At 39.7% G+C, this 72,089-nt stretch overlaps 3 protein-coding genes across 4 annotated transcripts in view; all 3 read right to left on the bottom strand.

The window, feature by feature from the left end:
* Window positions 1-2,574: 2,574 nt before the first annotated feature.
* Window positions 2,575-20,107, bottom strand: nle1 (notchless homolog 1 (Drosophila)). The gene is made up of 13 exons (XM_061739211.1): window positions 20,045-20,107; window positions 17,941-18,114; window positions 12,442-12,662; window positions 11,033-11,112; window positions 10,086-10,162; window positions 9,915-10,012; window positions 8,168-8,360; window positions 7,957-8,092; window positions 7,835-7,881; window positions 6,498-6,700; window positions 4,270-4,429; window positions 2,719-2,789; window positions 2,575-2,633 (listed from the first exon to the last, which is right to left on the bottom strand). Exons 2-13 carry the CDS (start codon window positions 18,076-18,078, stop codon window positions 2,621-2,623), a joined length of 1,437 nt encoding a protein of 478 aa, XP_061595195.1. The 5' UTR covers window positions 18,079-18,114; window positions 20,045-20,107; the 3' UTR covers window positions 2,575-2,620.
* A 3,125-nt stretch (window positions 20,108-23,232) lies between these two features.
* On the bottom strand, window positions 23,233-43,991 carry inpp5kb (inositol polyphosphate-5-phosphatase Kb). 2 transcript variants are annotated; one of them, XM_061739213.1, is made up of 13 exons: window positions 43,767-43,991; window positions 41,539-41,587; window positions 37,982-38,086; window positions 36,575-36,683; window positions 35,531-35,647; window positions 33,739-33,914; window positions 32,377-32,488; window positions 32,171-32,280; window positions 28,347-28,575; window positions 28,131-28,268; window positions 24,919-25,002; window positions 24,735-24,839; window positions 23,235-24,077 (listed from the first exon to the last, which is right to left on the bottom strand). In XM_061739213.1, the coding sequence occupies exons 2-13, from the start codon at window positions 41,577-41,579 to the stop codon at window positions 24,024-24,026; spliced, it is 1,380 nt and encodes a 459-aa protein (XP_061595197.1). In that variant the 5' UTR covers window positions 41,580-41,587; window positions 43,767-43,991; the 3' UTR covers window positions 23,235-24,023. The 2 variants fall into 2 exon arrangements, with proteins under 2 accessions (XP_061595196.1, XP_061595197.1); XM_061739212.1 differs by lacking the exons at window positions 41,539-41,587; window positions 43,767-43,991 and adding an exon at window positions 38,934-39,497 and having other exon boundaries at window positions 23,233-24,077.
* Window positions 43,992-55,867: 11,876 nt separating this feature from the next.
* Window positions 55,868-72,089, bottom strand: part of pitpnab (phosphatidylinositol transfer protein, alpha b) — a 37,033-nt gene continuing 20,811 nt past the window's right edge. The window contains exons 6-12 of the mRNA XM_061739214.1: window positions 70,590-70,664; window positions 68,087-68,170; window positions 67,923-68,000; window positions 63,015-63,125; window positions 61,602-61,724; window positions 61,429-61,511; window positions 55,868-56,218 (exon numbers count right to left, since the gene is read on the bottom strand). Of these exons, the coding sequence (XP_061595198.1) occupies window positions 61,464-61,511; window positions 61,602-61,724; window positions 63,015-63,125; window positions 67,923-68,000; window positions 68,087-68,170; window positions 70,590-70,664 (519 nt within the window). The 3' untranslated portion in view covers window positions 55,868-56,218; window positions 61,429-61,463. The remainder of the gene's footprint in view (window positions 56,219-61,428; window positions 61,512-61,601; window positions 61,725-63,014; window positions 63,126-67,922; window positions 68,001-68,086; window positions 68,171-70,589; window positions 70,665-72,089) is intronic.

Below are 72,089 nucleotides of genomic sequence, written 5' to 3' on the forward strand. Positions count from 1 at the left end.
TCCCGTTTCAAGTAAATTTTCACTTGAAATAAGTAGAAAAATCTGCCAGTGGGACAAGATTTATCTTCTCATTACAAGCAAAAAAATCTTGTTCCACTGGCAGATTTTTCTACTTATTTCAAGTGAAAATTTACTTGAAACAGGTGAAAATTGTTGTTTTTTCCAGTGATGAGTCTTGTTTTAAGTGTAATGAGATTTTTTTTACTAAATGAGACATTTTAACTAGAAATAAGACAAATATTCTTGTTAAGATTGTGAGTTTTTGCAGTGATCCATTTTACTTATCCTGTGAAGGACAGAGTCATATTGATCAGTTCAGAAAAGTGTTTTTTATTGTTGTGTTTTGATGTATTTGATGTAAGCCCAGTGGATATTTAAAGCTTACAGAAGGCTGCATTTAACTGCTGCTATGTCATTCCTGCAGTATTTCTGCAGGTGTTTTGGTCACTGCTATTATTTGTAATATATTATATTATTTATAATCAGCACAAATTATCTGTCCCCATATGATAAAATCCACCATCCCCCCTGATTTTTTTTTACAACTCGAGTACTGTACAGAACCACCAATGGGCAACAAATTAAAGGGAAGATAATGGACTTTGTAGCTGCACTAAACCTTAGTTTTGATTGATAAGAGCTCTTCAGCTGGAAGACCAGCAGGGGATTATTTAGGCAGCGCTGAAGTGTGAGCCACTTGGAGCACGGATTTAAAACACACATTCATTAACGCATTAAGGCTCCCACCTGTCGCCTGGCCCCGCCCACCTGACACCTTACACTCCCTCTTCAGAAATACAAACATTCATGGTAAATACGGGACTGTCTCAGAAAATTTGAATATTGTGATAAAGTCCTTTATTTTCTGTAATGCAAAAATGTCATACATTCTGGATTCATTACAAATCAACTGAAATATTGCAAGCCTTTTATTATTTTAATATTGCTGATCATGGCTTACAGCTTAAGAAAACTCAAATATCCCATTTCAAAAAATTAGAATATTCTGGGAATCTTAATCTTAAACTGTAAACCATAATCAGCAATATTAAAATAATAAAAGGCTTGCAATATTTCAGTTGATTTGTAATGAATCCAGAATGTATGACATTTTAGTTTTTTTAAATTGCATTACAGAAAATAAACAACTTTATCACAATATTCTAATTTTCTGAGACAGTCCTATATAGTTAACTAAAACTAAACTAAAAAATAAAACTAGGTGTGATAAAAAATGTTGCTTAACTGAAATAAAAATAAAAACTAGAGTTTAGAAAAAATGAAAACTAACTGAAATAATATCTTGTCCTTATGAAACTAACTGAAATAAAATAAAAATATATAGAAAACATCTTTCATTTTAGTCTTTGTCAATTTGGTCAAATTTGTCAACACAAGTGTGATGAGGCAAAAATAAATATAATACCCCGTATTATAATAACAAACTAAAACTAATACTGAAACTAATAGAAACTAATGGAAAAATACAAAACTATAATAACTCTGGTGAACACCAGTTATTTATCTGGGGTTTTAAGACTCACCACCGTTGTAACATATGACTAATTTAGCGGAAATACTATAGCTTTGTATTGAATCCAGAATGTATGACATTTTAGTTTTTTTTTTTTTTTTTTTTTTTTTTTTTAAATTGCATTACAGAAAATAAAGAACTTTATCACAATATTCTAATTTTCTGAGACAGTCCTATATAGTTAACTAAAACTAAACTAAAAAATAAAACTAGGTGTGATAAAAAATGTTGCTTAACTGAAATAAAAATAAAAACTAGAGTTTAGAAAAAATGAAAACTAACTGAAATAATATCTTTTCCTTGTGAAACTAACTGAAATAAAATAAAAATATATAGAAAACATCTTTCATTTTAGTCTTTGTCAATTTGGTCAAATTTGTCAACATAAGTGTTATGAGGCATAAATAAATATAATATAATACCCCGTATTATAATAACAAACTAAAACTAATACTGAAACTAATAGAAACTAATGGAAAAATACAAAACTATAATAACTCTGGTGTTCACCAGTTATTTATCTGGGGTTTTAAGACTCACCACCGTTGTAACGTATGACGAATTTAGCGGAAATACTATAGCTTTGTATTGAATCTAGAATGTATGACATTTTAGTTTTTTTTTTTTTTTTTTTTTTTTTTTTAAAATTGCATTACAGAAAATAAAGAACTTTATCACAATATTCTAATTTTCTGAGACAGTCCTGTATCTTCATTTCAGCTGCGTTTGAGTCACAAAGGGAAACTTTTAAGACACCGGACTGGGTTATATTTTAATAAATGTGTGTGTTGGGCGACATGTTTGAAGTCTGTCCGAGCAGCTCCAGGACGAGGACAGAAACACAAACGAGCCAGACTGAAGAAGGACAGTCTCATTGATTGTCCCACATTTGTAATTGGCTTCCCGAGCCGGCCTTGTTGAGTCCTGCATCTTCACGAGACTCGACCTCGGCGCCGCGACAGATGCTGCTACTAAGAACGTGAGGGATTAGAGCCGGTCCCTCCCTCGCTCAAGCTGTCAGGCGTCTGTGAAGGCGGGGAGTTTCAAAAGGTAAAAAAAGAGAAAAAAGAGCCGGCTTGTGTGCCGTTATCGTCTCCATCTGGAAGCAGAACAGAAAAATGAGGTTAAATAAAAAAGTGAGGACATAATGAGCCGTTTTGAAGACTTCCTGGCGTCTCACTCACATCCTGAGACACTTGTCTTTCCCTCCGCTGGCCACGCGCTGTCCGTCCGGACTCCAGTCCACGGCGAAAACCTGTGGGTGAGAAGAGCCGATACGTGTTAGGCAAGTTTATCTGTATAATACAATTCAACACAAGGTAATTCAAAGTGCTTTACATCAACATTAAAAGCTGCAAGACACAATAAAACAGTAAATAACAAATACAATTATAAGAAAAGAGGTAAAATGAAAAGCACAAGTTGTTAAAAAGTAAGGGCAGTAGAGTACAGCAGGTACATCTCATTCTTACAATGGCAAGAATTACGTTTCTATACGGTCAAAACGTACAAAACCGGGTCAAAAACAGTATTACAAAAGTAATCTGTGCCGATTCGTGCAGTGAATTAAACCAATTTGACAATTCTAGGTCACAATGCCTGCATTCAGGGCTTATCCATAACGTTTTCAAAAAGTATTAAATTTAATAGTACGCTTAAATTACAAATTAAATTAAAGCTGCAAGCAGCGATGAATGGGCCCTCGCACTCAGGCCACACCCATTAATGCAAACCATGAAATATCAAATTTATCACGAGGCCTGGCTTGGTGCAAAATTTGGTGACTTTTGGGGAACTATCAAATATGGACCAATCAGATGAAGGGGGGGTGCGCTTTTTGGCGTCTATCGTCACCACGGTAACGCTTTTGACTGAGAAAAGTAATGCCCATCGCCGCAGGATGGAGCCGCACATTTTGATGTATAACACACCTGGGTGCACGTTACGGTTCGGGCGTATTAACCGCTGAAGAAGTGGCATAAATTGCGCCAAAATGACACAACTAATTCAAAATGGCCGACTTCCTGTTGGGTTTCGGCCATGGCGCCAAGAGACTTTTCTTTAAGTTGCAACATGATACAGGTGTGTACCGATTTTCATGCATGTACGTCAAACCGTATTGTGGGGCTTGAGGTACAAAGTTTTCTAGGGGGTGCTGTTGAGCCGTTAGGCCACGCCCATTAATGCAAAACATTTAATATCACATTTTTCGCCAGGCCTGGCTTGCGTGCAAAATTTGGTGACTTTTGGGCACGTTTAGGGGGAAAAAAGGCACTCATTTCGTCAGAAAAATAAAAATGAGGACTGTCAGTGCTCGGGCCCTAATTATAAGAAAAGAGGTAAAATAATAAAAAGCACAAGTAGTTAAAAAGTAAGGGCAGTAGAGTCCAGCAGGTAAGTATTTAATTAAACAGTAATGTTTTTATCCTGATTTAAAGGATCTACAGTTGGAGCAGACCTCAGGTCTGCAGGAAGTTTGTTCCACCGGTGAGGAGCAGAATAACTGAACGCTGCCTCACCTTGCTTGGTTCTGGTTCTGGAACCACAACAAACCAGATCCAGATGAACCTCAGGGGTCTGGGAGCTTCATAGGAACTAACAGATCCAGATGGATTCTGGTCCAAGACCATTCAGGTCTTTGTAGACCAGCAGTAAGATGTTAAACTCACTGGAAGCCAGTGTAGTGATTTCATGAGCGGTTAATCAGCCTCTGGTTCAGCTCCTCCTCTGCTCACCTCGTCGGCGTGGCCCGGCAGGTCCATGTTCAGCTTCCCCGTCTTCACGTCCCAAACCTTCAGCGTGCTGTCGCTGCTGCCGCTGACCAGCAGCCGGCTGTCAGCCGACCAGGCCACCTGGTACACGGAGCCCACGTGGCCGCGCAGCGACGTCAGGTACCTGTAAACACACACCACGGTTAACTCCATCCACCAAGACTAGGAATGAATGAATCAATGAATTAATTAATTTTTATTTCGAACATATATATAAAAATGAAAGTAAAAATAAAAAAATAAAAGATAAACATTTACATCTTCATATTCACATATGTTCGAAAAAAAGGAGTAGGAAGAAGTGTACACTTTTTCCTAGTTCCTACCCGTTTATAACTATGAATTTACATTATTGTTATTATTATTATTATTATTATTATTATTATTATTATTATTATATCTACACAATATCCATATAAATATAATCTATATAAATACTACATAAACATGCCTATTATTACATAATTATCCATATAAGTATATAAAAAATATAAATATTAAATAATTATATCAATATCTAGAAAATACAAATATTATATAAATCTATATAAATATATACTATATAAACTACATAAATATCCCTATAAATATATATATGCTACATACCTAATAAATATTTAACATATATTACATAATTATAACTATCCCTCTCAACATAATATATACTACATAAATATCCACATAAATATCTAAACATATCTTAAGCAAGTATAATTTTTCCCTATTTTATTTGATTCTCACACTCCTCGTTAACCCATTTCCTCTTCCATAGAACATTATTTGCGTTTGTTTGTATTTAACCAGATCCATAAATTTCAATCTGTCACTATGACAAAAAATATTCGTCAACAAACCTTTTTCACAGACGAAATAAGAAGTTTAAGCTTTACAACCTACAGTGTTTATTTGAGAATTGCACTTTATTTTTCTTAATTTTTTTGATTTTGCACAGAGTAAGACAGTGAGTTCAGAGTTATTATTTCAAGAATATTGTACTTAAGCTTGAAAGAATGTAATATAAATTGCATATCATTCAGGGAGAATCTTTTTCAGGAAGCAGGTATATTTTTTTAGGGAGAGCAGGCCTTGTGCTTCTTTTATGTTTTATCTTTTGTGGAAAAGCCATGGTCATGTGTTTGACATTCAGAATAAAATAAAATACATGTTTCATTATATTACAACTGTTAAATCTGTGTCTGTATTGCATATTCCAATCTTAATACCATTAAATAACAGATTACTGGATATTATTATATTTCCAATGGCCAGAAATTGTGGAGAAACATTTAGTCGACTAAAATCTGCTAATATTTGGTCTACTAAGACTAAAAGATTTCAGATGACTAAAACTAAATGGTGTGTTATTCAAAAGACTAAATCAGAATTTGCTGTCAAAATGAACACTGCAAGACACGATCTTAAACCTGCAGCTCCACCTCCTGGAGAACTGCAGAATTACACCCTCATTTATTCAGAATCACAATCAGAAAAAGGTTTATTGCCAAGTTCGTTACTGCACATACGAGGAATTTGTTTCAGCGTAGTTAGTGCAACAGATTTTTATAAATAATATATATATTTTTTTTTTTTTTTACAATAGAAAACAAGACAGATCACTTATTAAAAACAACCAATTTGTTTCTTTTATAAGAGTAATTTAAATTTATTTACATACTATGCAAACTAGTAAACTGTTTGTTAAAGTTTCCAATAAAATAAATACAATTATTTTAAAAACTTAACATTTCCTGAAACATAAAAAAAACAAAACGTATTAAGTATCAAAAGTTAAAAATATTCTTAATCACTGCTTTTAAATTGTGCAACTTCACATTCAGAACCAACACGTTTCAACAGAAATGCTTGGCTGTGGAACCAGAGTCTGACACCATGTGGACCGGGGCCTTTTTTTTATTATTTTTATATATTTTTTATTTAATTTCTAATTTAAACTAACCCCACACCTTTGACATCTTGTCTCTTTCTATCTTTTTCTTAGCACGTTGTGTCACATTAAAAAGAACCCGTGCATAATGTGAAGTTTAAATTTATTTTTATTTAAACGAGGAAATTCCTCATTTTTTTGTAATCGAGTTACTCGAGGAATCGTATAACGCATTATTGAGGCTCATCAGTCAGAGAGAAAGACGACATGGTTTATTTGCAGCTGAAAGAGGAAAAGGCGTTCTTACTTCCCGGTCTTGCCGTCCCAGATCTTGATGGACTTGTCGAAGGAGGCGGAGGCGAGCAGACGGGTGTCGGGGGAGAACAAAACCTCGTTGACCAGCGCGCTGTGGCCCGTTAGCCGGGCCAGAGGCTTCTTCTCCTCCGCCGGGTTCCACAGGAACAGGGTGAAGTCGTCTGAACCCGACACCAAGCGCTCCGGAGCCGAGCTCTGAGGACGAGAGGAGGAAGTGAAGACAACGAAAGAGGGAGGCTTAAATCCTTCATCACCGGCTGGAGTGTACGTACAATTACAACCAAATAAAACAGCAACAATTCTTTCTGCATGTTAAACAGGAAGAGTTTCACCTACATATCCTGCATTTAGTGTCCCAGAGTTTTAATCCATTAAACCATTAAATCGAGAAAAATAAAAAAATAAAATAAAAAAAATCACATAATAATCCAGTAAAAGTGTGGAAATCTTCAGAATTGACATCGTGGGTTATTTATAGATCCGGTACGTGTTCACAGTAGGGCTGAAACGATTCCTCAAATAATTCGATTACAAAAAATTATCGAGGAATTTTCTCTGCCTCGAGGAATCGTTTAATTTTGCAGTTCAAAGCAGGTGTTTCGCCCGGACTACATTTAATGCGGCACAACATAGATAAATGTTGATGTCTATGTGGAAGCGTGATCTGACAGGGTATTTTCATCTGTCAAATCATCCTACCTGCATTTATCTATATGGAAACGTGATTTGACGGGTTTTTTTCTTCCGCCGAAGCGTCGTACACATAGATCTATGTGGAAGCACATTCTGACTTCCTGCTGTTAAATCGTCTATTTGCACGAAAAAGCCTTTGAAAAAAAAGAAACAGATAAAAGAAACAGGGATCGTACGGTAGTATTTTCTGCCGAGGTAGGACACCTCGGCAGAACACCGGCATGCTCAGTAGGCTCATTTATATGCAAATACAGTCATAAAGTAGTTTGCATTGACAATTTATGGCATAATGTGGGCGCGTAGAGGGCGGGATATGAGGCGAATTCACGTGTGCAACCTTCCAGCTGGACTGTGATTATAAAGCGAACATTGCGTGCAAGTGTGCGTCCACACGGTTTTATAAATCAGGATTTTTTTGTGCGCACGCCATTTTTCGGCTTTTGAGCGCACGCACTCTTTTATAAATGAGGCCCCAGATTATTAAAGATTGGCTTATATGGCTTGTTTTGATGCATAGCAAATAAAAATACTTCATAAAATGGCAGAATAGCATATAAACATGTAAAAATATGCTTCGGCGGACTTGTTCTATGGTAGGTCATACAGGGTTAACCCAACACACCGGCAGGTACTCACCCGGACTTTGTTGTATCTCTGCAGCGCTCGCTCCTTCAGCTCCTCCACTGAAGAGGGAAGAAAAGGAGCTTGTTAGGCACAAATATCTCACAATCACGTGAAGCAGCTTTTCAAAGACTCACGTGAGCCGGTGAGGTCCTGCGGGTTGACGGTGGCGTCGGCCGGTTCGAAGGCTCCGGTGCGCAGGACGTAGTCGGTGCTGAGCGCCAGCGTGTTCACCCAGTGGGCGTGGCCCTGCAGCGTCCGGCACTGGACACCCTGAAACCGACAAATGGGGCGTCAGAGGGGCTGGTTTCCACGGGAACCGGCGTCTCGTTCCTCTCAGGCTCTCACGTCTGCGGCTCTCCAGACTTTGACGGTGCGGTCCTGGGAGGACGAGTACAGCAGCCCGTCCCCGCCCCACTTCACGCAGGTCACGGACTGCGTGTGTCCCGTCAGGATCTTCTCACAGCGGCCCAACACCGTGTCCCAGATACGCAGAGATCCGTCTTTAGAGCTGCTGGCCAGGAAACGACACTCCGGGTTCCTGGAGGAGAGAAGACATCGGGTCAGCAAACATTTACAGAGATATATATATATATATATATATATATATATATATATATATATATATATATATATATATATATATATATATATATATATATGGTAAGAATTAATAAGGAGGAGCAAAAATTATCTTTTATATGCAGAGTCTGCAAAAAAAACAGTGAGTGCAAAGGATGGCTTTTATTTATTTGTCCCGTTTCTTAATTTATCAGGTTGTATTTTTTTCTACTTTGTGATTTTATAAGCTAAGAAAACTTGAAGGACAATGGTACTTTTGCTGTTTGCACTGTTATCCCACTGTTTAAGCCTTAAATGTTGAATCTGTTCTTACATTTCAAACTTGTTTCATTTGAGTCATTACAGTTTTGCAGTACAGGTGGACTAATTTAATTGGTTTTTATTAATTCAATATAATTGGTGTAGTTTAGTAGCATTTAGTATTCTTTTACAGCAGTGTTTTGGCTCCAAAGACTGAATTTGGTGATAGATTTATAGTTAAAAGATGGAGTTGAATTGGTATTTTTTTTATCGTCATTTTTATCGTTATCGGGATAAATGCCAGAAATTATTGTGATACATTTTTTAGTCCATACCGCCCATTCCTAGTACACACAAACACAATTTTAACTAAAAAACAAGGACCAAAAGGTGTACCCTGAAGCCTAAGCTTATGACGCCGACCCTTTTCACAAAAAAAGTTCGCTTTTATAAACTAGTGCAATGTCATTAATAAATATAATTCCATACAGTATTTATTATTTAAGTATTTATTTATTAAGCAATAATAAAATACTACATCCAATGGATTTTTGATTATAAAGTATTTGCACTTGCTGAATATTTAGAGAAAGCGTGGGATAAACGAAAAAACATATGTGAAAATATCCATTCTGGTTTTTGTTGGGGAGAAAGAAATATTAAGTATTTTTATTTTAGTTATTTATTTTTTAATTTGGTTTATTTATTTTGTTTTTCTGGTGTACATTGTGTAGCTCCCAATTAAGTGAGTGTGATATTGTATATTGATGATTTTCTGTTTCTGGTGTCTTATAATCAAAAATAAAACTTGTTCGTTCGTTCGTTCGTTCGTTCGTGTATTATACCTTTGTTTTATATGTATTAATCATTTAGTATTTATAGGAGCTTTTGAATTGTAATAACGTGCTCCACATTTTCATTTCTGTATCTCAGCTGTTCCACAGATTAATCCTGTCACTGAGATCATCGTTGTTTAACGTTGGTTCTTGCCTTTGTTTTCCTGAACATAAATGTTCCCCTTAGTTCATTTTGGCTAACTCTGCTTCTGAATGCTGTCAGGAAGTGTTTTGTTGATTTTAAACATAAATTGCGTTGTTTTAAGGTCCACTAAATCTCAGAATTTAAGCACATTTGAATTTATGAATAATCTATTAGTTGGTTCTCGATAATCTGCTGTGTTTATAACTCTAATGGCTCTTTTTTGTAAGATAAACATCAGTCTGTGATTGTTTAGTATGTATTACGGATGTATCTGAATGGGAGTGCAGCTCACAGGTGAAGCGGCTCCCAGCAGAGCCAGGTGATCCACTGTGTGTGTCCCGTCAAAGTCTTCCCCAGCTGTTTTCCCGTCACCGGATCCCACAGACAGATCTGAGGAGACAGCAGAGCAGAGATGAGATTCTGGGATTTCATTTAGCAGAAATGCACGTGTCCTTGAGCTCACCTGACTCTTCTTGCAGCCTGACGCCAGCTTCTTGCCGTCGGGGGACCAGGCGATGCTCAGCACCCAATGAGTGTGGCCTTGCATGAAAAGAGGAGACACAGTTTAAATGATAGCAGGGCTGGGGATCCATTCAAATGTCAAGAATCGATTCGATTCCGATTCTTAAGATTCAGAATCGATTATCACTAATGCTGTCAGGCGATTTAAAAAAAAAAATTATAATTAATTAATCTAATTAATCGCATTTTAATCTCATATCTGCTAAAGGTCCCCAAATAAAGAACTCAAATTCTAGGACATTGCAAAATTGCAGTGCATGACTAATCAATTGAATACACTAAGAAGAGAAGATTTGAAATCCACATTTTTATCGGTCAAGTGTGTTTCATAAATGAAATTCAAAAGAAAATTATGCCACTCATAATTAATTGCGTTAATTTTCATAATGCGTTAATTAGCAGTGTAATTAATTAATCTAATTAAGATGCTAAACTGACGGCCCTAATTATCACCATTTGATTCGATCCGATATTGATGTGGGTTAGTGTTATTAAAACTTTTTTGAGCTGTTGCCTGAATTATATGACTGTAAAATAACTAGAAAAACAATATTTTCACAATAATTCTTGTGAAATGACTAAGAAATAAATAACTCAAATTGAAAAGGCATTTCAATATCCATTTAAAGTGCAAAAACAGAAAGAAATTGCAACATTCATGCAGTAAACAAATCATTTTAGCTCGTCTAATTTATTCTGTCACCAGACACACACATTGCCATGAAGCACCAGGCATTTTTCAGGTGTGTCATGACAAACCGTGTGTCAGATAAGGGAATAAACCAAACAAGCTAGTAAATATAGATAATATGAACTTCATTGAACTAATATATCATTTTGAAATTTAAGCTGAAGTATCCAAAGCACTGATAGTCAGGTGAAACGTACCTTTGGCCGTGTGGTGCGGCGTCTCCGTCGTCAGGTCCCAGAAACGCACCGTCGTGTCCCCAGAACCGCTGGCCAGATACCTGAAACCAGCGAGGACAAATGAACTACTGTCAATCTACAGAGTAGCAGGGCATCTTCAGGTCTGACTAAGTTACATTTAAGACTTAACACCATTTTCAAGCTAAATTTAAGACCAAAAAGACACTTTAAACCCAAGTTTACATTTACCCATATTTGCTTCGTCTCGAGACTACGGGACTAATAAATCCAGCGCTGAGGTCCAGGTTGCCAGATCTGGCTGACAGGTTTCAGCCCAAATGCGACGTAAAATAATGAAAAACCACCCCAAATCACATTCTTTATGTTAAAACCGTAAATTATCAAATGTGGAATAGATTTCAAGTCAAACAAATGAAACTTCACCACTAAATAGCCAAAAAAAGTTTAGGCTCCAAACAAAGACTACAATTAAATTGAGTAGATTAAAGCAAATAAAATATCAGTGAGTTTATTGTGTATGTTTCTACTTTTCTTTTTTGTTCATAATTTCTCCTAAATATTTTGTAAAAACCAGCAAAAGCAGTTGATCAACCCGCCCTGTCCCAGATTTCTCAGCCCACTTGGGCTGAAACCCGCTCAACCTGGCAACACTTATCAAGCTTGTGTAACAACTTATAAAGAGTTTATTTCTCCTCAAAACGATTAAATAAACTTTTCCTTTTCAAAGTGTAAGAAAACTTTTTAATGATGATGCCATAATGGCAACTTTTTTGTTGATAATTTTTCCTAAATAATTAGTAAAATCAACTTTAGTCACTCGAGTGCAATAACCTTCTCCCTCTAAATACCTCACTGGTATTTTTGCACATGTATATATTATCTGTTTTTTTGGGTTTAGTATTTCTTTTGTACATTGCTCATTTTTTTATATTGCTCTTTTTTAATTATTTAGCTAATTATTGGTTATTTTTCTTTTTCAGGATATATACTTTTTTATACCTTTTCATACTTTCGTGTGCATTCTGTAAAATTGTTGAGCCTGCTGCTACACAATTGAATTTCTCCTCTGGGGGATCAATAAAGTTTATTCTATTCTATTCTAAAAACCAAAAGCAGCCCAAATACATATTTTTCAGCCCATTTGGGATGAAACTTGCCCAACCAGGCTTGAGATTCTCCTCAAAACGATGAAATACACTTTTTAATGATGACTGGATACATTCCTTCTAAAATTAAGATACAAAAATAAGACCCTTGGATTGATATTTAAGACAAATTAATGGAATTTAAGACTTTTTAAGGACCTGCGGCCGCCCTGAATACAACACGCTCCTTGCTGGGTTTATTATTGTTATTATTTTTAATATAATGAGGATTCAGAGAAGCAAGCAGGAGCTGCTGAGACTCACTTTCCGGTGGGGCTGAAGGCGGTGGAGATGACGGCCTCCGTGTGGCCCTGCAGCGTGCTGGTGCAGCGGGCCACGGCCCGGACCCTGAACACGGCCTGAGGCTGGTACACCACCGGCAGAACCTGCTCCGTCTCCACCCCCAGAGCCTTGATGCACGACCCCAAGCTGGACACCACTTCTGCTTCTCCCCGCGCAAAGAACGCCAGCGGGACGGGCTCCTCCTGCAGCCGGAAACAGCAACATTAGACATTTACTAAAGTTTAAAGAGAGTGAGAATAACTGTTGACCCATCATGCATCTGGGCTTTACTTTTGGCATCAGATATTTTCCTATCGTTGTCGGGACACATTATTTTCAAACAGCTTTTTACTAAAAGATTTGTGCTGTTCTGACTACCTCACATGTGTTTAATTGAATTAAAACCTGGCAAAATACTTTAACAACACATTTTCATACCTGTCAAGTAGTGTTGTCCCGATCACGGCATTTTCAAAACATCGGTATCGGCCAAAAAAGTATCGGGACATACCTAGTTATTAATGTTTTTAATATATATTAAATCGTTTTATATATTGTTGCATTTAACGTCACTTCCGGTCGGCGGAAGTGACAAAGTAAACGAAACTAACATGGTTTACATGTTTGAATTGTGAGATTTTATACATGTTCATTAAGCTGCTGCTATTCATTCATCCATTCAGAATGTTGCACTAAGGTTAAGACAAAAAGTATTTTAATTTTCTTTTGTTTGTGAGTTTGACTGGATGTCATTCAACTTCCTCTTTTGAAGTTACGGTAAATGTATTTATTTTTGTTATTGCACTATTCTGCACTTTTTGTTTTAGTTTACAATTTCATGTTTTTACATTTTGTGGCACCAGAGCTGATAAGCTTTGTTGAAATAAATGTCCATGTTGTTTCCAATGGACAAGAAAAGAAACTTGGGAAAATGTAGTTTTAGTCCTCTTTCTTTTTCTTCTTCTTTTTTTTTTTTTTAATTCATTGCCAAAATGTATCTGATCGGGAAAAAGTATCGGAAATGTATCGGGAGCCAAAAAAAGTGATCGGATCAGGAAAAATCGGGATCAGCAGATACTCAAACTCAAGTGATCGGGATCGGATCGGGAGCTAAAAAATCCTGATCGGGACAACCCTACTGTCAAGTCTCCCGTTACCCTATTTTACCCTTCTTTCCTGCCGCCCTAGCATTTTCCAGTAAATTTCCCGTTATCTATCCATCTATAATAATAATAATAAAAAAAAAAAAACATTCCTATGTCTTTCCAAACTGAATTGTCACTAGCCTCACGAGAACTTCCCTGTGCTGCATCCTGGGTGTGAGTTCTCACAAGGTTATTGGCAACAACTAGGGCTGCAACGATTCGTCGACGTTGTCGACAAAAATCGATAATCAAAATTGTCAACGACGAATTCCATTGTCGACAATTGTCGCCAGACGTGTTTTTCCAACGGAGTGAGGCGTCTCACTTCAATACAATCTCTGCCGAGAGCCGCGCATGCGCAATAACGTCTCTTCCGAGCCGAGCGGTTGCGGTTAAAACAAAAACAAAATTATGTCGTCCCCGACAGGAGCTGCGCGTAGTAAAACCTCGAAAGTTTGGGAGCACTTTAGCTTAGATACGGCAAACAAAAAAATTACTTGCAAGGTTTGCAAAGTCGACCTTGCGTATCACGGAAGCACGTCAGTGATGCACGAGCACCTGAAAAGAAAGCATGTCGGGGTTCTGAATGAGACCGACTCACCTTGGTAAGATATTAAGCGTATTTTGGCTTTAAAAGAGAGCTTTAACGTTATGCTTGACTGTGCCTGACAAGTATTTTAAATTAAATGCATGCAGTCCGAAGAAGAGAGCCACCATGGACAACTTTCTGCAGCGGAGGCAGACGTGTACCCCGCAACAGGCGACCGTCCTCACTGACTCAGTACTCCAGATGCTGATCAGCGATATGAGACCGCTCTCCATGGTTGATGGTGACGGGTTTCAAAAAATGTTACAGCAATTCAACCCAGAGTACGTCTTGCCATCCAGGACCCATTTTACTCACTTAATGGAGAGGAAATATGAGACAACGTTTCTGAAGGTAATTGTTTCAAACACACACACACACACACACACACACACACACACACACACACACACACACACACTTCCTATAAGCAATCACAAATTTCATTTAAAAGCAATTATATATTTATATATTTTAAAATAGCTGAAATACATAACTTAATTTTGGTAAAATCCTAGAGTAGCTTCAATAATTAAATATGTAAAACTTTTATGTTGAATATTTTCTGTTGACATGTAGGTTTTTGCATATAAAATATTTACAAAAATCAACTTTTGTGTTTAAAGGTAAAGGATATCCTTAAAGAGGTCAACATCTCCCTCACACTGACTGCTGATGTGTGGACCAGTCGTGCCACAGAGGCATATCTTGGAGTTTCGTGTCATTTCATCACCAAAGACTGGCAAATGAAGACCTTGAACCTCGCCACTCTACCTCTGGAGGAGAGGCATACTGCTGCCAACATCATGACATGGATGGAAGAGGTGGTAGGGAAATTTGACATCTTGCCAGGCAAAATTAAAGCAGTAGTTCATGACAACGGGTCCAACATGGTGGCAGCAGTTCGACTGCTGGAAGAAAAACACGGTTGGTCTTCAGTCCGCTGCGCTGGGCACACCCTCCAACTTGTAGTCAACAGTGCCCTCAAGGAGCCCAGCATCAGCAAAGCTGCTGGTGCTGCAAGACACCTAGTGGAGCACTTCAGGAGAAGCGAGCTGGCAAATTCCAAACTGAAGACGAAGCAGCAGCAAATGAACACCCCAGAGCACAAGCTGATCCAGGATGTCAGTACGAGATGGAATAGTACCTACTACATGGTAGAGAGACTCCTGGAGCAGCGCTGGCCAGTTACTGCAACTCTCTCAGACCCCGAGGTAACTCCAAGAGGAAAGCACTACTTCGACCTGAAGCCAGAGCAGTGGGTGCTGCTTGAAGAGCTGGTGCAAGGGTTGCAGCCGTTTGAATGTGCTACAGTTTACCTCAGTGGACAGGAGTATGCTACTGCTTCATGTCTTCCACAGCTGGTCAAAGGGCTGCAACGGTCCATACAGCAAACCCAGTTTGAGACAAGCTCAGGAAAAGCCTTTCGAACCATTGCAGGAAAAGGAATAAGTGAGAGATGGGAGAATCTTAACACTGTCTCTGCAGAGACAGACAACCAACTTGTTCTTGCAGCTGCCATCGACCCAAGATTCAGAAAGCTGAAGTTTATCTCACCTGAAGATGGCACAAGGGTGCAAACTACAGGTGAAGTTCTTGCTATAAAAGAAGCAAAGGCCGAGACTAGGATCAAAGATGACCCTGAGCTACAGCAGAAGAGGGGGCGTGTCCCAGGGGGAAACTCAGCGCTGGATAACCTGCTTCAGTCTGACACAGACAGTCTGAGTGAGGAAGAGGAGGAAACCCAGGAGGACAAAAACATCCAAATGGTGAGGAGGGAAGTCCAGATGTTGGAAGTCCACCAATAGCCAAAAAGGATGACCCTCTCAGCTGGTGGAGAGAAAATGAGGGGCGTTTTCCCACACTGTCAAAGTTAGCAAGATCTCTTCTGTGCATTCCTGCAACATCCACCCCGGCAGAGCGAATCTTCTCAGCAGCAGGAAATATCTGCTCTCAGAAGAGAGCAAGCCTGACACAAGACCATGTGCATATGCTGACTTTCCTCTGTATGAATAAAGTGTGAACAAGTTTCAGTCTGTTAAGAATTGAAAACTTCTCTTGCAACTGTGCAGTTGACCACTGAATGTTTTTCACAAAATGCACTTAATTTGTTTTGTTTACTGTTTTACTGCTGCTAATATGCCTGCCCTTGGTTTGCAGGAAAAAAAAGTTTACTTGATTTTGTTATTTATTTTTTATATTATTTTGTTTTATTTATATTTTAAATAACATTTGCCTGTCCTTTAAAATATTAAAAATGACAGAGGTTTATTTATTTTTGCATTTGTCTATTCTGACTGAAAACTGCCTGTCCTTGAGATAGGACATTTTATTTACTTTTTGTATGCAGCAAAGTTTAATAAAATATCTTTTTCATTAAAGTACCCATCTTTCTTGTTTTTATTATCATTTCCCACATAATTAAAGCAACCTCATACTAAATAAAATTTTTTTTTACTAATTATCCGATTAGTCGACTAATCGTTTCAATAATCGGTGACTAGTCGACAATTAAAATAGTCGTTAGTTGCAGCCCTAGCAACAACGGGAACAAACTTGGAACAACAAGTCAGAGAGATGGATGGATGTAACCAGAGAGAAGACATTTCTGCCAAAAAAGCAAAGACTTGTGACGTGTGTAAATATCTCTAAAAAAAAAATGGGATAGAAAAAGGACTTCCCTAAAGAGGAGCAGGATAGTGCAGCTTTGAGAGATTCGTAACTGTGATTTTAGTCTCTCACGTCTGTGTAATCAGTCATGAATGCCAGAGAGCCACATGAGTGAAAATAACGAATTTAAATGTTTCACTTCAAGACAATCAATGTGTTTATAAACAGAAAATATTTAAAATAAATACATGTGCTTCAATTCCATTTTGTGTTTTCATTTAGTCTCCATTATAGGAATTACAAACACGGGAATGTCCACAGCATTTCAGTGTCAACAAAGGTCCGCATTAGGGCTGCAACGATTCATCGATGTTGTCGACAAAAATCGATAACCAAAATTGTCGACAATGAATTCCATTGTCGACAATTGTCGCCAGACGTGTTTTTCCAACGGAGTGAGGCGTCTCACTTCAATACAATCTCTGCAGAGAATCGCGCAGCACGATAGCGTCTCAGCAGCTGCGGGTAATAAAACTGTTCAGGAGCCTTTTAGCCTCGATACGGCGAATAAAAAGGTGACTTGCAAGGTTTGCAAAGCAGACCTTGCTTTTCACGGGAGCACGTCGGTAATGCACGAACATTTGAAGAGAGAGCACGTTGGAGTGTTGAACAAAACGGACTCGCCTTGGTAAGACAATAAACATATTTTATTATAATTTATTATCATTTGCCACATAATTAAAGCAACCTCATACTAAATTTAAGAAACAAATACTAATTATCCGATTAGTCGACTAATCGTTTCAATAGTCGGTGACTAGTCAACTATTATAATAGTCGTTAGTTGCAGACCTAGTCCGCATGTCAGATTCAGAGCACATAATTGCCGACTGTAAGTGGTTGACAGGTAGTTATTTTAGATTTCTTGTAAACCTGTAACGGGATGCTGGACCTCGGTTGGTCTGGTGGGACAGCAGCGGAAAATCTCCCTAATTTTTTAATCCAAAACTTGACAGGTTTTTCCTTTTTACACTTCATTAAGTGACAACTCATTTTTGTGATGCAGTGTGAATAAAAGAAATGATTAAATGTGAAGATGAGCGTTTAGAGCTCTGCAGTGTTCTGAAATCAGTCTTGTACCTTCTGCAGCAGGGCGTTGCAGACCAGCTGTAGTTTGTCGGGGGTAATGTCCAGGGGAACATCGAACGGGGCCCCCAGAACTTCCCCATCCTCATCCTGGAACTGGATCAGCAGCCGCTCCACGTCCTCGCTCGTCATCCTGTTTGGTTCTGATCCTGATCCGACAGGATGATACTAAAAACACACAAAATGCATTATTCATTAAAAAAAAAAAAAAGCAAATTTCCTTTATTGTTTGGAAGAGCTCTTAATGATCAACTTGAGCAATTTCATCAAAATTCAGACCAGGACCCGAGGTTTGCTCACTGGTTCTGTTGACAGTTATGTAATTAAGAGTACATTAGGTATCTGTGTTATAAGATGGCAATTTTTAGTATTGGAGTGCTGAGTAAATGTAGACACATCTTGAATCAAACACAATCTGTACTGTGCTCATATGACCATATCTGATCTATTGTGTTGAAATCTGGGGTAAAACTTACAAGAGCACCTTACAAAGGATATGCAGTGCACATTGCAAAAAAGAGCAGTAAGGATAATAAATCATGCTGGGTATCTCCATCGCACCAATCCTCTATTCCTTAAATTACAGATTTTTTTAATTTATGGACTTAGCGAAAATTAGAACAGCCATAATAATGTCCAAAGCAAGAAATAAAGCACTGCCTGAAAACATTCAAAAAATGTTTCAAGATAAAGAAGGAAAATATAATCTAAGAGGAAAACTAAATTTTACACAACCTTGTGTACGTACTGCTCTTAAAAGCATGTGCTTATCAGTCTGTGGGGAGACTTTGTGTAATAGTCTGGATGAAGAAATCAAACGAAGAACTGGCTCTGTACACATACAAGGAAACAATTCTTGACAAGTATAAAAATAAGGACCTCTAAATAACTCAATTTACCTTCTATACAGGACTGTCTCAGAAAATTAGAATATTGTGATAAAGTTCTTTATTTTCTGTAATGCAATTAAAAAAACAAAAATGTCATACATTCTGGATTCATTACAAATCAACTGAAATATTGCAAGCCTTTTATTATTTTAATATTGCTGATCATGGCTTACAGTTTAAGATTCCCAGAATATTCTAATTTTTTTCTTAGTTTTCTTAAACTGTAAACCACAATCAGCAATATTAAAATAATAAAAGACTTGCAATATTTCAGTTGATTTGTATTGAATCCAGAATGTATGACATTTTTGTTTTTGTAATTGCATTACAGAAAATCACAATATTCTAATTTTCTGAGACAGTCCTGTATGTATTTCTTTTATTATTATTTTTCTGTTCCTTATGTCATATATGATACAAATGTATCTCTGCATTCATGTCTGGTCATGGATCATCAAAGAAGTGACTGGAAATTACATTTGAGTTTAGGATATTGTAGGAGGCTGGTTTAATTATGCCTTGATTAATTAATCATGCCTTTGTTTATTAATTGTTTGTGTTGTATTTATTCATTTCCTTATTTTATTCTTATTTTTATATTTTCTATGGCATATATGATATGATATTGTGAGGAAGGGACAGGACTAAATAAGCTGTTTCCTCTCAAACACATTATTTTTCTGTTGTTCTTTATTTCTGGATGAGACTGTTAAATTGTTTTTTTATATATATATTTTGACGGTTTTAATTTGATTGTGATTTGTTGTTGTTCGATATAAAGCCAACAACAAACAATAAACTATAAAGTTCATTGTACTTTAACTGTTAAAAGTACAATGAACTTTAAATTAACATCACTATCCACCTCATGTAAACTCACCTAGATTCATTTAAAACACAGAATACGAAAATAAAATGGCAATGGAGGCATGTTTAAAGCTGTCTTTGTGAAGTTCTGTAGTAATAACACCAGATACATGTGAACATTGCAGCTGTTTAGTTAGTTCATTAATAGTTATTAAACTAATCAAAACCACAACATCTGCAGCAAAACCCCGGAGCTAACGCGGCTAGCTTGCTAACTAGTCTACATTTAGAGGGAAATACATCTTTTACCAGCGATGGCAGAAAAAGAACATAATCTCCCCCAGTTTACAATACTGTAATACATTTTATGACAGTTAGGTGCCAAATAAACACACATTTACCCCAAACTCTGCAACGCGACAGGTCCCCACGTGTGTGTGTCACCGGAGAGCCTTTAAATGAGAGATACGCCGCGCAATGCATTGTGGGGGATTTCCAGCGTCTTGGTCCAGACTTATCTCTGTCGCTAGAGGATCTCTGGAGGTTCTTCCTCGCTTTTCTGAATCATGAGGTTTTTATGAGGTTTTTATTATAAGGCTGCTGCTGGTGGTGGTGGTGGTTGTAATAATAATCATCTTCTTTGAAAATCAAATAAATTGCTAAAATCAGTTGAAAATTTGATGAAAATGGCAAAACGTAGCTCAAACATGTGAAAACTCTTAAGATGATGGAAGAAGAGAGGAGTTGAAGACAGGATGAGACACTGAAGAGAGGAATATTTGCTGAAGGGAAGAAGATGAGTTTAAGACAGGTTGAAAAGAGCTAAATAATACATTAAAAGGGGAATGCCAGCTGAAAAGGAGAATAAGAGCTGAACACAGGAAGACTGACTGAATAAACATTAACAAGATGAACATTTTATTATCTGAATGGTTGCAATAGCTTAAAAACTGACTCAGCGCTCAACCAATAAATAATAGATCATTTTCATGTCATATAAACCTTTAGCCCTAGATGCAATATGGAGAAGGGATATACCTGATAATTTTAACTGGAATGAAGTATGGACCAATATAATATAATCTTCCAGAAACCCAGATCATCATCTTATTCATTATCAATTTGTACACAGAACTTATTTAACACCTCGCAAGCTTTACCATATGAAGATCCTGGTTAGCTCTTTATGTACATTATGCTCTCAGAATAAACCAGGAACCTTCATGGTCTGGGAACGCCAACCTGTTGCAAATTTCTGGCAACAGGTTGCAACTGCATTATCCTCGATAACAGTACAGAATATTCCAGTAAACCCTCAAACACTTATTTTAAATAATTTATCCACAATTAATGCTTCACTATGTCAAAAACAAATTTTGCTTGCTGGACTAACAGAAGCAAAAAAGATAATAGCAGTAAGATTTCCCATTGGAATCTGACCTTTCTTGAAATTATCCACCTGGAAATATCTACAGCCCCAATCCATAATGCAAAACAACTAAATATTTTATTTTGGTTTATGGCAGCAGATAGAATTAAGGCCAAACTTGAAAGATGTATTCAAAATTGACACAGACTACCTAATTGCAGCTATCCTTGTCCAGTTTTTGATATGATTATGTTTTGCCTTTGTTTTATTTTGTCCTTTGTTCTATTATCTTTGTAGTGTCTGTTTTTCTTCATTATCAATTTTTTTTTAATCGAATGCTTAGGTCCGAGGGCTGAGAATATGTGTTAATGTTTGTTTAACATCATTGTGGATGCCACCGTTGATAATAAGGAAATCATGAAAAATAAATAAAAACATTTGATCACAAAAAAATAAATAATTTTCATTTCTAAGAGAATTGAATCAACATTATTATAGGTTTAATTCTTAATTTTACTTTATACACACTCTATTGTCATCATGTGTATATATTAATGTATTTTTATAGTTATATGCATGTATATATGTGTGTCTGTGTGTTTGTGTGTCTATCTATCTATCTATCTATCTATCTATCTATCTATCTATCTATCTATCTATCTATCTATCTATCTATCTATCTATCTATCTATCTATCTATCTATCTATCTATCTATCTATCTCTATACTGTAAATATATATATATATGTATATATATATATATATATATATATATATATATATATATATATATATATATATATATATATATAAATATATATATATATATATATATATATATATATTATATATAGTTATATTTATGTATGTGTATGTACAGTATATATGGACACCTTACATATAAATGGGGAAGTCCCTATATATATATATATATATATATATATATATATATATATATATATATATATATATATATATAATTTATTTGCATTGTATATTGATAGTTTCGAAAAAGACATCTATACGTATATATAGACGTATATATGTCTATGCTCAGCATCACCTGAGTTTCTCCTGGAGGTGAACAGCTGAGTGGCCACTGCACACTTGCATCCATTTACCAATCAACACCAGTGTTCAGGTAACCTGCTTTCCTCACACTCCTCCCCAGATCATCCCGTAGAATCAACTGGCGTGTCAGTAGAGATGTAGATGTGCCGTTCGTGTATTGTGGAGTAGTTTTCAGCATTTTCCTCCGTTCTTCTGCTTGTTTTACCTGTTGTTTGGCCACCAACCTACACAAGCCTGGATTGTAACTCTTCCTGATTTTTCTGGACAATTAAAACGCCTAGCAGGGCATTAATCTGTTCCTGTCTCCCGAGTGTTGCATTGCAGTTCAGAACACTACCCAGCCTTAACAGTATATAGTCTTGTATTTTATATTTTATCTTAGCTTTTTGTTTACTCTTCTGTTTTCTGTTTTTGAGCTGTGGTAATGCACTAATTTCCCTTTTGTTTGATCAATAAAGTCTTATCTTCATAGCAGAACCACTTATTCACTTTTACACTTATTCTTCTCCTCTTGCTCCCTCCCTTCCTATCTGCCCTGCTGCGCTGTCTTATTGATCTAGTTCTGAACTTCTCTCTGCAAATCCTCTGAAATTTTTAAAATACAGGACTGTCTCAGAAAATTTGAATATTGTGATAAAGTTCTGTATTTTCTGTAATGCAATTAAAAAAAACAAAAATGTCATACTTTCTGGATTAATTACAAATCAACTGAAATATTGCAAGCCTTTTATTTTAATATTGCTGATCATGGCTTACAGTTTAAGATTAAGATTCCCAGAATATTCAAATTTTTTTTAGATAGGATATTTGAGTTTCCTTAAGCTGTAAGCCATGATCAGCAATATTAAAATAATAAAAGACTTGCAATATTTCAGTTGATTTGTAATGAATCCAGAATGTATGACATTTTTGCATTACAGAAAATAAAGGACTTTATCACAATATTCAAATATTCTGAGACTGTATGTAATGTTTTTGTTTTATTATTTTGCTGAGATTTGTACATGTTGTAGTGTAAGAATCCAAAACTCAGTTTTGTATTGTAAAACTAAATTTGCTTTTACTTTAAATTACAAGTGCATATGAATTAAATCCCATGTATTTATATATAAATGTGTTGGGATGGGGGTTCATGACATTTTCAAGTGGAGGAAATCAACGCACACGTGCAGGGAAATCAATGAAAGAACCACAAACACACATTTCTGACACGTAAAGACACTTTGTTTTCGGACAACAATCATCATTTTTGCACTGAAACAGGAAACCTGTCCCGTATAATTCAAACTGTTTAAATCCACATAAAAATAAAATATCATTTTGATTCTGCTGACTGTCACGATGTACACTCCACATGTTGTTAAATAGATATTGCACATCTTGTTACAAAGTATGACACAAACCAGCTCCGTGTGGGAGTGAACGTCACATCGGAGTACGAGCGTAGTCTCGCCTCCTCAAGGACCCTAGGGTGCCGTGGCTCGAAATAATCAGCAGCACGAACTCAGACGGCTCAATCGACAGATGGATGCGTTCTCATTAAGACGGCGTGAGCTAAAACTGGGAATGATCTGAATAACTGGCTCCAGTGATTGATCTCTCTCTGGTTTCTGTTGCATAACCGGTGCTGTCAATCATGCAAGCACCAAAAAAAGCACGAGTGTCCCATTAAATACCACATAAGCTGCTTAGAAAGCAAAGCCAACATGTGTTTTAAATCACCTGTGCAGTTGTGAACTGCAACAGGCTAAAAAAAATAAACGCTTGCAGGTAAACGGGTCGGCTACCCGTTAACGTGATTTTCTTTTTCATCATTCTGAAAGGCAGAGTAGGAAATAGCAGATTGACATTTCCAGTCCAGGTGACGACACAGAGAGTCGTCTCATCTGGAAACGGGGGTTTGTAAAGTCTGAAACAGCACAGAGGAGGAGGATCTGCTCCTATTTGTTGATCCCGTTGACGTCCTCCCTGGCCGCGCGCTTCGACTCCAGGATCTGCAAAATATGGACCAAGAGGAGCACATGTCAACAAACTTTGTTGTGCACATGACGAAGTTAGGTTTTTATTTTCGTGCAAAAAAATGTTTTCCTTTTGCTGCTAGAAAAAGATTGGTTGAAGTTGAATTTGAAGTGGAACAACAACAGTTAAGTGCAACAAAAAAGTACTACAAAAACTAGAACTTTAAAATCACTCAACTTAGACCTCGTCAATATGTTCTCCATATAAGAATAAATTCAAATGTACAAAAACAGACATTATTAAATAGAATAAACAAATAAAATCAAACCAATAGAGCCAAGAGGCAGCAGTCGTCTACTCTAGTCTGTTAACATAATATTGTTTATGTAAAAATATAAATGATTGTGTTTTTGTACGATAACACACCTTTGATAATGTATGAATCATCACTCACATATAACATTTTTATTTTTTTAAATTTTACTCTTGGGGGCCCCCTGGTGGTCACGGGGCTCTGAGCAGCCGCTTAGTTCGCTTATGCCATGGGCCGGATCTGAGTAAACACATTCCTAGACATTTATTTTATCCTGTAATAGTGGAAAAATTGTTCAAAGCTGCAAACGTGATGCAGTGCTGTGATAAGAAAACTGAAGAAGGAATAAGAGGACGGCTCATAACGGACTTGCACTCACCTGGAAGGCGGCGCTGAGTCCCACGAGGCTCTGCATGTTTGTGCTGAAGTAACCTAAAAGATAATATCCACCTTTCAGCGGGAGCTTCTCCTTGCCCATGGGAATCTGCAGCCAAACACACGACGTGCTCGTTAACGAAGGAAGCATTCATGGAAATCTGCTCAGATACCTGAGGGTAACTTACCTGTATGACCTCATTAATCTCCGGCAGCTCGTTCTCTCGGACCCAAATGAAGCTTTCATAGTCGGACGCAGTCTTGAATCCATCCTGCGGGCCAAGAAGAAGTGTTACGTCAGATCGAACTCGTCAGATTCATCCCTGGTGGATCTGATTACCTCAGGCGTAGCCAGTAATGGGCCTGGGTGGCACTGGCCCTCCCAGACAACTTTGATCAAATTACATGTTTCACATTAGGAATGAGCATATTTTACCGTTCACGATATACCGTCAAAAAAACGTTGGTGACGTTTTTGTGTAACAAACATGGCGGAAGGCAGATCTGAGAGCGAGGAGCTCGTTGTTAAACGAGGCTCCAGCTCCGTTATCTGGAACTGGTTTGGATTTAAAAAGAGAGACGAGGAGCAAACATCATCTATTATATGCAGAGTCTGCAAAAACAGAAGGAAATGGTTGTTACATTTTGATATAACGTTTGACTATTACGAAAAAAAATTGCAATAGTATCTAATTTGTGGCATGTTCCAACCACAGGTTAATTTGCACATTTTATTTATATTAGAAGAGGTCATCACTGATTGGATTTTATTTTCAGTGAACTTTTATTTATTTGTCCTGTTTCTTTATTTATCAGGTTGTACCTTTTTATACTTTGTGATTTTATAAGCTAAGAAAACTTGAAGGACAATGGTACTTTTGCTGTTTGCACCGTTATCCCACTGTTTAAGCCATACAGTTTGAATAAATGTTGAATCTGTTCTTACATTTCAAACTTGTTTCATTTGAGTCATTACAGTTTTGCAGTACAGGTGTACTAATTTAATTGGTTTTTATTAATTCAATTTAATTGGTGTAGTTTAGTATTTAGTATCTTTTAGAGCAGTGTTTTGGCTCCAAAGACTGAATGTGGTGATAGATTTATAGTTACAAAGGTGGAGTTGAATTGGTATTTTTTTAAATCGTCATTATTTTTCTCATTTTCTCATTTTTATCGTTATTGGGATAAATGTAATGAAATTATCGTACATTTTTTTAGTCCATACCGCCCATCCCTATTTCACATAGACATATTCTAAAAAATTATATGAGAAAAAGTATAAATATAAACGTGATATGTTGTTGACTTGTGTTCAGCCTTTATTTTTTTTCTTCTGATTAAAATGGAACTTTTGAAACAAGTTGCAGGGAACCTCGGTACATAATCAATTGCTCTGGTTCCGACAGATTGAGCTGCCTTTAGCCAGCAAGCTAGCCGGCGTTGCAGCCGACTTTATCACCACAAACAATGGCTAAACAGAGTTCATTGATTAGTTATTTAAAAAAACTAGGGCTGTCAAAGTTAATGCGTTAATAACGCATTAACTTAATGTCCTCTTAACGCCGACAATTCTTTTAACGTGCGATTAACGCGCAGGATAAAAAAAAAAAAAAAAAGCATTCTATAAGTTCTGGCCGTCGACGGCACCCGTAGCTGGAGGAAAAGTATGGTGGACTGAAAGATGGAAAATGAAAAGAAACTTTTGAACGGCTAGTTCACTTTCAAAAAGATGCCAGATGGTTCGCTGGACAAGACTAAAGTTATTTGCATGTCAATTTGAAATGAATTACCATGGAAGTACGTCGAGTCTCAAATACCAGAGAGCGCGCACCCCTCCGTCAAAAGCAGACAACGATGGATAGATGTGAGGGAAGGAGGTTCCTGACCTGAATACTTTAGATGAGCAAAGAATCTGAAGTATTAGCTAATTATAGCCCAACTAGGGCTGTGCGATTAATCGATTTTAAATCTAAATCGGATTTATTAATCAAGACGATGTTAAAAAAAGGAAAGTCGGAAAATGGATTTTCCTTTTTTGCAGCTGGCTGCATTACAGACAGAGCTCGTCTAGTCATCTTTGTTTGGTCAAGAAAATTGTAAATGTTGTCACTTTCCTAAACTCAAGGAGGATTTACAGTATCTTTCAATTGCACTTCATTCCCCATAGGGACATTTGTTTACTATTTTTCTTTAAAAATAAAGATAAAATATTTGAAACAATTTATTCCATTGTCTTTTGTAGTTTTACCAAAAAAATCGAAAATCAGGTTTTCAGAGAAAAAAAAAATCGGGATTTTATTTTTGTCCAAAATCGCCCAGCCCTAAGCCCAACTGCACTTTATAGGTTGAGTTACTCCCGTTACATGTGCACTTTATTTGTTTGTAATTTATTTTTTGTATCCCCCTGTTTTGATCCCACTCAGGAGAAGGGGATATTTTTTGAGCCTTTTATTTTCCTCCATATGAGGTTAGACATAATTACATGGAAAATTGACCAATGCACTTCTTGTACAATGTTTGTGATGCATACGGTTCATTGTTTTACATTGAGCTGCTTAAAAAAACAAGGAATCTTAAGTTCGTCTTTATAAGTGTAAAGTTGGGGACTACATTGTGTTTTTTTGTATTTATAAAGGAATGTTACATTCAGGTCAAAAGCTTTTTTGTGGAAAGTTGAATAAACATTGGCATAAAGCAGCATATTTGCCCGTTTCATGTTGTTAACAGTATTAAAAACATTTAAAAAAATACCTAAAGGTAATTTAGAACAGCAACAAATGTGTGAATAAATGTGCGATTAATATGCGATTAATCTCGAGTTAACTATGGACAACATGCGATTAATCGCGATTAAAAAAATTAATCGTTACTGGCCTACATAGACAGGTTTTCATGCTCTGTTGGTTGAGCATGCTGTGTTTAACTGCCATAATGCATTTGTAATGCAGATTACAGGACTGTCTCAGAAAATTAGAATATTGTGATAAAGTTCTTTATTTTCTGTAATGCAATTTAAAAAAACAAAAATGTCATACATTCTGGATTCATTACAAATCAACTGAAATATTGCAAGCCTTTTATTATTTTAATATTGCTGATTATGGTTTACAGTTTAAGATTAAGATTCCCAGAATATTCTAATTTTTTGAGATAGGATATTTAAGTTTTCTTAAACTGTAAGCCATGATCAGCAATATTAAAATAATAAAAGGCTTGCAATATTTCAGTTGATTTGTAATGAATCCAGAATGTATGACATTTTTGTTTTTGTAATTGCATTATAGAAAATCACAATATTCTAATTTTCTGAGACAGCCCTGTACAAAATAAAATTGACACTGCCTTTAAACTGTCCGTTTGACATGTAACCCCAAAAAATATTTCTGCCTAGGCCACTAACCTTGTAGAGGCCGATCCAGTCCCAGGTGGAGGACAGGAAGTCGTCCTGCACCGTGTAGGTCAGCTCTCCGTCCTGGTCGGCGCTCCATTCCCCGACAGGAGACACGTTCACCAGCGGCAGCTCGGCGGTCTTCCTCAACTGCAGAGAGGACGAGGTGAAAGAGACGCGTTAAAGGTGTGGGAGGAGCTGGATGGAGGACTCTGGTCGTCTCCTCACCTCCAGGGTGAAGTTGCCAACGACAGGCTTGTGGTCGCTGACGCCGTAGCTCATGTCGCTGCTGTATCTGTTCTGGGTCACCAGAACCGGATATTCATCGTCCTCAGGTTCTGTGGAGGAGGACGCCTTGTCCTCATCGTCCTCGTCGCTGCCCCCCTCCGACGGCAGGCTTTTGGGTTTAACTCTCCAGAGGATCCGGTCGGTCCAGGCCGGTTTCCTCTTCTTCCCGCTGAGCAGAGTCAAGACCAGCGTTAACGACACGGCTCTCGTTTCAGGATCAGTTCAACAATTTGTTTCTGTGTCTCTTACCTGAGGGGACATTTCAACTTAGCCTATCCTCGTTAACTTAAAGCAGCACAATGTAACTTTCAGCTTTTGTTGAGTTTGGCGGCTCCTTTGGACAAAAGCGGTAGTGCTTTACCAGAAAGAACACTACATTTCCCATGAGCACCAGCGCGTACTGCCGGAAAGATCCTGTCCCCGTCGCTGCATTTGTTTTGATACTGAATTAAATAAGACGGGACGGACTTTCAAAACTACTTTTCTGTTTTCAGCGGTCGTTTGCAGGATGGATAGCGAAGAGGTAGGGCTGGGAGATATATCGAGATTTTAATATATATCGATATATTTTCAAACGTGATATTGTACGAGACAATATCGTTTATATCGATTATTAAAAACAACTGTCAACCTCAGTGGAAAAGTCTGCCTGTTACTGTCTACATTGTATTAATTGCACAGTGTATTTTAATTTAATTGTTATGCAGGAAAGGGATATTTGTTTTATTTTATTCAAGAAGCATTTTTATTCTATATATGCAGGCAGTTTATTTTTATTTCATTTGTTTTATACATTTTGATATTGTGCAGACCTCTGTTAATAAAGGAACCTGTGTGACATTTGGCACGAGGCTTTGTATTAAAACTGACTGTTTTTTAAGGGTTTGCCTCAGAAAAAAATGAAGCTAACAGGGATGCTAACAGAGATGCTATGCTATAATGCTTTGGGGGAAACCCCAATTATGTCACATAAAAAATATCGATATATATCGAGTATCGCCATTTAGCTAGAAAATATCGAGATATGACTTTTGGTCCATATCGCCCAGACCTACGAAGAGGTAATGTATCTATTTTTGGCTAAACAATATAATATGACGATGTTGAAAATCACTAAGTTCAACTTGGTTTTATTAGTGAAGTCACCCCCGCCCCCTGTCCTGTTTCAGCCAGATAATGCGCCCCAAATTACTACTGCATCTTTTTCCAGTCACGTTTTTTAGAGGGACTTCGTCATAAATTAGTAGTCCAACATACTTACTGACAAAATAAAAAATACTTTATAACCTGTGAATAACTGAATGTTTTGCAGATCAGCCCTGCACAATTTTACAGTTCTCAGGAAAAATAGTAGAAATGTTCTATACATTTTCTTTGCGTTGCATTCTTTCCTCTAGTGCTGTAATTCTATTCAATTGTATTATTATTTTATAAAGCTTCCTAATTGCAAATTACACAATGTTATGATCACTATTATTATTCTATGTGTCTGTTGTTGATATTGTCAGTAATTTTAGAATTACCAAAACCCAAGATCCGGGTTTTTGTCCAGGCATTTAGCTTGTTACTCTCCCGCTTTCTTTTTTCGCCTCCTCGGATAAAACTTTTATTTTCTTCAGTTTTTCCGCTGCTTCTGCCAGGATACCAGCTTCTCCTGAGCTCTGAGCTCCACGTCCCGCCCAGCTTTCGTCTCGACTGCGAATCGGGAAGGAGGAGGAAGTGACGTATTCCGTAAAGCAGTCAAAGCCGTAACATTTGTAGTTTTTTAGTGTGGCAGGGTTCCTACCATGCTCCTCAAAGTTACATAGTGCCAGTGAAGGCGATACAGACCCCTCAGACCATGACAGAGGTTCATTAAACCTGTTGGAAGTTGATGTTCCATCACAATCACTCTGGAAATATGATATTAAGGTGGAAAAGTTACATAGTGCTGCTTTAACTTAACATAGTAGTGATGTGTCAAGTACAAACGGTCGATATTAAAAAGCTCTACGGGGGAAGACGGAGTGCTGCGTCCAGCGTGCAGAGGACAGATGTGGAGGGACATTTGTGGGACGAGCTGCTCTGAGTTAACGACACCATCAAACATGGTACCACAGTTACAACAGCTTGCATTGAATCCTCAGCTGAATCCCATTGGAAGCCTTTTCATAGTTTTGACTCTTGGCGCTGCTAAAAAGTCCAATAAAAACTTGGATAGTGACAAGAGTCTGGCAAAAATACTAGCAGACTGGTGGGAGGAGAGTTTAAACGGCTCCAACAAACGCTAGAAGTGGCTGAAAAGCTCTAAAAGCAGAAAAGTATCCGACTGCACAGTCGAATCGTTTCACGCCAGAGCTCTGAAGGTTGCAATGCAAGAAGAAAACACAGTAATGTCCAGTAACAACTAGGAGATACGCTTGTGAGCTATAACAACATGCATGCAAGGACATAACAGTGCAGTGTAGGATGCAATATGTGCTGCATTCTGGTGTGGCAGTTGCTATTAGTACGTAAGCTGGTCATGTGACCACCGTGACCCACAAACAGCCATCTGGATCACCTACTGTTGCAGCATTATTGAGTTTAGGTTGAATAAGACAGTTAAAACTAGCAGGGGCCTGGGTCTAAATCTCCTTCTAGATCAATAAAGCATCTATCTCTTAAAAGTAGATACAGACCCTGCAGATCGATCGATCTATCTATCTATCTATCCTGTTCAGTGTGGGGCGTTGACAGAGAGATAAGGGGGGTGGGGGGGCAGCATGCAACACAAAAACAGAGCGTCTTACTGAAAAGCCAACCAAGTCTGTGGAGATCTGTATGAAACCCAAACAAGAACAAGTGCAAAGGTGAACATCGATTAACGTGTTGGACGTCTGTGGTGAACAGGTGTGTTTGTGGTGAAAAGTTGTGTTTGTGTTTAACAGGTGTGTTTGTGTTAAAATGTGTATGGGCTCAAATTAAAGTCATAAATATTTTGTATCTGTAAATAAACTTTGTACTTGTAGAAATATTTTGTGCGTGTGCAAAATATATTTGTACTTGCAAAAAATATTTGTAATTGTAGAAATATTTTGTGCGTGTGTAAAATATATTTGTACTTGCAAAAAATATTTGTACTTGTAGAAATATTTTGTGCGTGTGCAAAAAATATTTGTACTTGTAGAAATATTTTGTGCATGTGCAAAAAATATTTGTACTTGTAGAAATATTTTGTGCATATGCAAAAAATATTTGTACAAAGTACAAAAGTTAAAAAAAGTTTGTAGCTTTTGTAAAAAGAAATTTGTAGCTTTGTATATCCAATGTTGCACACAAATTAATTCCACAGCTACAAAAATGTTTTACACGTGCACAAAATATTTCTACAAGTACAACGTTTATTTGCAGATACAAAATATTTATGGCTGTAATTTGAGCCCATACAGGTGTGTTTGTGTTTAACGGGTGTGTTTGTGGTGAACAGGTGTGTTTGTGGTGAACAGGTGTGTTTGTGTTTAACAGGTGTGTTTGTGTTGAACAGATGTGTTTGTGGTGGACAGGTGTGTTTGTGGTGGACAGGTGTGTTTGTGGTGAACAGGTGTGTTTGTGGTGAACAGGTGTGTTTGTGGTGAACAGGTGTGTTTGTGGTGAACAGGTGTGTTTGTGATGGACAGGTGTGTTTGTGGTGAACAGGTGTGTTTGTGGTGAACAGGTGTGTTTGTGGTGAACAGGTGTGTTTGTGCTGAACAGGTGTGTTTGTGTTGAACAGGTGTGATTGTGGTTAACAGGTGTGTTTCTACCTGCTGTCGTAGGTGTCAGATCTACGGTCAAACTTGTAGGTGGGTTTGAAGTTCAGAGCTCCCTCTTCAAACTCCTGCAGGAAGGGCTCCTTCTTCTTCATCATGATGAGCTGCAGGAACACCAGTTTATTAGACCTGTGTGTGTGTGTGTGTGTGTGTGTGTGTGTGTGTGTGTGTGTGTGTGTGTGTGTGTGTGTGTGTAGTACCTCGTCTTTGCTCCACAGCAGGTTCAGGCGTCCACTGTTGATGGATGAGCGGAGGAAGTGCAGGCCGTGGTCCTGGATACGGAAGTTCAGATCCCCGAACCAGAACACCAGCCTGGGAGAAGGGGGGGGGGGGGGCGCGTCATTTTACCTCATCTTCTTAAGTAAAGTTTATTTCTAGAGCACCTTTCACAGACAAGGGGAAGTCACAAGGTGCTTCACAAAGAATAAAACAATACAATAAATGTAAAAATACAATAAAAACAAGATGATACCAATAATAAGCTACTAGAATAAAAGTACATAAAATCAACATGAAGGTCATAAAACGGTAACCCTTTCTTTTACAGTACAGTAATAACCAGGTAATACCATGGTAATTACACTGTAATTACCTATTAGTACCTAGTAGTACCTGGTAATTTACCCAGTAAGTACTAGGTAATTATTACGTATTTTCTTGTACCATGTAATTATGTGTATTTACCATGTAATTACATGGTAAATACCTGGTTGTTTAAACTAAACATTACTAGGTAATTACAAAGACACTATGAGGGAAATTACAGGTATTTACTAGGTTAATATTGGTAACTACCAGTCAATTTACCATGTAATTACTCTGAAATTACATTAATTATTTCTAAATAAGTACCAGGTAATTACTAAGTATTTTTCTGCAAACTACCAGGAAATTATAACCTATATTTGAGGTAGTTACCAGCTAATTACACTTCAATGACCATGTAGTTACCTTGTATTTACTATACATTTCATGGATAACTACCGGGTATTTACCCATTCATTATTGATTTATGTATTATCAATGGATTGGTGCAGGTACCCCCGAGGGTGTAAATGACTCTATTGACCTTGTAATTAACCTGATAGTTACCATGTTTTACCTGGTAATTGGCAGGTACTTACCTTGTAGTTACTTGCCCAGTAATTCTATTTCCTAAGTATTTACCCAATAAGTACAGAATTTTTTACCTGGCTTTTACTCAGTAATTAAAGTGAAACTGGACTGTAAAAGAAAGCATGTGTTGTTTCCATAATATTACCTGGTACTTACAGTATATTGGGTTCAAATACAAAACTGGTAAAAACAGTTGCTCATCAGCTTTTTGGAGTTTTGTTCTGATGACATTTCTTTGTCAAACACCAAGATTTCTTAGGATTGACTTAGATGAGACACTTAAATCACCTAGAAACTGACTGATAGCTGGAATTACCAGCACCTCCATTAGACCTGAGTTCAACTTTGGAGAGTTTGCAGATCTACTGCATGATAGTGTGTGTGTGTGTGTGTGTGTGTGTGTGTGTATGAGAGTGTGTATGCGTGTATGTGTGTGCGCCACTGACTTGTGGTCCAGAACATGAGGGTTGTCAAAGAAGTCGAACTCCTGCGTGTCCAGGATGTGCTCGAACTCGTCCACGCGCTGCAGAGCGTTGTTCATGTGCGCCGCCAGGTGGCAGTTGAGCAGACACACCATGTGACCGTAGAAGGAGAATCGCACCGACACCCCGCCTTTGTTCCCCTGAAGCAGAGAGGAGGAGATTGATAGATTAATTACTGCTGACTTTCAATAAAACGGTTGGAACGTATGAAGACAGTTGCTAAAGAACTTGAAATTAATCTAAATAAAGATTAATCAAGGGAAGGAGGACATGAATTATAATGGAGATAAGTAGGAACAAGAGGAAGGGATGGTGGTTCTGGTTCTGGTCTTCATCCCTCACTGAAGTATTGATCTCTCAAAGCCACATTTTTTCAAGGAAGTCAGAAGGCTCCACAATTGAAATACAAGATAAAAACTACTAAGCTGAATCAACTGGAAAGAGTTTGAAGTCTTGTGAGTAGTTTAAAGTTTGAAAGCGGTCTCTCGCTGAAAGTATGCGGAAGTAGCGAGGTCTGAAAGAAGTGGAAGGTTTTCAAGGATTTGAAGATTTCCCCATTTTATTCCAATGGGCCTCAGGTTTTGGAAATCCTGGAATATATTAAAAAGTTTAAGGACGTGAAGGACCAAAAGTCAAAGCAGTAACAACCGGAACAAGCTGAACATTTTAATATCTGAATAGTTGCAATAGATCAAAAACTGACTCAGCGCTCGAACCAATAATACATAATTTCCACTTCTAAAAGAAATTAAATGTAGAAGTAGAAGGAGAATCACACCGTGGTGCAGAGAGGAGGAAAACAGTCAGCGATGAGGGTTCTGACCATTTAAAAAGGAAAAAACAAGATTTTTTCTCCCTTAAATCTGGATTAATGATGAATAAAAGAGTTTTGAAGCAACACTGCTCCCATTCTGAGAGTCCCCTGTTTGTGTTTTCTGCTGCCAAAGCTGCTGCACAACCTGCTTCACAAACACAAAAGGCTTTTCATCGTGTGTTTAAAGCCGAGCGGGATTCCTGCATCTACTAACGAAGTTCCCTCCGAGCTCCGAGCCGATCTGTTCACGTGTCCTACCCAGGGTTTCCTACCCAGGGTTTCCTATCCAGGGTTTCCTACCCGGGGTTTCCTACCCGGGGTTTCCTACCCGGGGTTTCCTGCCCAGGGTTTCCTACCCAGGGTTTCCTACCCAGGGTTTCCTACCCAGGATTTCCTACCTCGGGTTTCCTACCCGGGGTTTCCTACCTAGGGTTTCCTACCCAGGGTTTCCTACCCAGGGTTTCCTACCCAGGGTTTCCTACCCAGGGTTTCCTACCCGGGGTTTCCTACCTAGGGTTTCCTACCCAGGGTTTCCTACCCAGGGTTTCCTACCCAGGATTTCCTACCTCGGGTTTCCTACCCAGGATTTCCTACCCGGGATTTTCTACCCAGGATTTCCTACACAGGGTTTCCCTACCCGGGATTTTCTACCCGGGGTTTCCTACCCGGGGTTTCCTACCCAGGGTTTCCTACCCAGGGTTTCCTACCCAGGATTTCCTACCCAGGATTTCCTACCCAGGGTTTCCTACCCAGGGTTTCCTACCCAGGGTTTTCTTACCCAGGGTTTCCTACCCATGGTTTCCTACCCAGGGTTTCCTACCCAGGGTTTCCTACCCAGGATTTCCTACGCAGGGTTTCCTACCCAGGGTTTCCTACCCAGGGTTTCCTACCCAGGATTTCCTACCCAGGGTTTCCCAGGGTTTCCTACCCGGGGTTTCCTACCCAGTATCCGAAGATGCCGGTGCGAGTGTAGGTGGTCTGGATGTTCCTGACGAAGGGGAGGTGGATCTGTCTGGAGAAGAGCAGCAGCAGCAAACCCTGCATCCTCACGGACGAGACCTGCACACGAAACAGGGTTCAGTCATTCTTGCAGAACTATTTTACAGATATATTTTACCTCCAGTTTCAAGTTGTATTATTAGAGGGAATGTGCATGACATCACAGATGTGACTTCACAGCGGGTTTCGCCCACTGAGTGTCAGAAAGACTGAGTGTCAGAAAGACTGAGTGTCAGAAAGACTGAGTGGCAGAAAGACTGAGTGGCAGAAAGACTGAGTGGCAGCGTAAACTTTCAGTTTGAGCAACTGGAAAACATCTAAAATGGGAAAGAGCTGTTGTGCGATCGACTGTACTCATAGATTTAGCAAGAAATCAGAGTTATCGTTTTACAGACTGCCGAAAAAAAAGCTTAAAAGAGACAAATGGATCGCTGACATTCGCAGAAACAACTGGATTCCAGGCACCAAAACGTGGATTTGTGGTTCCCATTTTGTATCAGGTAATGTTGGATTCTTGGGTAGCTAACGTTAAACGGCCAAATCATAAAGTTCAGTGTCCTCATCACTTTAATTTCTACAACAAATTCTGCCTTGAAGTCGGACCAAGCGTCAAGACTTTTGTATGCCTTCAAGCTTTGCTTCGTGTATTTCCCCGGCGTAGAAATTAAGTTCATATAAATATCAGGAAACTGGATTCGTGTCCAAATATTAATGTCCATGGACCACTGGTTCTTGGTAACTGTACCAAATATTAATGTCCATGGACCACTGGTTCTTGGTAACTGTACGGGTCACTGTCAAGTCCAACTGCCTTTCATTTAAGCCGATAATCGGCTGTTATCCCGTCTTCTCCACTAGTTGCAGCTGTTTTTGCCACCCAGTGTGAGTAAGGGGGCGTAAGTGGGGAAGTGATGTCAATGCAGACCCTCTATATATATATTATATTCATGTTTAATGACAGCAAATACAAAAGGGCGGTCTTCCTACCTTCACGAAGCCTCTGGGTGCCAGCGTGTTCATGAAGAGGTGGCTCCAGGAATCCTCGTACATCAGGTCTGACATGAACTTCAGCGGAGTGGCTTTCACCTCCTGCAGACTGATTCACAACACCACCAACAGGAAACAGTCACTTACAGCCACCATCCTGCAACGGGGCTGCAGTGAAACACAGATCTGTCTACTGATACTGAAATATCGATACTTCCAGATCTGTACGCTCTAAAATCGGCTCTCAAACTAAAATATCGATACTTTTGATACTTCAGTCATTTGTGGTAAAGTATATCATTAACAGGAATACGGTGGAAAGTAACTAAACTATTCAGATTTTGTCTAAATGACACGCTGCTGGTAGGAACTACTTTTTTCCAATTTTATTTTAATAGTAGTTCTTATTTTTGTTTATTATTCTCTTATTTATTTTAATGGTTTTATTATTTTACTTAGGATACTTGAGTATCCTAGTATCCGTGAGTGGAGTGTGTGAATATTTATAAATACAGGTTAAATGATCAGTGAATGGGGGTAGGACTAAATAAGTTTACACTTCTTCATACTCCTTTTTTGGCACAAGTAAATCAAGATAGCAAGTTTTAAAGGATGAAATTCTTTGTTTTGTTGTTTTGTTTTCTTAAACTTCTCATGAAGCATTGTTGTTTTTTGTTTTTTTTAACAAAAATAAAAATAAATAAAATAAAATAAAATCAAAATACAAACCATGACACAGCTCGGCTGTGTCATGGTTTGTTACTTCCTGTTTTATTTTGAAGCCAATAATGTGTTTGAGTTCTTGTTTGACCTTCCTGTTTCCATCTGCCCTGATTGTCTGCACCTGTGTCTCGTTAACCCTTGTGTATATCTGGTCTTGTCTTTCCCTTGTTCTCTGCTGGTCTGTACTGTTTCCTCCCTCTGCGTTTCCCAAGTCAGGTTTTTGTAGTTTTTGGATTCCTGTTCTGGTTTTTGTATCCTCCTCGGCAGCGCTTTTGTTTTTGTTAAATAAATCACCTTTTTGGAACTCCTGCATCTCTCCTGCATCTGGGTCCTACTCCCACGTATCCGTGACAGGCTGTATTGTGAATGAGGCTGTTACATCAGTATACTTCTGAGTTTTAAATAAATAGATAAATAAGTGACTCTGGAAAATGGATGGAGCAATATCTATAATTATACTTCTGACTTTAAAATAAGTAGCTAAATAATTGACTGTTGTATTCTTCTAAACTATGTAAAATACACCAATTTTTTAGATTTACCGGCCACATTAGGTGTATTTGCACAATATATCGGTATCAGATCGGTATCACCAATACCAGCCTGAATTTTACTCGGTATCGGATCAGAAAGGAGATCTGTGGTATTAGACATCACTACTTCTCTGTAGAGAGGATTTCTCACCCAATCACATAGAGATCCGGGCATGTCGGCTCATCCAGCTGCAGCAGAGAGAACAAATCCTCCGGCGGCTCCGCCGTGGCCACGTTCCAGGTCACGACGTGGACCCTGTGGATGATGCGTAGAGGTTATACTCCACTTTACTGTCTGATCATCTACGGAAGAGTATCAGGGCCAGGCAGGAGAAAAATAAAAATAATATTTTAGAGGAGGAAGATTTTATTTTCATTATGCACTTTGAGAAAAAAGTCAATGTTGAAGTACAATTTCGAGAAAAAGGTGGAAATGTCGAGATTAATGTTGAAGTACAATTTCGAGAAAGAAGTCGAAATGTTGAGAAAAAAGTTGAAATGTCAAGAAAAAAGTTGAAATGTTGAGAAAAAAGTCGAAATGTTGAGAAAAAAGTCGAAATGTCGAGAAAAAAAGTTGAAATGTTGAGAAAAAAGTCAAAATTTCGTGAATAAAGTTGAAATGTTGAGAAAAAAGGGCGAAATTTCGACTTTATTCTTGAAATTGTATTTCAACATTAATCTCGACATTTCGACTTTTTTCTCGAAATTGTATTTCAACATTAATCTCGACATTTCGACTTTTTTCTCGAAATTGTATTTCAACATTAATCTCGACATTTCGACTTTTTTCTCGAAATTGTATTTCAACATTATTCTCGACATTTCGCGACAAGTGCACAATAAAAAAAATCTTCCCCTTTCAAATATTTTTTCTCCTGCATGGCCCTAATACTAGGATCATCTAGTCCTGCACTCAGCATAAAACTGCTTCCAGTTTGTTTGTTACTCAAAAGTTGCCCTTTTTGTGCGTAATGGGATAATTGGAAACCATTCAAATGTGTTGTAGAGTAAACAAGAACTGGTTCTGGTCTTTTTTCCACTTTCTCATACATCTCCCTCTTTCCCGCATGACTCGTGCGTAAAACCCCGTTCCGCGCGTCCACCTGAATGCGTCGGTGGGCTGGAAGCGGCCGCAGAGCTGGAACGCCTCGTCCAGGGTGCGGGACACCTCCTCCCCGGCCTCGTCGTCGGAGCTCAGGTCCTCGATGCAGGTCATGAGCTGCGAGAGCCGCTGGCGCAGCAGCGTCTTGGACCTGGAGCTCTGGGACGTGGAGCTGCTGGCGCTGTCGGAGCGCGGCCGGGGGCCGTCCACTAACGGCTCCATCCGGGCAGGTGGATACAAGTCTCCCTGGTGCCTGTCAGGATCTCTATTTCTGTATAAAGATGTGTTGATTTTGAGGTTTTGGAAGAAAAAAAGTAGTCCTTCAAAAAAAAAAGAAAAAAAAGAAGCCAAATCCGAGTGAAAGAAGATTTTGGTTTGGATTCACTCCGACTCCGTCAGGTGGGTCGGTGCTGCTGTGGGAGGGAGTGGGTGGCCTCCTCTGCCCGGGAATCGAGCCTGTTAGTCAGATCTCTCCATATGCTTGAAGTAAAGGTCCAAAGGGACCTGGAAGGTAAAGTCTGTGTGGCGCGTCCTGGTGCGTAATGGCGCGTAATGGCGCGTCCTGGCGCGGTCCCTCCTCCTCCCCGGTCCCGTGTGCTGGTCACGCAGCGCGGAGCGGCCCCTCACAAAGCCGCGGGGTCGCTGCCTCAGGAATGTGGGCGAGAACAGGCCGGATTTGGACTCTAATCACAGGCAGGAGACGGACACGTGAACGGGGAGGAGAGGAGGAGAGGAGGAGAGGAGGAGAGGAGGAGAGCTGGAGGCTGATCCTCCATCACTACCGGCTTTGTTGCAGGGCTTGGATAACCCACCGTAAGAGGTTTACCTCTCTCTCTCTCTCTCTCCCCCCCCCCCCCCCCCCCCCCTCCCTCCCTCTCCCCCAGAACAATGTATATAACCCACAATTACAGCCGCGCATTAGTGATGGGCTATGAGTTTCTCTTGGCCTCAGTCCAGGTCCCTCCCCTTGTGTGGGGGAAAGGTTATCTCTTTAAACCCAGAGAGAGGTGAGGATTAAAACACAGTTTCACAGCTCTGACGCAAATATCTAAGTTGTTTATTTCATTCTCTCCATTTTCACAACCTGATGCTCGATACTTCCAATCAACCAGTGTTGCAACACAAATTACATAACGGATTAGGAGGTGCATGTTACATCAAGGATGCAGTGGTTTAAAGGATTCAAACCCACAAATATGGTGAGGAAATATTCACAGCTTTAGAAAATTCTGAATTAGGTAGCTATGATTGATAAATCTGTCTCTTTGCAGTGTTAACGGAGACTATTAAAAGACTATTAAAAGCTACAGACCTAAGGAGAAGCTCAAGCATTTAATTTATCAACAGACAAACAGACAAAGAACTGCACAGCAAATTTTATTATTTTTTTTAGACAGGATTTTATTTAGTTAGAATGTCTGTAACGTGGGTTTTATTTATATTAATTCATATTAAAGTTAAATGTTCTGATTTTTTTAGATTGCATTGATTTTTGTTTATAGTCTTCGTCTTGTTGTGTTTTTGTTTTTTGATTTTTTGTAATTACTGTTTTACTTCCTAAATTGAGGGGAGGTCCATTGCATAAGCCTGTTGGTTTTTTGACCTCTCCTGTCACATTTGTTTTACTATTTTGAATCCAAGTGTTAATTTTATTGTGTGCAAACTAATAAAATAAATAAAATAAAATAAAATAAATAAATAAATTTGTGGATTATGCATATTCTTCTCTCTGGAATTGAATTTTGTATGAATGTGTGTCTGTATTTGTGTGTAAATGGATGTGTATACGTGTTTGTATGTATGTGTTTATATATGTATATACATATATGTGTATATATATATGTAATTGTATTTTATATATAATTGTATTTTATACTATATGAAAATATAGGGTGGGCTGAACTTGATAAGCTTTGCTTCCTTCAGCTCCTTCTCAAACTTGCACTTCATCGTAATGTGCTATTTTTTTATATTATTATATACACCGTTTGTTTTATGCTTGTGCATGTTTGAGACAAATAAAAATCAAATCAAATCAAAGCCATACAGAGATCTTTATGTATTATAGCGTATTTCATACATGGAGTTCTGATATTTTAGCTAAATAAAACTTAGCTGATCATTATGTTATTCTGATTATTGTTTAAAAAGCACATAGAGCATGTAAATGCTGGACTGAGCAACATCATCCATTAAGAATTCTCAGCATCTCCACAACTGTCAGAGCAGGATAACTGAAATTTATAACCTGATATTTACAGAACCGTGTTGGATAATAAACTGATATTAAAGAGGTAAAAACAGGAAGCTAAACAGTGTTTCCGCACCTCCCTGTAAGGGTCACACGTAGACCTCAGCACACATTCTTTAAGTTCTGGTTTTAAGTGGATTTCTGAGGCTTTTGCTCAGAAACTCCCCGTATGAGACTATTCAAGGTTGAGTTTGACCCCAAAGCCGAGCTGAGAAGCAAAAGCTACTCATGATTGTGAGCAGTTCTCATTCCTGGACTCCATCCCTCTGTTTCCATCCCATAACGTCATCACTCTCTTTGGTTCCTTGTCGTTCTCCCCATCACGCCATCATCATCTGTGCTGTCTGCTGCTTACCTGAACTCGTCTCTCCCACTCTCAGATCTTCCGCTGCTCATCTTCCACTCTGCAGGAACACAAACACACTTGAACTAACTGTAGATCACGAACACACATGCACTCTACAGATTCTCACCCTTTTTACACCCAGTTTATGGAGAACGAGGCGCCGGTGAAAAGCCACAGAAGTAGAGAAAGCTAGACGTGACGGGGACGACTGCAGATCCTCTCTGGAGTGGTTTTGTAATCGTGTGTAATCACTCAAATTAAAGTGACAGCGGCTTGTAGATTATTTACACAACTTGGTTCACACACTTTTTGTTTGACTTGAAGCTGCTCGAACCTGTTCATACGGAAGAGTATTAGGGCCATGCAGGAGAAAAAATATTTGTGAGGGGAAGATTTTTTTTTATTGTGCACTTCGAGAAAAAAGTCGAAATGTCGAGAAAAACGTCAATGTCGAGAATAATGTTGAAAAATAATTTCAAGAATAATGTCGAGATTTCTGCTTTTTTCTCGAAATTGTACTTCAACAGTACGACGGAGTATTAGGGCCAAACTAAGACAAAAAATAAATAAAGAATAAAGTCGTAATATTATGAGAATAAAGTCGTAATATTATGAGAATAAAGTCGTAATATTACGAGAATAAAGTCGTCATATTACGAGAATAAAGTCGTAATAGAATAAAGTCGTAATATTACGAGAATAAAGTTGTAATTTATGGAGAATAAAGTCGTAATATTATGAGAATAAAGTTGTAATATTATTAGAATATAATTTATGAGAACTCAACAGGAAGAGCATCTTCTCTCTGTGTTAAAATTAGGAATATTGAACATCTTGTGAAGTTATATTTATATATTTATAATATATTTAGTATTACGACTTTATTCTCGTAATATTACGACTTTATTCTCAAAATATTACAACTTTATTCTCGTAATTTCCATTTTTTTTGTCTTAGTTTGGCCCTAATACTCTGTCGTATGTTCAGACGTCATGTAACAGACGCTTTTACTTTTCTACATTCAAAACATGCAAACTTTTCTTTTTTAAAGTACTGATGAACTTCAGGAAACAATGTAGGTATAATGTAAAGTAAAAGGATCCTTCGGCCTCTCAAATGGTTTCTAATATCTTAAGAGTCTGAAAAATAAAAGGCACTTTTAAGTTTTCCTTAATACATTCTTTTCTCTTTGGAAGGATTGAAAGAAGTGGAAAGAAAAGAAACTAAACACTTTGCCTATAAATATTTAATGACTTTTAAAAGAATATTGTGATACAAAAATAATTGTATTTTTGAAAATAGTTTATAAACTGCCACTGAAAGTTTTTATATTAAATTCTTTCTCAGCTGACCTTTTAGCTGATCTACCGTCTTCTGGCCACAAGGGGGCGACACCAGCTCCAAATGTTGCTCCAACATCCTGCCTGGCAGCAAGTTGAGCTTGTTTCCTTCCCCAGTGAGGATGAATAAATGTTGGTGCTTATTTTGAGTGGTTTCCGGCCAGTTTAAACTTGAAAGTCTGATATTTTTATTTTATTTTTTTTCCATTTAGCTCTGTTCTTGGTCCAAGTGTTGCTTTTACGTGAAATGAGAGATGATGTTACTCAGAGTAAATAGTTCTTCATGTGTAATCTAACCATTTTGTATGTATGTGTTTACTATTTTATTACACAAATCAACCTATCCACTACAAATGTAGATATTTGGTTCTGGACATGATTCATTTCAACTTTGACACCCCAGAGATGGAATATGGATGAATTAGTGATTAGAGAGCCTGGCTCCCCCTGAGGTTTGCTAAACACCCGAAAGACTGACGACAAAACTACCACAAAAATGAACAAATTAGCCCATTTTAAAGTTGCAAAAACATCCAAAAAGTGGTGAAACAAAACATTGCAAAAGAGAAAACGAATCATTAAGACACAAAGCAGCCTCAGAAAAAAACAAATTAACTGATGGTAGATGTAAAATATCAACAAAAAGAGTAAAATGACCTTGAACAGATGAAACAACTTGCTGATTGACACAATATGACTACAAACACATTTCTGAACAATTAGTCAGGACATTCTGGGTATATACATGACACTATTACCTGAATGTGTTTAGTGCAACAGAAGAAGTTGTGCCTAAGCCTCAAATTCACAAATTATGGTGCAATTTATTCACAATCTTTCCCTTTTATCTTTATCGTTTTTACTTCCCTCCAACTAAAGCAGAACTGAAGTCATACCTCCGTCTGTGTTGCTCCAGATCCTGTCTGCCGTTGTGTGACGGCAGGAAGTCTCGAAATGATGACACAAGGCTTGGATTTGTTCTCTTCTGTTGGGTTCCTGTTGTTTGACTGTTCTATTGGGTTTTAGCTGCTGTTCTGCGGTTTCCTGCGACTCCCCTTGTGGGTGCAAGCTTCATCTCACACAACCCACACCGCGCAGCCTTAAAGCGTAACATCGGATCAAGGTTTTATCCCGGGTTGGTTAACAACCCTGTGAGAAGGTATTCATGAGCATTTCTGCTCATGTAAAGTCATAAACGGGTTACTGATTATGAGTTTATAAAACCCTCACCTTTCTTAATAGTATGGATTGTGTAAGGCTCTCAGATCTACATTGCTTTAACGTGATTTCAGTGAGGCTGATAATTCAGGAGAGGCAGTAGTCTTTTTATACATTTTAGTTATCTGTTTTTAAAACTCGAGTCCGATCTTCCCACCATCTGGTCTGAATAATGAACAGAGACGTTTGGATTTAGTCCACGATTGAGGGAGAACCTTTGAACTGGCTACTGCAAAGCCCCCGACTGCAGTCCAAGAAGCAATTATCTGGGTTGTGTTTCTGCCAGTGACAAATCCAGATTGTTTATTTGAGTGCCTCAGAACATTATAGACAGGACTCCTAACAGAAATGACGTTCAAGTTTTACTTATGGAAATATGGCCGAGCAACAGGCCTCCAAAATCAGCATGTCAACACATTAGCATTAAAATCATCATAAATGTATAGTTTGTTATCTCAAAAACCGTAATAGCTAGCATAACAAGGCTTCAATATGTTGTAGTCCAAAGCGTCCAGAGTCTTTGAACATTTAAATGATGTCTCTGCAATAAAGTATAGCTGTATTAAGTATACCAAAATCAGTATATGATAGTGTTGGCATCAGACAAATGAGCATGCAAACATAGTGAGTTCATGTTTGCGTGATGTAACATTAGCATTTTAGGCTTATCTGCAATATGCTAATTATGCTAGCATGTTAACATGTTAGCATCTGCTGGTTCTGTCGGAGATGGTTCTGGTTGTGTTCGGGGGGGTTCTGGTTCTGTCTGAGGTGGTCCTGATTGTATTGCATTAATTTCTATGTTCCCTATAGGAATGAATAGGTCGCCACGGTAACAAGCCACATAGGAATGAATGGGGCCATTTTCACCTGTTTCAGGGGGTGTTTTGTGTGTTTGGCTTATGCTTAACACAAGCATTGCAATATGTGCTGCCACTGGCACTTGCTCCACTGCACAGAGAAGGAACGGCATCCTTGGAAGCAAATGGAGGACTTGGACTATGCCGATGACCTGGCACTGCTATCACACACTCAACATCAAATGCAGGAGAAGACCAACATCGTAGCAGCCACCTCAGCACAACTGGGACTCATCATCCACAAGGGAAAGACCAAGATCCTCAAGATCAATGCAGCCAATGCCAACGCAATCACGCTGGAGGGGGAAGCACTGGAAGAAATCGAATCCTTCCCCTACCGCGGCAGTGTAATTGACAAAGAGGGTGGCACAGATGCAGACGTGAAAGCACGGACCAGGAAAGCACGTGCAGCATTCGTACAACTACGGAACATCTGGAACTCCAAAGAACTTTCCACCAATACCAAAGTCAGATTCTTTATAACCAATGTATTGTGCGCCTGTTTTCCAACAGCTCAGCACAGAAAAGCACATACAGACAGCAAACAACATCATAACTTGCATGGGTATGGGGGGTGGGCAAGTCGGGGGGGGGGATCACGGCACAGTTCATCCAAGTGAGCGCTGCGGCCTTCGTGGCGCTCGAACCCGGCGTCCGTGTCAGGGGGGCTGATAAGAGGGGTGCCAAGGAAGGCGTTGAAGAGGGGGGGGCGGGGGGGGGTGGGGCGTTATCAGTAAGTGTGTGTGTGTGAGCGGTAAGTCTGTGAAAACTTCGCCCCAGAGCTGCTCCTTAGCCATTGTCCTTGATGTTATCAGACGACCCGGTACAGTTCTGTAAACAAGTCCACAGATGTTTTGAGAGAGAGGGGGAGGGCTAGTCGGTGCAGAGCCACTTGTTTACATTCCACCAGGGAGATTGTGACTGGAGCAGCGAGCCAAGCTGCTCTGTCAAGGTCAGATTATAGAATCAACAATTGTATTGAAAGAAAGGAAACCGGCAGACTCCAGTAATTTTCCGTCTGCCATTAAGTCTCTGATTCCTCAATGGCGACTCCAGACAGACGAATTTGTGATCAATTCCCGCCAAGCCGAGCTTCCAGCTTCTCCAAGGTTTTCTCCATCTTGCCAATGAGCTCAAAGACCGCCGCCAGCCTGCGATTCTGTTCAAGAATCGCATCCAGCTTGCAGCTTTGCTCTCCCAGCGTTAAAGTTTGAGTGCCGATCCCCATGTTCATTCCTTCAGCAACATCGGGCAGCTCAGAAAGGGCCAGAACAGCTGTCGACAACTTACGCGTTTGTCGATAGGCCAGGAAAATCCCCACTCCAATTAGAAGAAATCCTGCTATCATAAATCCAATTATGAAGGCATCTTCAACGTCCTCAACGGACAGAATCTTGAGGCACAACGGTTTCCAGTGTTTGTAGGAATCCATTGTGTATCCAGCGAAAAATGTCCCATCAGGGCAAGAGGGCTCCCTTACCCCCTGACTTCTCGTCGCAAAAATTTGGTCAATTGTGCTGAGAGACCAGTTAATCAATTCCATGATTGTAGAGTTTCGGAGGAGTGAAAATGAGAGGCTCTGAAGACAAGACAGGACAAAAGCAGTAGCAGGGAAGGTTGATAAGGGAGAGGAGCAGAAAAAGCGTCCGCCTTCGCTGAGAGCCGGAAGAAGAAGATGATGGCGCTGGATAGGCCATACCTTGCAAAAGCCCACAAATTCCATCATAAGACAAGCCCTTAAATGGAACCCACAGGGAAAGCGGAAAAGGGGTCGCCCAAGAAACACCTGGCGCAGAGAACTGGAGGGGGACACTAACACCATGAAGATGAACTGGACCCAACTGGAGAAAACGGCTCAAGACAGAGATGCCTGGAGAGCGCTTGTTGACGGCCTATGCCCCATAAGGGGTAGCAGGCGTAAGTAAGTAAGTAACTGGCACATGCTGCTACTGGTACATACTGCCACTGGCACATACTGCCACTGGTACATACTGCCACTACCACATACTGCCACTGGCATACACATATAAAGTAATGTATTAAAACACAAGGCACTGCAGGAGGCAGGACACCCAGAACTTCCAGAACAGAAACAGAACCAGTGACTGCACAGAAAAACAGCTACAGATGTGAGATATAAAGATGATGGGCAGCAAACAGATGGACTGTCAGGGGAGAGTGGAAGCAAAGATATAAACTCACCAAAGCTGAGGAGACACATGTATGAACAATCAAAAGAGATGGAGAGGAGAGCAGGAGAACCAAGAACACAAGTCCCAACTTTACAAATATCATTGCAGTTCAAACAAAAGTGTCATTAGATTAAAGGAGACCTATTATGGCATTTAATGTATATTTTAAACAGGCCTTGAATGTCTTAAAAACAATCTAAAGCTTGTTTTTTCTACATAAATCATAAATCCAGCCTGTGGGCCCTGTCACTAGTTTTACCGCTTCTAACCTCTTTTTCTGCGCCTCATTTTTAAGGAAGGGGGGGGGGGGGGGGTATGATAATGAGGCTCTGTGCTGATTGGCTCCCTGAATGACGTGTAGCAGGGGAGGAGCATAAACCTCTCTCAGCCAGAGCAGCCCGAGCCTGTAAATTATCACAACACTGAATTTTCACAAATGGAAACTTTATTGTTAAAAAAATAAAATATGAGTTGTATATAAATAACATTTATGCACTATTTAAGCCGGATCTACCCGGCGGATGCTGAACGCTGGCCCCGGAGCCACGCCGGGCGCCCGGGAGCAGCGCTGCTGGAGCAGCGCGTATCACCGCGGCTTTAACGGGGGAATCTGACCGGTTCCGACCGGCCGGGACCGCAGGAACCCGCCTGGACTGGTAGCAGGGTCTCCCGGGGACCGACCAGCGGAATTTCAGCCGGATCTGCCCGGGGGATGCTGCACGACGGGCGCTGCAACTCCACGGCGGGCGCACAGATCGGCTCCGGAGCGCATCCGCGGCGCATCGCCCGTCCCCGGTGATCAAACCGACAGATTTCGCTGAAAATCTCGTAGGGTGAAGCTGGTCCAGCCTGGGACAGACCCCCGAGGACCCAGCTCCCAAACCACCCGGGAACCTGGATGATTTAACCCGGATCCGCGGCGCCGTGACTGGCTGAAGGAACCACCGCTCCAGCAGCGGAGAGAGCTGGTTGTGGGCGTGGTTTCAGCAGCGGAGGCTGAACCTATGGAAATGAGCGCCTATGGTGACGTCACCATAGGCGCAGATTCAGAATGGCTCAAAAAAAGGTCACGTGACACTGGGGGACTCTGTCTGGCGGGGGTCAGAGACCCTGCAGAATTTCATGGTATTTTGTCTCCCCTGTGTTGGCAGGCTGAGGGGAGACCACTTTATATATGTTAAAACAAGAAAAAACGTGTTTTTCATAATAGGTCCCCTTTAATGTTTTATTGGTTAAAAATGATGTTTACACACCATAATTTCTGCATCAAACAGGTACATTGACATTTTGTGATAACAAAAAGACTAAACCCGTCGTTGTCCGGTGAGACAGTGACAGTGCAAATATATTTGTTGTATTACCGTGAAGCAGTGTGACATCAGGGATTGAGTTGTTACAGATGGTGAAAATTCACTCATTTATTTATTATTTAACTTGCTGAAACTTGCATAAAAAAATTAATATGACGCATAAAAGGGGTTAGGTACCGCTGATCCTCATGACTGGACCTGTGAAGGCGGATCGGGGGGGTAGGAAGACAATCGTGTCTTCAGGAAGAACCCACACAGAAAGCTTCAGTTCCCAGAGGATCAATAAATGCAATTATAGATCAAGAGGATGTCACACAATGGTAAACTTGGCTTTCTCACAACTTCCCTTAATGTCTTTCCAGCATTAAATGTATTTCTACTTTCTCAACCGAATGAAGATGTGAATGAAGTTAAATAGTTTTTCTTGCATTTTAATATTTATAAGCTTCTCTGGAAATGGGGTTTGTTTAAAAGGACTCTTGTGTGGATGAATCAATACATTCTTTACATAAGACATTACACAATACAGAAAAAGCATGTTATTCTTCCAAATATTAAACCTTTGGAGCTATTTATTTTTCTTTTTAGGTGTATTTTGCTCCAAAAGTCACCAAATGTTTTACATTAACCTTTTTTTTCCTAAAATATTTCACTGCTCTCATACTTCTGATCTTCAAAATTAAACTTTCAAGTTGAAATGAGTTGTATTAACAGCCTGAAACCTGTAAATCAGTGACGGCATGTTAAAATCCGTTTTCGTGTCAGTGCTCGGGGGTTAAAAAAGAAATATCAGATCAGACAGTCTTTGTAGTTGCTTTGCTTCTTTTTATTCATTTCTTTACGTCTCTGATGTACAGTAGTGTTATTAGAGAATAAGATGACCAAAAGGCACAAATTCACAATAAAATAACGAAAATGGGAGACAAGTCAACAGGAGAGAGACAGATTTAAAAACATTTCGGGGTTATGGAATCATTTGGTTTCTTCATACTCCGATTATAAATCAAGGAATCTACCAACAGATATCTATGAGATTGTCTCTGTTAAAACATGTCCTCTCACAAGTCTCTTCAAACGCACCGGCTGTCACTAAATCTGCTTGCCAACAACAGTGAGTGTGTGTTTTGTTGAAACTCCAACACTTGAGCGGCGCGTTGGAGCGGCGGAGGCGAAAGGCGCGGGGCGGCGAAGGTTGACCCGCCGCCTCCTTCCGTTTCCGAGAGACACGAGTGTAGAGAGACTGACGACAGAGGTACGACACTCAGAACAAAAATATATATCTATACACTGTCCTGCCAATGAGACGCGGTCCCTGCGGGGGGTATTTGAGGGGGGGGGGCATGAACAAGGTTTCTACTTCTTCCTCCTCCGGGGTCAAACCCCACGACGGATCAGCTCCTCGCTGCCTTGCTCGCTGCCTTGCTCGCTGCCTTGCTCGCTGCCTTGCTCGCTGCCTTGCTCGCTGCCTTGCTCGCTGCCTTGCTCGCTGCCTTGCTCGCTGCCTTGCTCGCTGCAAGCCTCCTTAAAGGTTCTCTCTCTACAACAGGGGTCTTCAACCGGTGGTCCGAGACCCCTAGGGGGGGAGGTACTGCAAGGGGGTCCTCCAACTTAAAAAGAAATAAAGGCAATTTTAACCAAAATAATTTGTGAGAGTTAAAAAAATATATATACCGTATTTTCCGCACTATAAGGCGCACCTAAAAGCCTTTCATTTTCTTCCTTTTTTCTTTTCTTCTGCATCTTATAATGCAGTGCGCCTTATATATGATCATTATGGTAATTTCTGTTACTGTAGTCAGGGGGATTGTGGGTAATGTAGTTGGTGTTGGTGAAGTAACGGCGCTAAAAACGTCAGAAATTGTCACAGACGTTCAAGACAACAGCAGCGACGCTGACTTGTATAATGGCGACTTTGACGAGACGGAGCAAAGCTGGTTTTTATTTTGTTAATAAATTTTGACATACAGTACTTTTCTTCTTGTTTTTTTTTTTTGCATTTGCTGTAGGATTTTGTAGCATTTCCTGTAGCAGCTCCATCAGGTAGATACGTAACTCAACCCCAGCCACTATAGTCGGTATTTTACCAGATATTTAGTGTGCCTTATAATGCGGTGCGCCTTATAGTGCGGAAAATATGGTAGGATATATATAGGCTATATATAAACTCCATTAACAGGCGATAATAATCTACTTTTAATAATAACTATTTAGTCTACAACTCATAAATGATTCCCATGACGTGACTCATGTGACTAATGTCAACTTTAGAGCGGAAAAACGAGCTAGCTAGCTGTTTAAAGGTTCTTTCACACCTGTGGCCCGTTTGTTTTGTTACAATTCAGGGGCTAAATCGATACAGTTGTTTCCTTTTTCGTTTGTGGCGTTTGTGTTCACAACCGTCTGTAGCGGTTCAAAGCTGTTAACAAATGCCATGCGCGAACTGTTCTCTCATTGGTCGGAAATGAACGCGAAAGGAGTTTCCTCTTCCGTACCCCGGGAAAAACAACAACTATGGAGCATCCACTTTCAGATAGAGGGGGCAAAGCGCAGACCGCCGCCGGCTTTCCCATTCATTGTGTATGTGCTACCGCGGCGCAAGAGCGGACTGCTCTGCCGCCGAGCTCGGCAGCACGCAAGAGGGTGCATGCCGCGGAGTTTGCGCCGCACCTGCCTGCCTGAATTGAACATTTTTTTATTTCACTGTGCCGTGCTGTGACGGCATCTCGGCACGTACAATAAGAGAGAAGGGAGAAGAGAGAAAGTTGTGTCCAATAAGAGAGAAGGTGGTGGAGGCTGCGCCGACTCTTCTCCTTGCGCCGCGGAAGCACATACACAATGAATGGAGTTGTGTCGGTTGCTGTGTCGATTATGTTCTCACTCCAAATAAAAAAGAACGAACCGCTCCAGGTCTGGAATGGAATCAAGCCGAGACTACCTCTCCTAGGAGATCTCTGCTCGCTTGTTTTGTCCCACATTCGAGCGCGATGGCTGTGTTCACTTATACCAAACAAACCGATCTTTAGGGGGAGATGCTCCCTGTTTCGGAACAACTGCTCCAAACGGGACAGGTGTGAACCCTAAGAGAAGAAAATTCGTTGCCAAATTGACTTGACTATTTCATATTTAACGCTAGTTAGACCTGATGGATACATTTGTGACAATAACGAAGCCTAAAGCTGGAGATTGTAACGTTACAGCTCGGCCTAACGTTACTCCTTCCACGTCTGACAAGGCCAAAGTTTCATCAACCGTAAACACATGTAGCTAATAACCCAGTCAGGAATTGGTTAAAAACGTGATATAAGCAAATAAAACACATTCAAAAGTTATTATAAGCCAAGCTTAAAACTTGACACGTTAAAAAAAAGGGGAAAAAATAAGAATTCCAAGCGGGGGTCCCTGCTCTGTTTTTCTCTCATCCCTGGGCTAAAAACGGTTGAAGACCCCCTGCTCTACAACCATATGCAAGAATGCAGCTTTCTGACTACCGACACACTTTTCTAAATAGTTTGAGTTGATGCCCCGGGCTTGTTCCCCCCAGAGACGTCTGGGAGAGTCGGTGGTGAGCAGGGAGCTTTGGGAGGTTTGGCAGGACAGTCTCGTCTATATATATATATACGTGTGTTCGTCTAGATTAATTTATTTACTATTTACAAAGTCAGTACATACAGTACATCCACAGATCTCCATGATTGAGTTGGGAGCCTCGCAGACACAGTGGGGGATGGGGGGGCGTCCAGGACCAGTGGTCTCTTCAAAGAGGAGGCAACAGAAAACACTTTACTGTGATTGGTGAACCATGTTAATGTGTGTGTGTGGAGGGAGGGGGTCGAAGCTACATAATAGTTCTATCTAAGAGTTTAACTTTGAAAGTTGCCATTTTTTCAACTCCTTGTTTCAGCATGAAAACAACAGGAATATGACTTGGCCAAACCAATATATATATATATATATATATATATAAATATATATATATATAAATATATATATATATATATATATATATATATATATATATATATATATATATATATATATATATATATATATATATATATATATAATATTAATACAGTAATAACGTAAAAGTCGTATCCGCAGCCGCTGCCATGAACATGTCAAAAATAATAAAAATAACCATTAAAATGCCAGAATGGATATTGTTAACGTTGTTAAATTAACATCGTGCAAGAGTTTGAAATATACATTTTTGTATACGTTTTTCAAAAATAGATTTTTTTTTCATTTTCATTATTTTGCTTTTCAAATTCAATATTTTACTTTATTCTATTTTTTTATCTCTCCTAGTGTGTATATATGTATGTATGTATATGTGTATATGTGTATATATATATATATATATATATATATATATATATATATATATATATATATATATATATATATATAAATACAGTTATTACGTAAAAGTAGCATCTTAAAACTGCAGAAAGAAAAAGGTTGAGTCTGATCTGCAGCCGCTGCCATGAACATGTCAATAATAATAAAAATAACCATTAAAATGCCAGAATAGATGCTATTAACATTGTTAAATTAACATCCAACGAGACTCCAAATCGTGCGAGATTTTGAAATATACATTTTTGTATACGTTTTTCAAAAATAGATTTTTTTTCATTTGTATTTTTTTGCATTTCAAATTGAATATTTTTTATTTTATTTACAAAGGATTTGACAAAAGAAGGTGGAGCATTAAAATGAGCAAATCTGGGGGGAAATATGAGCCTTAACTGTTGAGATGTTGATGGAAGTCAAAAAAGCTTTTCTCTCCTTCTGTTTTACGTGTCGGCCGGTTAACTCCAGGGTTTTAGTGACGTAATCTGTTGCTTTCGCTTTAAGGTTTCCACTCCGATGAAATGCTTTATGTGGAGGACGTCGGACACAACGGATGGAAAATCAGGAAAAGACAAGAACACGATGGAGGAGGTTGGTGTGGGATGTTTCCCGCTTCTTTACCAGGCTAGCATCCCCTCTGCAAAGACACGCCACTGTACACAACTCAGACACACTCATGCATATACCAAATATACCAAAACCAAAAGTCACAGCAGAACAACGAACAGGCTTCAGATGCCAGCAGGAGGAAAACCAGCTCATCTACAGAGAGACGGGTTCAAATAAACCGCTTATCACTTTCAGCTCGGCTCCGGTTTTCTAAAACCGAGCTTCGCGGTGGGAGCGAACGGAAGAGTGAGACAGATCTGCACTGAGTAGAGAACGGAAGAGTATCAGGGCCAGGCAGGAGACAAATAAAAATACGATTTTAGAGGAGGAAGATTTTTTTTTCTTTCATTATGCACTTCAAGAAAAAAGTTGAGATGTTGAGAAAAAAGTGGAAATGTCGAGAAAAAAAATCGAAATGTCAAGAAAAAAATTCGAAATGTCGAGAAAAAAGTTGTATTGTTGAGGAAAAAGTCGAAATGTCGAGATTAATGTTGAAATACAATTTCGAGAAAAAAGTCAAAATGTATTTCAACTTTATTCTCGAAATTTCGACTTTATTCACGAAATTTCGACTTCATGCCGCGTTCCATTTGGTCTCGGAAGTCGGAATTTCCCAGTTCCCAGTCGAAATTTTCAACTGGAACGCCCCTCGAAGTGGGATTTCCTACTGGGAAAGTGGGAGAAGCTTCACCACCCCCGAGTTACCATTCCAAGATGGCTGCCATTCCCAGTTCCCAGTTCCGATTTCCGAGGTAAATGGAACGCAGCATCATTCTTGAAATTGTATTTCAACATTAATCTCGACATTTCGACTTTTTTCTCGAAATTGTATTTCAACATTAATCTCGACATTTTGACTTTTTTCTCTAAATTGTATTTCAACATTAATCTCGACATTTTGACTTTTTTTCTCTAAATTGTATTTTAACAATAATCTCGACATTTCAACTTTTTTCTTGACATTTCGACTTTTTTCTCGAAGTGCACAATAAAAAAACATCTTCCCCTCTCAAATATTTTTTCTCCTGCATGGCCCTAATACTCTTCCGTAGTAGAGAGACCAACATGTCATGGTAATTATTGCTATTGCTGGATAAGACCATTTATCCACTGGAGATGACACACGTCTGTCAGACGACGAAGGACAGACAGTCCTGCACCGGCTCGGGCCAGTTTCTGTTATCTACTCTAAATTCTCCACTGCAAACGTCCTGCAGACTATCTCTACTGAAGTGTTTATGGATTCCAACAATGTTTAATTTCCAGTTACGGCATGTGGGAGCAGCCCGACGAGCTGGAGGTGATGTCTGTGAGGAAAAAAACATGTCTGGAAACCAGGCAGAGGCTCACCGACAGCAGCGCAACACGCTAACGGACGCACAAAGCAGCAGCACGGGGGTCAGGGGGTCAGGGGGGCGGGGGGGTCCTCTCTGGCTGTTGGTGGACTTGCAAATAAATGTCAACAACAAAAGGAAACAATTCTGACTAAAATGAAACCAGAAGATTCGAACACAACATCAACCCGATACAGTTTGGTCTAGAAAAAATAAACATCCACAGACGAACTTACACAACTTCCTTTTACACATTTTAAAGTACACGAGCCCCCCCGCCCCGCCGTTTTATATATATATATATATATGTATATATACTCAGTACTCGAGTTGTAAAAAAAAATCAGGGGGGATGGTGGATTTTATCATATGGGGACAGATAATTTGTGCTGATTACAAATAATATAATATATTACAAATAATAGCAGTGACCAAAACAGCTGCAGAAATACTGCAGGAATGACATAGCAGCAGTTAAATGCAGCCTTCTGTAAGCTTTAAATATCCACTGGGCTTACATCAAATACATCAAAACACAACAATAAAAAACACTTTTCTGAACTTATCAATATGACTCTGTCCTTCACAGGATAAGTAAAATGGATCACTGCAAAAACTCAAAATCTTAACAAGAATATTTGTCCTATTTCTAGTTAAAATGTCTCATTTTAGTAAAAAAAATCTCATTACACTTAAAACAAGAGTCATCACTGGGAAAAACAACAATTTTCACCTGTTTCAAGTAGATTTTCACTTGAAATAAGTAGAAAAATTTGCCAGTGGAACAAGATTTTTTTGCTTGTAATAAGAAGATAAATCTTGTCCCACTGGCAGATTTTTCTACTTATTTCAAGTGAGAATGTATTTGAAACAGGTGAGAAATTGTCTAATAAGTTATTTTTCTGGTGTTATTTTTCTGGTGATGACTCTAAATGTTGAAATAGCAGTAAAACCACATTCATTGATGAAATGACATAAGGGATGGAAAGGGGGGATGGCAGTTTTACAGGGGGGATGATTTGGACCGTTTTTAATTCAAGGGGAGGGTGCCATCCCCCCTCATCCCCCCTCAACTCGAGTACTGTATATACTGTATAATATCTACACCGCCCCCCCGCCCCCCTCCCCATTATATATATATATATATTTATATATATACTGTATAATATCTACACCAGCCCCCCCTGCTGCGGAGGTCAACGACACGACGCTCCGGGTTTCAGGGGGAACCAGAGAGAGAACAGGAGGGAGGATGTTGCTACTGGAGGCTTCGGAGGGTTTGGTCAAACGTGATGGAGGGATCAGATAATGGACGGATGGGGCGGGGGCGGAGACGGGCTGAACATCGGGGGGGTACTGGGTCCGGGGGCCCTCAGACCGGACAGTACCGAGGGAGGTGGGCCGTCGCTCAGGTGTTGTGTCAGTTGAGATAAGAGGGATGTGAGTCCGCTGGTATCTGGTTCTCTGGTCTGGAAGAGAAGACGGAGACGGACCGAGGATTATTGCTTTTTATAAAACACAGAACAGAAACTTAATGAGTCATTTATATACACATATACATCTTACACCAAAAAAGGGGAGACAAAAATAATAGTTATTGTGAGATTAATCAAACTTTTGAATTAGTCTTATCCTCATGAAACTATCACATGCTCTGTTAAACAGCTGTCCCATTGTCCTTCAGGGTTAACTAAAGGTTAGCCTGGTATACAGTATATAAGTTCACTGAGGACTACTGTTTTACGTTGCAGGAGAGTTGCTGCACGGATAGTTTTGTGTGTGAGGCACCCGAGCATGATACGGCCAGGACCGTTATGTGATTAATAACTTATGTTATTAACTTGTGTGTTTTGTTACCTTAATGACATAATAACCCACTTGGGTTGAGAAAAGAAAATTCTGTGGTCCTTGACTAAGGTAACAGACAAAATTTAACAGGTTTTGCCCCCTTCTAATCTAAGGTGATGGGAGGGGGGATCTGGGGGATCTCAGAGAGATAACTGACCCTAGAGAATCATTAAGTCAACATCCGACCTGCCAGGATGCAAAGGTCAGGAAGTGGGAGGACCACTTATCTGGGGAGAAGTCAGGACTCTGGCAGCCCTGACCCTTCAAGGGAAAGGTCAAGAAAAAGAGTATGATGACAACGAGACCCCTACCCCTGTTGACATGCGAAACAATGCTCCGCAAAGAGAGAAAGACATTTGGCTAAATGAAGGTGCTACTGTAACTTCAGAAGGCCTCTGTGTGGTGCGAAGCAAACCAGTACTCCCAAGGGATTTGTTCCCCCTGGTGGCTAAGTTGAGCCATGGGAAGTCTTTCCATGGCTCATCAGGAGGGAGCCAGGGTATGGTACATCACCAGGACTAAATACTAAATACCTTTTAAAAAAATGTTTTTGTAGGAGCAGGCCTAGTGGAATGAACTAATGGCACTGTTAAGCTAAAGCTCAGGGAAACCATGGAAGAAACTGGAAAACCATGACCTGAATGCCGGCCATTAGTTGAAATGTATGTGAGAATCGTCACGCCCTTTGGGGTGGTGCATGGTCGCCCGTTCCAACTCCCCTCTATGGGACGGAGAACCATGGCAAGAGAAAACCGAAGAGGCAGATCCACTCTCGATGTGGATGAGTGAGTTGTTTGCTGGAAAAATGTTCAAAGTTCTTGTGAGCTGCTGCTTTTTCCTCTCCCTCTCCTAAGCAGGGACTGCTGAAACTGGGTGACCAGATCCTGATTCGAGTGGTGAAAGGTCATCACCCCGTTGGGACGGCCCTTTTGCTGTCCAGATCAGGACACCGACAGCAGTAAAGGCTGCTGAACGATCTACATGGGTTAACCAGTTGCAGTGAAAGCTAGTAGAAAACTTTCCAGACCCTGAATAGGCCGGAAGTCGGATGGTATAAAAACCCTTGTCCGCTGAAGAACTCATCTGACGCCTACTCGCCAGCCACGGGCCTGAGGAAGATGACTAGCCCAAACTGACTGGCTACAACAAGCTGGAGAGGAGTCCGAGAGATGGAAGAAACTTTTCCACTTATGAGTCATGCTGACATGTTGGGATTTGTTCCTCAAACTTTTTACTTACATTGTTGTTGTAATTTAGGAATACTGCTATATGTTCATCCCTGATGAATGTGGTGCTGAAAGTAATGTTACCAAAGCTATAGCGAATTATGTCAGTTGGCCAAAGTCGTGTCAGAAGACAGACGCTCAGCAGGTACCGCCTTTTGGTCCTGACTGACTTCCGACCCCTGGACTGACATAATGACTGAAATTATGATTCTGATTATTACTGTCCTTGTACTGTTCTGTGTTTTCATCGCCTGTATCATTCTGTGTCTGAGTGCAAAGGTCCATTGTAGATTTCTTTAGTCCAGTATTCTGAGGTCTATTTACCAACTACTCCACCGAACTCTAACCGATGAGCATTTTGTTTACTGTGAAGTTTCAAAAGGACAAGAGGAGGGAATTGTGAGATTAATCAAACTTTTGAATTAGTCTTATCCTCATGAAACTATCACATGCTCTGTTAAACAGCTGTCCCATTGTCCTTTAGGGTTAACTAAAGGTTAGCCTGGACCATCTGTTCAAGACCCCCATGAAGTTCCTGTTTTAGTCCGGAAGGCATTTGACCCCAGTGACCCATTGCTTTTAAAACTTTAACTAGAGAGATGTCTGTTTGTTTCTGCATACCATATTTAGTTCCTCTTTAACTGAAAATGTCACATGTGTGACCTTTTAACCCCGATGTCTGTTACCTCCATATGTTTCCTGTTTTCTTCCAATTGTCCAATTGTCCATTCACTGTTCACTGTTCCTAATATGGTAATTTTCCTGTCAAAGTTTCTCAATAAAAAGCTCATGCAGGAAGAAGATCTTGGGGGAAAGAGCTCAGGAGTTCTCAGATGAGGGCCACGTTGCCCGCAGCTCCTCTGCTCTCTCCCCCCACTTCTGCAGAAGCGCATTTAAGAATATTCTAACAGTCTCTGTGTTTTTCCTTGTTATGAATTTATGTAATGTTGATTAGGACCCAACAGTTATAATGACAAATAAAAATACTACCGTTTGTCAGGGTTTGGTTATTTAGTTCCTGTTTTATTTTGAAACCTTACTATAAAAATTAAAATGAAAGAAAGTAGTTCCTACCAGCAGCAGACAAAATCTTAGACAAAATCTGAATAGTTTAAATACTTCCCAGCGTATTCCTGTTAATGATATACATTACCACAAATGACTGAAGTATCAAAAGTATCGATATATTTTCATTTGAGAATCATACAATTCTGGTATTGGAAGTATCAATATTTCAGTCTTGATCTGCACATCACTAATCTTTGCTGTTAGCTGTGTGTTTCTGTCACGGTTTGGTCATTTAGTTCCTGTTTTATTTTGAAAGATCCTAAGTAAAATAATAGTCAGAATGACAAATAAAAATACTACCGTTTGTCACAGTTTGGTCATTTAGTTCCTGTTTTATTTTGAAACCCGTGTCTTTGTGTTTCAGTTCTGTTTTAACTTCCCTGGTTCCCGTCTGCCCTGATTGTCTGCACCTGTGTCTCGTTAACCCTTCTGTGTATCTGGTCTTGTCTTTCCCTTGTTCCCTGCTGGTCTGTACTGTTTCCTCCCTCCATTGTTTCTGGTCTGGTTTTCGGATTTTTTGCAATCTGCTCAGCAGCGGTTTGGGTTTTGTTTAAGTTAATAAAACAAATGTTTTGGGTTCTCTGCGACTAGGTCCTATTCACCGTTTGTGACACTGTTAAAGACTAACAAAACAACCATAACAAATGTATATTAAGCCGGGCATACACTGTGCGATTATCGGCTCGTTTTGAGCCGATTTTCCAGTCTTGCGAGTTTTTTTTGATCGGGCCCGATTTTGACCCAATCGTTGCTCGTGCCTCGTGCAGTGTACGTGCGGTAACGACAAAAGATTAACACCTCATGGCGAGCTCCCGATCACAAATCGTGAGGTCGCAAGAAAATCAAGCATGTTTGAAATCCTGGTCGCTCCTCGTGAAGGAATCACAGTTGAAGCAGCTACGACCCGATTTGCCTCATCCTTTCACAGAGAGCATGCACAATCTCTGATGTCACGTCAAAAAACTATTATTTGTAGTTTAAGTGTTGCAAATTCACATTACAAATCATGTTTTAATAGCAAAAAAAAGACCGCATTTCCACGTACGGTGCGGGTCGCCGCGTACCCTGCGCCGTAGGCTCTGCGTTGGTGTAACGCGGAACCATAAATCAGCCTTTAGTGTGTGCGCTGTCTGCTGAACTCTTTTTTCTCTTCTCACTTTGCTGGGATGTCGGGTTCCTCCGCCGAGACACAACTTTTGCGGTACGCGTTCTTTGTTGTGTCAAAAAATGATGCGCAATGCCCACCCAATCAGAAACGGTACAGATATTTTGGGATTTTTTTAATATATATATACTGTATATATTATTATAAAAAATAAAGGATCCTCATAACCTTTGATCGGGTGGGCAGGACGCACGTTTGGGTTGGAACAGCCTACCCCTGCCCCAAAACCGGCCTCGAGTTCCAGTAACAGAGGTCCGACGGGAGGATTATGATCGTATAGTGTGAGCAGACGGAGCATCCGAGCATCGGCTCGTACAGTGTGAGAACATAAATCGTGGGCTCTGAACTTTTGAACTCCGCGATCTAGTCGTGCAGTGTGAGATGAGGCTGAATCAAACGATTTAAAATATCGCACAGTGTATGCCCGGCTTTAGGTAAGATAAGATAAGATAGTCCTCTGATCCCCAGAGGGGAAATTCGGGTGCTACAGCAGCTGAAAGTCGGACAACATGAACCCAGACTAAATAAAGGATAAAGATAAATTATAAGTATGAAAAATAAAAAAAGAAACTGAAACTAAACAAGTTTCAGCAATATATGCATGTATGTACATATTCCTACCATACAGAGAGGAAAAAAGGTTTTACCTTCAGGGACTCTCAGGAAGTGTCTTGAGCTTTTCAAAATATTTTATTAATGGATTCCAAATATTATAAAAACGGTCATTGGACCCTCTTAGTGTGTATTTTATCTTTTCTAATTTTAGATTAGACATTACAGGACTGTCTCAGAACATTAGAATATTGTGATAAAGTTCTTTATTTTCTGTAATGCAATTAAAAAAACAAAAATGTCATACATTCTGGATTAATTACAAATGAACTGAAATATTGCAAGCCTTTTCTTATTTTCAATATTGCTGATCATGGCTTACGGTTTAAGATTAAGATTCCCAGAATATTCTAATTTTTTGAGATGGGATATTTGAGTTTTTTTAAACTGTAAGCCATGATCATCAATATTAAAATAATAAAAGGCTTGCAATATTTCAGTTGATTTGTAATGAATCCAGAATGTATGACATTTTTGTTTTTGTAATTGCATTACAGAAAATCACAATATTCTAATTTTCTGAGACAGTCCTGTAGATCAGTCATCCATACAGATAATTTTGGGCGGCAATAAGATTTCCAGTGTAAAAGAATTAGTCTCCTAGCTGTTGAGAAGGCTAAGACGGAGGATTAGTGACGGGTCGCAGCGTAGCGAATCTCCCCGCAGCTGAGGTCAAAGGCACTTTAATGTTTTAAATTCACTTATCAGCTCTAATTCAGCAGTTTCTCTTTAAAATGACAAGCGTCCAACACCGACTTACCTGACGAGCAGCAGCGTTCACATTCTGACACGACCTCAGTCTTCTAGAGCCACCATCCCTTTCACCGGGTCCTTTACTCTCATCTGAGACCCGGCGGAGACAAACACACACAATAACAGACGTTAGAAACACGACCTCTGTCTGGATGAATCTGGATAAATCTGCTTCATCACCTCGTCCAGCTCCCGGCGCGTCTCCTCCTCCATGCGGCGGATGTCCTCCATGTTCAATTCAATCCATTTGTCGATCCAGCAGAACAGCTGACGGTGGAAGTTAGTGAACAGGCGCTTCTCTTGCTGCAGGACAAAAAATAACAGTAAAATAAAAGGGATAAGGAGAACTATGTTGAAAGCATCAGAGGACAGAGTAGATAACAGGGAAACATGGTAACCCTTTCTTTTACAGTACAGTATTAACCAGGTAATACCATGGTAATTACACTGTAATTACCTAGTAGTACCTTGTATTTATAAGGTAATTACCAGGTAACTATCGGGTAATTTACCCAGTAAGTACTAGGTAATTATTACATATTTTCTTGTACCATGTAATTATGTGTATTTACCATGTAATAACTGGTAAATACCTGGTTGTTTAAACTAAACATTACTAGGTAATTACAAAGACATTCGATGGGAACTATGAGGGAAATTACAGGTATTTACTAGGTTAATATTGGTAACTATCAGTCAATTTACAATGTTATTACTCTGAAATTACATGAATTATTTCTAAGTAAGTACCAGGTAATTACTAAGTATTTTTTTGCAAACTACCAGGAAATTATAACCTATATTTGAGGTAGTTACCAGCTAATTACACTTCAATGACCATGTAGTTACCTTGTATTTACTATACATTTCATGGATAACTACCGGGTATTTACACATTCATTATTGATTTATGTATTATCAATGGATTGGTGCATGTACCCCCGAGGGTGTAAATGACTCTATTGACCTTGTAATTAACCTGATAGTTACCATGTTTTACCTGGCCATTGGCAGGTACTTACCTTGTAGTTACTTGCCCAGTAATTCTATTTCCTAAGTATTTACCCAATAAGTACAGAAATAATTACCTGATATTTACCCGTTAATTAAAGTGAAACTGGACTGTAAAAGAAAGCGTGTGTTGTTTCCATAATAAGTAACAGAGGAAGAACGGTGCTCTTCAAAATAAAAGCATAAACACCTGGTACTTACTTAGAAATAATTCATGTAATTTCAGAGTAATTACATGGTAAATTGACTGGTAGTTACCAATATTAACCTAGTAAATACCTGTAATTTCCCTCATAGTTCCCATCTAATGTCTTTGTAATTACCTAGTAATGTTTAGTTTAAACAACCAGGTATTTACCTTGTAATTACATGGTAGATACACATGATTACATGGTACAATAAAATACGTAATAATTACCTAGTACTTACTGGGTAAATTACCCGGTAGTTACCATGTAGTTACCTTGTAAATACAAGGTACTACTAGGTAATTACAGTGTAATTACCATGGTATTACCTGGTTATTACTGTACTGTAAAATAAAGGGTTACCGGAAACATGCCCATGCAGTCCTGAACAAACCTTTTGGATGAAGTTCTCCACCTTGTTCTGCAGCCCCCACCACTTGAACTTGACCGTCACCAGTTTGTAGGCACACATGTGTGGGCAGTCTTTCTTGTTGGGAAGCTCTTTCTGCATGAAACACAGCAGAGGGAACTGAAACGAAACCTTCTCCATGTGACCTCGGCCCATTTTTGACTCTGAGCTCACTTTTATTCCACACATAAAGAATATTACGAAGATAGGTTTTTACCATCTTAAGAATATAGCCAGAGTCCGCCCGTTTCTCTCTCAGGCCAGCACGGAGGTGCTGATGCATGCTTTTATCTCATGTCGTTTAGATCAGCCTTTCTCAACAGGGGTGTCGCGGCACCCTGGGGTGTCCTCTGACTGCTTTAGGGGTGTCCCCAAAAAATTACCTATTCTGACATTTCATATATAAATATATGAATGCATACATAAATACATTCTTTTTGCCTATGAATGAATAAATAAATGAATAAGATACCGTATTTTGACGACCATTAGGCGCAGACAAACGTCTTTTTTTAAAATGTGCCGCGCGCCCAATGACGCAATGCGCCCATTGTATTATTGTAAGGCGGACGTAATTGAGGCCACCACGAGAAGTTAAAGGCGGAAGGGGGCGCGTGAATCACCCATGATTTGCGGACGTGTTAGAGACCATCATCATTAGAGACCAGCTGACTTTCGACATCCTGGTGAATCACACGGTGGAGAAGAAGGGACCAGCACGGTGACGATGAGAAGTCATCGTTCACTGATGTGCTTGCCTGCACGCTGATGGACAGAAACGATGGTGATTTTTAAAAGAAAGACTTTGCCTAAAGAGACTTTTCCAGCCGGAGTCATTATAAAGGCGAATGAAAAGGGCTGGATGGATGAAGGGATGATGATGAGTGGTTGAGCCAGGTCTATGTAAGGTAACCTGGTGGTTTTTTCCACACATCACCATCGCTGCTGATCTGGGACTCTATGCGCGCCCGTCTCACAGACAATGTAAAAAAAGAAGTGAAAAATATGAACGCTGTGCTTGCTGTTATTCCGGGAGGTCTGACGAAGGAATTCCAACCGCTGGACGTTGGTGTGAACCGGCCATTCAATGTGAAGCCTGAATTATGGTTCCGCGTTAAATCGACGCAGAGCCTACGGCATAGGGTACGGCATAGGGTACGCCGTAGGCTACGCGGCGCCGCACACCGTACGTGCGCGTCATATGCATATACAGCGATGCAGTGTGGTTTTTAATTATATTTTACTCTGGGGTGTCGTGAGATTTTATTCACTTTTGAAAGGTGTCATGACTGAAAAAAGGTTGAGAAAGGCTGGTTTAGATTATTGTAATGCCCTGCTCTCTGGTCTTCCTAAAAAGAGTATTAAGAACCTACAATTACTACAGAATTCAGCCGCACGCGTGCTGACGAGGACCAGAGGGCGGGAGCACATTACACCTGTTTTAAAATCGCTGCATTGGCTCCCCGTCCGCTTCAGGATTGATTTTAAGGTTCTTTTACTGGTTTTTAAGTGTCTTAATGGTCTTGGGCCATCTTATTTATCTGACCTGCTTTTACCGTATCAACCCTCACGGACCCTGAGGTCCTCTGGCACCGGCCTTTTAACCATTCCCCGAACCGCGACCAAAACCCACGGTGAGGCTGCATTCAGCCATTATGGCCCCTCTTTATGGAACAGCCTGCCAGAGAACCTCAGGACCGCAGAGAACGTTGATATTTTTAAAAGGAGGCTCAAGACACACCTTTTTAGCTTGGCTTTTATCTGATCTCATTTACCTAGTCTTTTCCGCTTTTTATTGTATTTACTTTTTTAGCTTTTTTATTATCTTTAAACCTTTAATCCATTTTAGTGACTTTTTACTTTATGTTATTTATTATTCATCTTAAGTTTTGTATAGATTTCTCTAAAATTTTACACTTTTTAGGCATTTTTTACTTTCTTTTAATCTTTAAGTTTTTAGCTCCAGTGTTTCCTCAGGGGGGTCGTCCACACTGGGAGGTGTGCCTGCTCCGTCCATGGGGGTGTCGTCATGGGGATCCCTCAGGCCTGGGTGGCTGGGGGTGGGACTCCACCTTCTGTGTGGGGTCTGCCCTGGTCTGTCCGGGTTGGGGGGGGTCTCTGTGGCGATGCTCCCTGTGGTCGTGGTCGGTGGAGCCTCTCGGTGGGGACGGCCACCCATAGGTAGTGTTTTCCTCACCTGGATCGTTAGTGCTAAGCCATGTCACCAGTCCACTTACTGTGTGTGTGTGTGTGGGCGTGTGAGTGTATGCACATGTGTATGAGTGTGAGTGAGGGTGTGTGTATGCGTGGGGGGTGGGGGGTGGGGGGTGGGGGGTGGGGTCGTATGGGATGTTTTAAATTGTACTTTTGATTGTTATTTTATTTTGTATGTAAAGCACCATGGGTTGCATTTACACTGCATGAGTTGGTGCTATATAAATAAATAAAGTTTAAGTTTAAGTTTACTCTGAGGTTCTAAGCTGCTGAGTCGGCTGTATCTGACATCATCACACTACAGGCCACTGATTGGTCGGGGGGTTGGAGTCAGGATGTGACATCAGCAAAAACTGATACTGGAAAAAAAAACTGAACTGGACCGACAACAGCGAGGCTTTTATCAGGAAGGAGCAGAGCAGGATGTTTTTCCTGAGAAGGCTGAGGTCGTTTAAAGTTTGTAACAGGCTACTGAGAATGTTCTACCAGTCAGTGGTCTCCAGTGTCCTGTTCTTGGCCGTGGCCTGCTGGGGAGGCAACATCTGTGCCAGGGACGCTACTGGGCTGAACAAGCTGGTGAAGAACCCCACGCTGTATCCTGGAGTTGTTCCAGCTGAGGGAAAGCAGGGACAACCTAAGGGGCTATATATATATATATATATATATATATATATATATATATATATATATATATATATATATATATATATATACTGTATATATATATATAAATCTGTATCCTGGAGTTGTTCCAGGTGAGGGAAAGCAGCTACAACCTAAGGGGCTATGGCATTTTTGAGCAGAAATGGCCAAGACCAAAAAAAATGTCAAGGTGTATCAGTGTCGAAGGTGTGAAACTATGGAACCGCCTGGATGAGGAACTAAAAAAAAGTAGCTCAATTTACAAATGTAAAAAAAATTATGAATCTAGAATAATAGATAAATATAGAACACTAATATAAATGATCTTGATATTAAATATCCAACTGTCTAAATCAGTGGTTCCCAACCTTTTTTCCTTGCAGCCCCCCCTACTTGTGTCTAAGACCAGCCAGGCCCCCCGACCCGTACGTACTAGCACCAAAAGAGTCTTTAATTTTTCTTTGGTTTACTCTGTATACATATGACTTTTTTTTCTCCAACGTCACCAATGTATAAAATATGAATAAAAGGACATAAAAATATTTCTGAAAAATGTCTCTTTTAATATGAGACAAACATTCTTTTACATTTTTCCTTTAATACCCTGTCGGAGTAGATAAAATGTTGAGTAATGATATAGTAATAAGGAATTAAATAATTTATCTGCACATGTTGCACTTTGGCAAACAACTACCAGCACCTCCTGTTTGTTGGACCAGCAGTGTGTTTATATGTATTGTTGCATTGTCGGCTCTGTTTTTCTGTTTGTCTTCCTTCTTTTTGAATGTCATGAGCTGTTTGGCAATTGATTTCCCCCAGAGGGGACAATAAAGGTTTCAATCAATCAATCACAAGAGCGACTCTGACGGCGGCTTCTTGTTCATTTTATTCCACCAGCAACGGCAGCAGAAGTCTGTTTCATGATCCAACTCTGAGGTGCAGATGTTCATAAACCTGGTGCTGAGGAGAGAATTAAAAAGGGATCTAGACGGAGATAAGGAAAGACCAAATCTACCAGGAACTCTGTCTCTTCATAGCTGCTCACGGCTCCAGCTGACTTTTCAGCAGCGCAGAGACAAACGTTGCAAAAGCGTTGCCGCTTGAAGCTTCTCTCTCTCACTTTTTAACTTGATATCGAACACAAACCACAGACCCAGCAGCACATCTATCATCTCCTCCAGGTTCTACATCTTTAGTGTTGTTGTCTTCTTCCTTTAGATCGGGGGTCGACAACCCATGACTCTAGAGCTGCATGCGGCTCTTTAGCGCTGCCCTAGTGGCTCCCTGGAGCTTTTTCAAAAATGTTTGACCTTTTTTTTCCTGTTTTTTCTTTTTTCTCTTTTTTTCCTTTTTTTTCTTCTTTTTTTCTTCTTTTTTTCCCTTTTTTTCTCTTTTTTTCTTCCTTTTTCCTTTCCTTTTTAATCTCGACATTTTGACTTTTTTCACAAAATTTTGAATATTTTCTCGACATTTGAACTTTTTTCTCAACATTTCGACTTATTTCTCGACATTTCGACTTTTTCTCAACATTTCGACTTTTTTCTCGACATTTCGACTTTTTCTCAACATTTCGACTTTTTTCTCGACATTTCGACTTTTTCTCAACATTTCGACTTTTTTCTCGACATTTCGACTTTTTTCTCAAGATTGTACTTCAACATTAATCTTGAAATTTCTACTTTTTTCTCGAAGTGCATAATGAAAAAAAAAATCTTCCCCCAGTTATAACTAATATAGAAACATGCAGCATGTGTTGTCTTCATTCTAAGGCTGATACAAGACTTTTCATTTTTTTCGGCTCCAGACATATTTGTTTTTTGTGTTTTTGGTCCAATATGGCTCTTTCAACATTTTGGGTTGCCAACCCCTGGTTTAGATCACACAATCAAATACGTCACAGCAGCTTCGCTCCAACCTCCTACTTCTGCTCCAGGTGCTGAATCGTTATGGAAAAGAAACCAGGCCGAGTTGAAATGAGTAGAGCCGAGTAGGAGCTAGTGGAAAAGTGCCATAAAAGAGACGTTCACACCCAAATACCTTCCAGTCGGTTCCCAGGGGCCCTCGTCCGGTCTTCACCGACTTGTACCGGCAGGGATCCTCCTCGGGTTTGTAGTCCTGAGGGGAGAGAAACCACAGACGGGGGTGAGACGCCAGAGCTGAACCCACCGCCTCAACAAAGATCTCTGGGAAACGTGAACAACCTTCGGCTCCACTTGGTGTCTGTCTGCAATGTCGATGTAGACGACGTCCACCTTCTTCCAGGTCTCTGCGTCCAGGCCGTGTACCTGCAGGAGAACCACAGGGCCGGGTTCAAAGCTCCTGCTGGAGGTTTTACAGCGATACCTTCATATGTTTTCATTTTCTACCGTAGTAAGAGCTTTAGCTGCTCTGTGCTGCTTACACTTGTAGTCAAGACCATCTAAACCCAGACCAAGACCAAGACCAAGAGTAGTTCAGCTCAAAATCGAGACCAAACCTAGTTATTTCTTCATCCTGCGTGATTGTAGAACATCATCCTGGTTCAGCTAGTTTCCATATGAGCTTGTTTTCAACTGCAGCTCAATAACACAGAGAAGTGGATGATGATGTTGAACTCACTAGAAATGTTTCCATCCATCAGCTGAGATCAGATATGTGTGGCGACTGCACTACCGCTATTTCTACACTATTGGAGGATTGACTCCAGTGCTTTTAAGGATTGACACAACTACTAACTAGTCCCAAAGTCCTCTAGCAGAATAACCAGCTCCAACACCCCCCTCCACCTCAGAAAAGGAAGGAATAGTAAATGTTACTGATTTAAACTGGACTGAATTTCGAGATGAAAACTGAATTAAAGATATTAAAGACACAATTATCAACTTGAAATTACATTATTTACCATTATAGCTAAAATATGCTAATATTCCGGTTAGAAAAGGGTTATTGACTGCATGGAAACGTAGTCAATCACAACGACCAAGACCTGTCTCAAGAACTACGAGTCTCGTGCTGCGCCATCTCTCTCTGACAAGCACCCCGCATCAGTACCTGATGCTCCACAGCAGCTGCTTGTGTTTGGGAACCTTCCAGCAACCATTAAAAAGAAGAAACCCCCAGAGCGCCCTTCAGAACGACTTTAATTACTAAAGCTGCAAGATCTGGCTTCCTTTCCGCCTCTCTCTCTGATGAAAGCACGACCTTGAGCTGATGCGTCGCCGTGATGATCACAGGACGGGGTTTGCTCCAGTTTTGGCAGCAGCTACAGTAACTTTAACAGGTAGATGTTTGCTGGCTGGATGCGCGACAGTGATGTGAATGTTTCAGAGGAGGCGGAAGACCTCCTGTCACCTAAGTTAAAACATTTTAATCCACGGTCTGTGTGAATACTCGATTCTGATTGGCTGGCAGGTGTACATTAAAAGTGATAACCTACACCTAGAAAACAAGTTCTGTCAAATTGCCTGATATCTTTAATATCATTGTGCTGGATCAACTGCCAGGTGGTAACCACGGCAACGGAGGTTCAGAGAAGAATCTGCCCAGCTACTGCTTTTTGTCCTGTCTCGTCTTCAGAGTCTCTTCTTTTCACTCCTCCGAAACTCTACAATCATGGAATTGATTAACTGGTCTCTCAGCACAATCGACCAAATTTTTGCGACGAGAAGTCAGGGGGTAAGGGAGCCCTCTTGCCCCGATGGGACATTTTTTGCGGGATACACAATGGATTCCTGGAAACATTGGAAACCGTTGTGCTTGGCGATACTGTCTGTCGAGGACGTTGAAGATGCCTTCATAATTGGATTTATGATAGCAGGATTTCTCCTAATTGGAGCGGGGGGATTCCTCGTCTATCGACAAACGCGTAAGTCATCGACAGCTGCTTTGGCCCTCTCCGAGCTGCCTGACGTGACTGAAGGGATAAGCGCTGCGACTAACACTCTGACTTTAACGCTGGAGGAGCAAAGCCGTAAGCTGGATGCGATTCTTGAACAGAATCGCAGGCTGGCGGCGGTCTTTGAGCTCATTGGCCAGATGGAAAAGAACTTGGAGAAGTTGGAAGCTCGGCTCGGCGGGAATTGATCACAAATTCGTCTGTTTGGAGTCGCCATTGAGGAACCAGAGACTTAAGGCTGACAGAAAATTACTGGGATCTGCCTGTTCTTTTCAATAAAATTGTTGATTCTATAATCTGGCCTTGACAGAGCGGTTTGGCTGATCGCTGTAGTCACAATCTCCCTGGTGGAATGTAAATACGGTGACTCTGCCCCGACTAACCCTTCCCTCTCCAGAACATCTGCGGACCTGTTTTCAAGTCGTATCTAAGGTCCGTCCTAGTTACTGGAGAAGTCAACACTGTGTCCATTGAATAAGGACCTTATGGGACGGTAGTGATTGTTCTAGGTATTAGTCAGACCCTCAGGTGTTACCAAGGAAACTAAGTTATGGCTTGTTAAAAAACGTTGTAATTTACCAGGTTCCAACAGCTGCGGACGAGAGATTAAATAGTTGCTCAGCTGTGGCTTGTTATTAAACTAATAATTTCAACTGAAAACACATTAAAGCATGAATAACTGATTTAATATTTATGTTTTTTGGTAAGTGACCGTGGTATAAGCGGGATAATGCCCTTCAAGGTTACTTTAACATAAATATATGGATTTAACAGAGGCAAACTGACGGCTCCCAGCAACATAAAGGTTCAAAACGCTCATCTGTACTGACATTTTCCTGGTGTCCCAGGTCGGGTTTGTGCCACGTCTCGATCTTGATCAGGAAGTTATCTTTCATATACTCGTTCTGGGGAGAGAAGACAGACGGTCCAGTTGACAGAGAGGAGCAGTCCTGCAGCCAATGATGCAAAGAGACATTAAACTGTATCGCAGATTTGACATCCTGCTTTCATGCTCACACACTGACACAAAGTACTGGAGTTGAGGGGGGATGAGGGGGGATGGCATCCCCCCCTGAAATAAAAACGGTCCAAATCATCCCCCCTGTAAAACTGCCATCCCTTTCCATCCCTTATGTCATTTCATCAATGAATGTGGTTTTACTGCTATTTCAACATTTAGAGTCATCACCAGAAAAATAACACCAGAAAAATAACTTATTTGACAACTTTCACCTGGTTCTAGGGCTGTGCGATTGATCGATTTTAAATCTAAATCGGATTTATTAATCAAGACGATGTTAAAAAAAGGAAAATCGGAAAATCGATTTTCCTTTTCTGCATCTGGCTGCATTACAGACAGAGCTCGTCTAGTCATCTTTGTTTGGTCAAGAAAATTGTAAATGTTGTCACTTTACTAAACTCAAGGAGGATTTACAACATCTTTCAATTGCACTTCATTCCCAATAGGGAAATTTGTTTGCTATCTTTCTTTAAAAATAAAGATAAAATATTTGAAACAATTTATTCCATTGTCTTTTGTAGTTTTACCAAAAAAAATCGAAATCGAAAATCGGGTTTTCAGAGAAAAAAATTTGGATTTTATTTTTGTCCAAAATCGCCCAGCCCTACCTGGTTCAAGTAAATTTTCACTTGAAATAAGTAGAAAAACCTGCCAGTGGAACAAGATTTATCTTCTTATTCCAAGCAAAAAAAATCTTGTTCCACTGGCAGATTTGTCTGCTAATTTTAAGTGAAAATCTACTTGAAACAGGTGAAAATTGTTGTTTTTTCCAGTGATGAGTCTTGTTTTAAGTGTAATGAGATTTTTTTTTTACTAAAATGAGACATTTTAACTAGAAATAAGACAAATATTCTTGTTAAGATTTTGAGTTTTTGCAGTGATCCATGTTACTTATCCTGTGAAGGACAGAGTCATATTGATAAGTTCAGAAAAGTGTTTTTTATTGTTGTGTTTTGATGTATTTGATGTAAGCCCAGTGGATATTTAAAGCTTACAGAAGGCTGCATTTAACTGCTGCTATGTCATTCCTGCAGTATTTCTGCAGGTGTTTTGGTCACTGCTATTATTTGTAATATATTATATTATTTGTAATCAGCACAAATTATCTGTCCCCATATGATAAAATCCACCATCCCGCCTGATTTGTTTTTTACAACTCGAGTACTGCTGACACACACACACACATACACACACACATGTACACGAAAGATCACATTTCCCTCTCAGCTTTCAGGTTAACCAGCTGGGGATACGAGCACCAAGGCCTGTCCAGTCTTTTCAGGGGATTTCTGAATGATTTCAGCAGAGA

Source organism: Cololabis saira, chromosome 14 (assembly GCF_033807715.1).
Source record: "Cololabis saira isolate AMF1-May2022 chromosome 14, fColSai1.1, whole genome shotgun sequence".
NCBI lineage: Eukaryota > Metazoa > Chordata > Actinopteri > Beloniformes > Belonidae > Cololabis > Cololabis saira.

Excerpts from the sequence above, each read along its gene's own strand:
- nle1 (XM_061739211.1), bottom strand. The coding sequence starts at position 18,078 with ATGACGAGCGAGGACGTGGAGCGGCTGCTGATCCAGTTCCAGGATGAG. Across the intron at positions 10,163-11,032 it reads GCCGCACCACACGGCCAAAG|GCCACACTCATTGGGTGCTG; the intron begins GTACGTTTCACC and ends TTTTCATGCAAG. Across the intron at positions 7,882-7,956 it reads GCAGGACCTCACCGGCTCAC|TGGAGGAGCTGAAGGAGCGA; the intron begins GTGAGTCTTTGA and ends TTCCCTCTTCAG.
- inpp5kb (XM_061739212.1), bottom strand. The coding sequence starts at position 39,154 with ATGGAGCCGTTAGTGGACGGCCCCCGGCCGCGCTCCGACAGCGCCAGC. Across the intron at positions 32,281-32,376 it reads TGCTGTGGAGCAAAGACGAG|CTCATCATGATGAAGAAGAA; the intron begins GTACTACACACA and ends GTGTTCCTGCAG. Across the intron at positions 25,003-28,130 it reads ACTGGATCGGCCTCTACAAG|GATGGATTCAAGACTGCGTC; the intron begins GTTAGTGGCCTA and ends CTTGGCCCGCAG.